This window comes from Solanum lycopersicum, chromosome 8 (genome assembly GCF_036512215.1).
Source record: "Solanum lycopersicum chromosome 8, SLM_r2.1".
In the NCBI taxonomy this organism is placed as follows: Eukaryota; Viridiplantae; Streptophyta; class Magnoliopsida; order Solanales; family Solanaceae; genus Solanum; species Solanum lycopersicum.
The window spans coordinates 5142025-5209871 of NC_090807.1; the positions used below are offsets into that span (position 1 = coordinate 5142025).

The 67847-nt window shown below is 32.5% G+C and overlaps 4 protein-coding genes across 7 annotated transcripts in view; 2 read left to right on the top strand and 2 right to left on the bottom strand.

Moving 5' to 3' along the window:
- The window catches only part of MPK2 (mitogen-activated protein kinase 2), a 22558-nt gene extending 1688 nt beyond the window's left edge, over positions 1-20870 (top strand). Inside the window, exons 3-6 of the mRNA NM_001247426.1 lie at positions 302-439; positions 6088-6420; positions 8947-9127; positions 20481-20870. Of these exons, the coding sequence (NP_001234355.1) occupies positions 302-439; positions 6088-6420; positions 8947-9127; positions 20481-20656 (828 nt within the window). The 3' untranslated portion in view covers positions 20657-20870. The remainder of the gene's footprint in view (positions 1-301; positions 440-6087; positions 6421-8946; positions 9128-20480) is intronic.
- A 4252-nt stretch (positions 20871-25122) lies between these two features.
- Positions 25123-29525, top strand: LOC101249109 (formin-like protein 2). Its single transcript, XM_004244775.5, has 4 exons — positions 25123-26442; positions 27117-27316; positions 28064-28308; positions 28670-29525. The coding sequence occupies exons 1-4, from the start codon at positions 25271-25273 to the stop codon at positions 29324-29326; spliced, it is 2274 nt and encodes a 757-aa protein (XP_004244823.2). The 5' UTR covers positions 25123-25270; the 3' UTR covers positions 29327-29525.
- Positions 29526-29741: 216 nt separating this feature from the next.
- On the bottom strand, positions 29742-35088 carry LOC101255717 (BTB/POZ and TAZ domain-containing protein 3). Of its 3 annotated transcripts, none has more exons than XM_010326412.4 (7): positions 34847-35088; positions 34603-34670; positions 32269-32607; positions 31902-32032; positions 31338-31644; positions 30875-31188; positions 29742-30134 (listed from the first exon to the last, which is right to left on the bottom strand). In XM_010326412.4, exons 3-7 carry the CDS (start codon positions 32599-32601, stop codon positions 30005-30007), a joined length of 1215 nt encoding a protein of 404 aa, XP_010324714.1. In that variant the 5' UTR covers positions 32602-32607; positions 34603-34670; positions 34847-35088; the 3' UTR covers positions 29742-30004. The 3 variants fall into 3 exon arrangements, with proteins under 3 accessions (XP_010324714.1, XP_004244768.1, XP_010324713.1); XM_004244720.5 differs by having other exon boundaries at positions 32269-32648; positions 34847-35011; XM_010326411.4 differs by having other exon boundaries at positions 32269-32604; positions 34847-35003.
- Positions 35089-52456: 17368 nt separating this feature from the next.
- On the bottom strand, positions 52457-59556 carry LOC101256020 (integrin-linked protein kinase 1-like protein). 2 transcript variants are annotated; one of them, NM_001356266.1, is made up of 12 exons: positions 58832-59556; positions 58115-58189; positions 57935-58039; positions 57439-57524; positions 55750-55870; positions 55397-55476; positions 55201-55263; positions 54973-55091; positions 54699-54784; positions 54233-54354; positions 53510-53641; positions 52457-52911 (listed from the first exon to the last, which is right to left on the bottom strand). In NM_001356266.1, exons 1-12 carry the CDS (start codon positions 59264-59266, stop codon positions 52905-52907), a joined length of 1431 nt encoding a protein of 476 aa, NP_001343195.1. In that variant the 5' UTR covers positions 59267-59556; the 3' UTR covers positions 52457-52904. The 2 variants fall into 2 exon arrangements, with proteins under 2 accessions (NP_001343195.1, NP_001343196.1); NM_001356267.1 differs by lacking the exon at positions 52457-52911 and having other exon boundaries at positions 53216-53641.
- Between the last annotated feature and the right edge of the window lie 8291 nt (positions 59557-67847).

Here is a 67847-nt window from a genome sequence, read left to right on the forward strand (position 1 = left end):
TGACTCTTTCTATTATTGGAAATTCCTTAATTCCAACTTTGCACATGACATGTTTAACACTACAAGATTAAAGGCCATTTTGGTACATAAGATTTAATTTCTTGGCTTTTTTCAACTCTGTGTCAAATCAAAACTAGGCAAACAAAATTGAAACAAAGAGAATATATATTTTCAAGTAATTGAAGGAGCTTCTCAGATTTTACAAAATGAGATGGATGCTTCACAAAAAGAAAGAAACTTTAGATCATGTGTGTGGTGTATAAGAGAAAATGTGAGGCTAATTCAGCATCTTGTCCTGCAGATTGTTGCGATTAGAGATATAATTCCACCACCTCAACGAGAAGCATTTAATGATGTCTATATTGCATATGAGCTTATGGACACTGATCTCCATCAAATTATTCGCTCTAATCAGGGATTATCAGAAGAACATTGCCAGGTTCTTATTAGGATAATTTTATTCTCTCTTCATTCCATTTAGAGCATTACTGATATGGGACTATCCAATTATTTAGAAGCTTGTAAAGTGGTTCTTGTTCTTGATTAAAATTTAATTGATTAATGTGACAAGTTCCTTTCAAATTTGTGTTGAAGTTGCTCAAATCATATACCAATTCTTATATTGTTGGGAGTAAGCACTATTCTGTCTGTATCATTTTAACAGCTTTCACCTGTAATATGTTATATTGATAAAGTTTCCTTTAAACCATGTAGTATATTTTTTTCCAAAGTCGTAATGATCCATACTCATTGTGCATGGTTACATTGTTTTAACATGAAACATCAGCAAATAACATTCTTTCATTCAGTGGAAATGATGTTCATCCTCTTTTTGAGTGCTGAAGTATATGAATGAAAACCCATGCCCTGTCCACTTCTTTATTTCTTTGTTATAGTCTCTAAGATGAACTTCATTAGATACACAATTCTACTGTATTTATTTATATCAAGTGGAAAGTGGTTGTAATGTTAAATAATAGACAATTTGCTTTGATCAATATGTTGTTCATAGATTTTTTTAATATGATTGGTAATATGCTTTTTCCCTTCTTATTTAGACAAGGACATAGATTGAATCGATCATCAGAGGAAGAATAGATTGTTGCATTATCATCTTTATTTTTGAGAATCAATACCATTTTAAAGCTAGGAAAATTTTGAAATGTTTAGGAGGTCTCTTTATTGTCATATTAGGGCGCACATTAGTGACTACAAATCTATGATGTCCACTAAGACTTATCAAATAAAAATTGGTAGCAATGGTCAACCACAAACAATCTAATTCCAGCAGTATGCTGTTTGTGTTTTTCTTTCTCCTCTTTACATGGGTAGTATGCTCATTTTTTTCCTTGCTTGGATAAGTACATTAGATCATATTATCATCTCCACGAAGAAGTATAGAGCACTTTAGTTGGTTGTTGACCAACAGAAAGCATAGGAGAAAAAAATTCTTAAGCTAATAAAAAAGTCTCTTTCTTTACTTTCCCCAACAAAATAGGAACTGATTGATGGGGCGTTTTGGGGGACTAGTTCGCTTCCCATTATCCGAGAGGGAAATCCCTCACACATAATTAACCATCGAAAGGTGACTAAAACACTAGAAATGGGGACTATATCGAGAGGTGAATGCTTCCCCGTAAGTCCCATTATTTGATTATAATGATATTGTGGATATGACAATCTTTTCAAGCCAATACTCTTCCAAAGATAGGAGATCTTCAATGTTTATGACTGCTCTTTGTTGTCATTTTTAGGGTGAACCTGTGATTGGAAATCTAGTGTATCCAGTTGGGACCGTCAAGTGAATGGTGGTAATGATTAATCATAGACAATTTGACATAAAATGTGTTGGTCTTAGTCATTTTCTATTATTTAATAAACATGGTGTCCAGGTTAGCTTGCACTCAACTAATTTCACTTGATATCTTTCGCCTCCCACCACCAATATCTATCAGGTAAATCTATCCATCAAGGCTAGAACAATTGGAAAGAAATCACCTAGTGTTTTGTCTCTGGTAGGTTCAACTTGAGACCTCAAGGTGCTCAATCCGCTTTATTGACCATTAGGTCACACCTTATGTGCTTTTCTATTTTTCTTTTTGCTTAGTATTATTTTGTTTTTCGTTTTTATTTGGATGGGGACATATCTTTTGTTTATGGATAAAGTCAGTAAAAATTTGTTTTTTTAGCATTCAGAGTATGCATCATGTAGGGATAAGGACTGAGATTATAAATTCATATTCATGAGTTTTTTTGTAAAATTGCTACCCTTTTAAAGCTAGAAAAAGTTTTAGTATTAAGAATGTTGAAATGAGATAAAACAGAGTGTAAGTAACTGGTAACATAGTGGAAGTGTATGTAAAAAGATAAGTTGAATGCTAGAGTGATGAGGTGAAGAAAAATGTTCAATTGATGTATAGTTGATTATTAGGTGAAGCTATTGGGTATAGCAGTGTTATCAAAGGTGAAAAACTTAAAAAGGCTCTTAAGGTCTGTTGGGGCTTTCAAGCGTGAAGCGCAAATAAAGCGCGGGCTTTAATGAAAAAAGTTGCAAAGGGAGGAAAAAATACAATTATTTATGTTATAGCCCAAGACTAATAATTATAAACATACCAAAGAAATTGAATTTTGTTTATGATAAAGTGAAATTTCAATTGAATAGTGATACTTCTTCAGAAGAGGCTCATTGGTAAGGAAAAGGTAGCCTTAGAGCCTTGAGGATGACATCGAAGTGCACATAGAGCGAGGTGAACCGCTCAACACGTTTTGAGCCTCGCTTCAGGGCTTAAGAGTGCCTTTGACTACACAGGGATATAGTGGACATAAGAAAATTTGCAAGTGCTGATCTTGGGATATTCTTTTTGTTTCCGTGACAAGTCCAATATCATTTCAGTAATTCACCGACGGGGAATCTTACTAGTCCAGTTGGTTGATTGACTACCTAGACGCTCATCTTGTTGGTGAGAGTTCGATTTCCACCTTGTAATCTCTTTCCTCATTCCTACTATCCCTGGATGCTTGAATCACTCCGTGGCTTTACACACCCCAAAAAAGAATGAATTGGCGCCCATATGAAAAAATTACGATATAAATGTATAATTAAAAATGAATTCAAAATTATTTTAATTTCACCACAAGGTGCATCTGAAAAATGTGTGAAATGAAAACATATACTAATCTGACTTCTTGGTTGGTCTACCCAAGACTTATAGAGGGATATGGGGGAAATATATACTTAAACTTTGTGATTTAGAGTGGATATATCCCTCGTTATAAGGTGGTGCACACGTGTATGTTATGCTAATAGTATTAATGTTTTAATATGATATACATAATATTGAAGTATGTATATGATGAAAACTGTAGGATGAAATACAAGTGCCGATTGATGAATGTTTAACCTATTGGACTGATATAGATCGTCATTGCAAAACACTAATGTCTAAAAATTGATTTCAAATTATATATGTAAGAATATCCTTTATGATCTGGAGGTTAAAATCTGAATTTGGGGAGAAAAATTGCTTTCAAATTATAAATCTTTTGCAAGTTCCTTTCCATATTGGACCATAGAGCACTAATGGTCTTTTCGACTCCAACCCCATAAGTATTAGTGCTCACATTGGTACACCATCGGCTGAATTCACCAAACTTGTGTCCAGTCACCTCCTTCTATAATGCATGTTTCTCCCTATTGTATCTCCAAAGCTATTTCATCAATAGATTATTGATAAGGATGACTCTCCCTCTCAGTGATATGTATTGTGCCTTCCACCTGGCCAATCTCTTTTCTATTTTCAATAAAATTCCATCCCAAATTTCCCTTGTTTTGGTGTTCACTGCCCAGAGGCATACGAAGGTATGTAGTAGGCATATTTTCAAATTTGAAATTGATTGCAAGATTTTGGATATGGCACATCCTTTATCGGGAAGAAACTGTTTTTTCCCCAGTTAACTTTCAAACCAAAAGAAGCTTAAAGAATAGTCAAAATCATTCTGATGTAACCTATTTGTTCAACCTTTGGCTCACACAAGATCACTGTATCATTTGCATTTTGTAGGTGACATACCTCCATTTTTTGCCCCTACTATCTCATATATCAAACCCTTTAATCCATCATTGTGTAATGCTATACTCATCATGCTATCAAATCTCTCCATTGCTACAATAAGCAGGAAAGGACGCAGAGGGTAACTTTGTCTCAGCCCCCTTTCAGCACCAAAAAATCCTGCAGGTTCACCATTCACTAGAACAGAAAACCTGGCAAGTTTAACGCAAAAATCAATCCATTTCTCACCAAAGCCCATTCGTTTGAGAATATTCAACATTAATCTCCAATCGACTTGATCTTCTATGTGTAGCTTACACATGACACCTCTTTCTACCCCTTAAGTCTTGAGTGAACATACTTACTAGAAATTAGGGTTGCATCCATGATCTGTCTTCCTTTTATAAATGTCATCTGATGCTTGTTAACTAAATTATTAATCACCTTCTTGAGTCTTTCAGCCTGTAGCTTTGCCACAATCTTTCACATTCCACCTATTAGACTTATATGTTTGAAACCTTTCAACTCTCCAACTTTCTTTCGCAAGGCTATGAATGTTGCATTTTTTATATATAAACTCTACAGGTAATTTTTTAAAAGTCATGTGGCATTTTTGAAATTTAAAGATCAGTTTTAAAATTTGTTTTATAATTCGGTGAATATGGGTCTGTTAACAAAAAGGGTTAATATGCACCATTTGTGAGACGACGGGGGTTTATATGCACCACTTTTCTAACGAGGGGTGTATCTGCTCTAAATCGCAAGTTAAGAGTACACTTGCCCCTTTTCTCATTTATAGTAGGTTTTCTTTCTTTACAAAACATACAAATCATACGAAGTGTTCTTAGATTAATTTGAAATTTTCTGTTTGTTTGTTCTCGTGAGCTAATTATACTACTTTTCTGTAAAGAAAACATCGACAACTAGTCTTTGAGGCTCTTATCAAACACCAGCAAGTTTTTGATGCTATGTACTTGTTATAATTGTATTTTTCTTGTATGATGTATAATGTATTCTTTGTATCGGTTTGCCTTGTAGGAATAAACTTATCGTATTATCTTGATAAAAAGTGTAATGTATTCTGGTGCATAAACAACATAAAAACATTATATTATTTCCAGATGTAAGATTAGATACTGCTGGAAGATACAAAGTTACCTGTTTCAGAATAAAATAAATTAAATTACTCAAAAAGAAAGAATATACTCTGAAAGACTGGAAGTAGAGCTGGAAGAGAAGAGGGGGCAGCCACTGTAAAGGAGTCATTGACAAATCCTTAAAGAGAGTGGGAGTTTAGAATAAGAGTGAGAGGCTAGAGAATGAGTTTAATAGGTCGTTTCATTTCTAAGCTCTGTTTTTCATAATAGAACACATGCGAAATTGCAATAAGACTCTTAAAACAATGTGCATGTTAAATGCTTGACTATGTGTAACTCTCTTTTGGTGTATGGCTTGTAATTAGTACAAGTTATATTTTTCAAGAAAATATTATGAGGTTGGTAATTTGAGAATTCTGTAATGGAGTTAGTTATGGAACTATGGACTAAGTTTATCGCTTATACTGGTTTTTGTGGAGTTTTTGATGAAAATACTATCCACGAATAGCATTTCATTGGTTATCTGGTCTAAGTGCTTTATCTTAAATTGGTTATTTTAATGTTTGGTGAAAACCTTGTCCAAGAACACACGCTTGCCTATATTAGCTGTTATGCTGAACAATACAGAAGGTTACTTTCTGTATTTGTAATGAAGAAATTTGTCAATTATCTTGTCTGTATTTCTTCTTTTATCTTCTTACAAAGATAAAAATATATTCATCAAAACAAATATTGTGCTGGAAGCCATATTTACTTGGTACCTAGTTACACTGGTCAAAATATTTTTCTTACACAGACTCTATAAACTACTTGTCTCTGTTTCTTATCACTATATCTCTATAATAGTCATTATTTCTTTATACGTAAATAAATATATGCTATGGTGCATTATTCTGCCATAATTCATCTGTACGCTAACGAGTTTTATGTTTTTGGTGCAGTATTTCTTGTATCAGATCCTCCGTGGATTGAAATACATACATTCTGCAAATGTGTTGCATAGGGACTTGAAGCCTAGCAATCTCCTCTTGAATGCCAATTGTGATTTAAAGATATGTGATTTTGGGCTAGCTCGTGTCACTTCTGAAACTGACTTTATGACCGAATATGTTGTGACAAGATGGTACCGACCTCCAGAGCTGTTGTTAAATTCTTCTGACTATACTGCAGCTATTGATGTTTGGTCAGTTGGTTGCATTTTCATGGAACTGATGGACAGAAAGCCTCTGTTTCCTGGTAGAGATCATGTACACCAGCTACGTCTGCTTATGGAGGTATCTTTTTTTGTCAAAATTTATCATCAAACTACGTTATCATTCTCGAAAAAAAAAGAAAAAAAAAAGTTATCATCAAACTATATCCAGTCTTCCCCTCAAAAGATTTACTTTTATATGTTTCTTATACCTCTTTGCCTTTTTCTGTGTCACCTTTTCAGTGTTTATGGGTTGTTGTTAGTTACGTGCAAATCAAGCTAGAAACAGAGAAATATCATGTTGTAGATCTAGGAAAGCAGGAGTAAACGAGCATTTATATTTTGAAAAGCCTGCTCATCTATAGCATTAAGAACAAGGAGCTATCAGATGTGTTAATTTGCTTTGAAGAGTGGATATGGATATTTTTCTTCAAAGAGTGGATATGGATACATTGAATGTTTTCTCCAAATGTGGACCACGATGCAATGAATTAAGCTACCTCTCTCCCCTCCATATATTTGACTGAATGATTTGTTTTTTTGGATTTATCATCATTTTTAATTTTTTTATTTATCCACCTGACTGCAATGTCCCAGAGCACTCTCTAATACTAGCTTCACATTTTTAATTATTTTTAAGTGGGAACTAGGAGTGGCAAACGAGCGAGTCAAGTCGAATATGAGTAGATCGAAAACGAGTAAAATAAAAATGGATAAAGTACTCGACTCGACTCACATTTTAAATGGGTAAAAACGAGTTATCCAATGGATAATATGGGTACCCATATTATAGTAGAGATCTTGTTTAAAGCTTTAAAAACAAAATCTTTTTGAAGTTTTTTTCATCTCTCCACCCCCTACCAGCCCGCCTCCCTGGCCCCTTCCCCAAAAAAATGTAGCAAAATTTATTTGTCACCCAACCCCCTACCAAGCCTTCCCCCAAACGCTCCCCCTCCCCCCCTCAAAAAAAAATTAACATTTTTTTAAACATTTTTTTTATATAAAAAAAATTTTTTAGCCACCCCGCCCCCTACCAATTCCCAACCGCAAGCCCTACCTGCCCCCCCCCCCAATCCCGAAAAAGTGTAAAAAGTATCTTTTTGACCACCCCACTCCTTACCAATTTTCTTTCTTCGGAAAAGGGCCTAAAATACCCTTGAAGTATTGAAAATGGTTCAAAATTACCCTCCATCCACCTATTGTCTCCAAAATGCCCTCCTCATCTACCTATTGACTCCAAAATACCCTTGTCATCTACCTTTGGGTTCAAAATTGACCTCTTATTTAATTGTTTTAAAATTAAACTCTTTAAATATTTTTTAAAATACTTGGCATTCAACTATTGATTATAATTTAATTTATTAATATAATTTATAAACCAATCCACTACCCAATCATTACTAACTAAACGCCACCCAATTAATAATCCAATTATAATACCAAAATCGCCATAAACACTACTAAACACGATGAAACTATAGTTTCTTGAAAATGACATCCAAAATTGTTTGAGTCCTAATCGAAACCCCAATTAAATTTAGGTTGAACCACTTATTTAGGAGGACACTTTCAATGGATTCTCTTTCAAGATTGAATTAGAAAGTTATGATTAAAGGTAAAGAAGTAATACATCCTGAATTAATTCATGCACCTTTGTTAAATATAATTTATAAATATTTCTGATTCGTTTTAAAACCTTTAATATATTATTTTGAAAAAAATTGACCTATGAAGTAACATCACATAATTGAGATGCAAGGATAATTAAGATGAACATAGTCAGACTTTTAAGTTTATCGGTAATTTTATTTAGAAACTTGAATGTATGATAATTACTTCTATAGATATTTTCACCTCAAATTTTTAAAAACACTCAATTGGTAGTAGCTTTTCTGTTGTTGCATTAATAATGTGACGGGTTTATTAATATGGAGGGGTTTAATTGGTAATGGGTGGGTAGTGGATTGATTTATAAATTATACTAGTAAGTTAAATTATAACAAATTGTTTAGTGCCACGTATTTAAAAAAATATTTAAATAGTTTGAATTTAAAACCATTAAATAAGTGGTCAGTTTTGAACCAAAAAGTGGATGACAAGGGTATTTTGGAGCCAATAGGTGGGTGGGAAGGGTATTTTGGAGCCAATTGGTAGATAGAGGGTAATTTTGTACCATTTCCAATACTTTAAGGGTATTTTAGGCCCTTTTCCGTTCTTTCTTTTATGAATGAACATCTTTTATCCATTTAACTACCCACTTTTAAATGAGTAATATGAGTATTATTCGTTTTTACCCATTTTTAAATGAGTTGTGTATTCAACCCATTTAAAATGGGTAAATATGAGTAGATACCCTTATAAATTACCCATTTTACCACCCCTAGTGGGAACTATTTGTAGTTAATTAGCTCCTTCTGAGGCCAAAATGGAGTTACTGAATGAGACCTCTCCAAATTGTTGGAAACATGATTCGACTCCTACATTAAGCATTCAATATTTATATTATTAATTTCATAACCTTGCTACAATGATCGAGAATCACTCTTATATTTAAGATCAGATGTGATTATTCATACTTAAGTTATTCTTATGAGGGAATTCCTTGCAGTTGATTGGCACCCCGTCTGAGGCTGAAATGGAGTTTTTGAATGAGAATGCAAAGCGGTATATCAGACAACTTCCTCTTTACCGTCGACAATCATTTGTCGAAAAATTTCCACATGTAAACCCTGCTGCTATTGATCTTGTTGAGAAAATGTTGACATTTGATCCCAGAAGGAGACTTACTGGTGAGTAACCCCTGAAATGCTTCTTTGCTAGCTGCGCTATTCATTTATATCTGTGTTAAATTTTTGCCTTATGCATAGAAGAATACTTGTCCGTACGTTTGCTAGTATGTATTTTTCATGAACTGGAACTGCTAGTATCTATATTTTATCTAGTTGTCAAACCAATGAAGTTTCTACAGATGATAATTGTGGGAGATCACACCCAGAAACGTATCATCTTTTCTGGATATAGTGGTGGCATTTTTACCTTCTCTTAAGTTTACTTGACGGATAACAATAATCCTCGTAACAATCTTGTGATCACATTGCATGCCGTTTATTATTGTAAATTGGGTTTATCTTGTTGTTGAAGCTAGGGGTCAAAACAACCTTCATTGTTTTTTAATTAAATATTTTACCTTGAGAAAAAGGAGAGAGTACAGATTTGCTCCATTCGAAGTTCTTATTTTCTGCCTTTTGACAAGGGGATTAATTAAGGTATCTATTTTTTCAAGTGCTCGGTTTAAATACCTATTGTAGCCCCTTGCTATGTATTGGTGAAAATTTACTTTTTGGAGGAAGTACATGAAGTTTATATGGCCCCATTGGAGGCCTATGAAATAATAGGCGTATTATAACTTATTATTCCTGTTGATGTTAATTAGATCGGAAAGCTGCTTAGTTAAGTGGATGGAACAAAAGAAAAAGAAAAAGTGAGGAGAGAGAAAATGCTCCCAGGCATGATTTACGAAGACAGCCTAGTCTGAACTAAAATCGATCTGGGGACTTATTCTCCGACATATATAGCGAGAATCACATCATCAGGGGTTAACAACATTTACTACATTGCGGGGTTTAAATCATACGAAATCACTAGATGTAAAGGTGGTGCAGACTCTTGGTATGAATGGACTGAGAGTAGCAAAAAGTTAGTGAGAAGAGTGAAGATTAGCATTAAAGTTTTGCGGTGGTTGGTATCAATATTTACTGAGGCGTCTAAGGTACAAGGGAAAGTTATTAGGAGATGGAAGTTCAAGGAACATTTTGCAGAGTTTTACTGCTCTCTTAAATACAAAAAGAATGGCAGATTTGTCAGTTTTATTGCTATCCAAGGTCAGAAGAAGTCTCTAATTATTACACCGGAAGCTTTATACATGGGGGGGGGGGGGGTGCAGTAATATCGTCCACAAAATAGCCAGATTCATCTATGAACCCAACTTGCAACCAAAACCCCAAGTTAACATGGGAAACATCTTATAGGGAGGCAGTCCAAAGCAGTAGGTGGATGACGGATTCCATGAAGAGAGCAAAGTTGCACGTGAAGGAGGCTCACATAGAAGTCACAAGCGGAGCACCGCTGGCAGAAACAGATATTCTTAATAGATGCATAGTTGGAAGATTCCAGGACACACTACAGGAGACCCCAGCTCTAAACAACGTTAGAAGATGGGCCTGCAACACTTGGAAGTCAGCCATAGGAGTCAACGTTTTTGCCATGAATGACGGCCAATTTATGTTTGAACTCCCATCAAGAGTAGCAGCAGAACATGTCATGTCGGGGGTATGGGTGTGGAAGAAGATAAACCTAAGCTTGTACTGGTGGAAGCCAAACACTGGATGCTGGCTAGTTGAAGTAAGAAGAGATTGGGTCTGGATAAGAGCCATGGGATTATCTTTGAGTTATGGTCATCGTGTATCTTCAAACAAATCGGCGAACAATGCGGCGGATTTATCGAAACAGAGGAAGAAACAAAGCTCAAAAATCACCTTCCTGGGCTCGTATAAAAGTGAAGGGTGACGGGGAAAAGTTTCCAAGGGAGGTGAAGATTTCCAGTGACAGCTATGTCTATAGAGTTCCGATCTGGTGCGAGACACCGGTGACCAGCAGAAGAGTGGATACGAGGAGAGAGAATGAAGATAGAGAACCACTGGTTAAAGAAGTTTCAATACCTAGTACGATGGAGAAACCAACAGTTTATACACCACAGCATGTGGTCACATCAACAGCTGGAGAACTTTTGAATTGGGATTCACGTGATCGCAGCTGGAAAGGGAAAGGGCAACTTTACGGAGTAGCAGGCCAAATAAGTGAGAGAAACCAGGGCCCAAAAATAGCTTTAGGCCCAACAAGGTTTAAACAAAAAGAAAGCAGCCAAGAAGCCCAAAGACTAGACTTAGTAAGAGTTGAAATAATGGCAAATCTTTCTCACACGAAGACGCAAGATAGATTAAAAAATCTGGACAACCTGGAGGTGGAGGAGAGAAATTTTATGCCTCGTGAACAAGAAGAGACAATTCAGGAGGAGGAGGAAAATGCAGTCACCGTAGCAAAAGCTACAAACATGGGAAACCAAATAATGGTTGAATCACAACTGAATGGACAGAATGATAGCAACACAGAGATCACAGATGATGCTCTACCGCTAATGATTCAACTGCATTTAGAAGACAATTTTAATGAAAAAAATCCTACACTCTGGATTAAACAACACATACTCAAATTGAGCACTGAATTTGGGGTAGATTTTAGAGGATGTGAGGAGAAAGCAGAGGAGCTCTTGACAATAATAAGCAAGGGAACTAGGGGGGCAAGGGAGAAGTCACAACAAACAAAAAGAAAGGAGCAAACGAATTGAAAAGCCTGGAACTGGATACAATGTTCATGAGCTTTGGCACTAGAAGTAGAGGGGCATACCTGGCAATAGAACAATAATGAAGCTAAACATAGTGTCATGGAATATAAGGGGGATGAACTGTGCTAGAAAGAGGGAAGTGATAAAAAATATCATGAAGAACTGGAAGGCAGATGTAGTCTATTTCCAAGAAACCAAGGTGGAAGGGGAAATTGAAAATATTGGGGAATAAATGAGTGAATTATGCACAGCTAGAAGGAGCGGAACCAGGGGAGGCATCGTTATTATGTGGGACAAAAGGGAGTTGGAAGGAGAAATTAGCAATGTAGGGATGCACTCTGTCACCTGTAGCTTCACAGTGATATGTCAAGATTTCAGCTGGCAACTCACAAGTGTCTATGCTCCAAATGATAGAATAGAAAGGGAAGAGACTTGGTAGGGAATTGATGCTGCCAGGGGGTTGATTGAAGGACCTTGGGTCCTATGCGGGGATTTCAACATTGTGAGGTACCCATTGGAGAAGAAAAATTGCAACAAAATCAACAAAGGAATGACAGATTTCACAGAAGACATGGAGTTAGTTGATCCTGAATTATCTGGGGGGAAATACACCTGGAAGAAAGGAGACAGGCATATAACAGCAGCCAGAGTTAACAGAATTTTGTTCTCGGAAGAGTGGGAAGCAAAATTTAGAAATATAAGGCAACACACACTTCACAGAGTGACATCAGATCACTCTCCCATAACACAAAGTCATACGTCAAGTTTGAGAACTGGTGGTTGGACATAGAGGGTTTCAATGACAAAATCAAAGGATGGTGGAACTCTTTCAATTTCATTGGGAAACCTGACTATGTCTTGGTTGCAAAGCTCAAAGCACTTAAAGAAAAACTGAAAGAATGGAGCAGAACTGCAAAAGGAAACTTGGGAACACAAAAATAAAATGTCTTGGAACAGCTAGCTGAGTTAGAGATGATACAGGAGAATAGATCCATGAGGCCAGAAGAGATAATCTCTAGAACAACATTAATCAGTGAGTTTGAAGACATAGCTAAAAGGGAGGAAATAGCATGGAGGCAAAGATCTAGGGCAGTGTGGCTAGAGCAGGGGATAGAAACACAAATTTCTTCCACAGAACAACAAATGCGCACAGGAGAATGAATACAATCTCAAAGCTGAAAGTGAGAGGAGAAAATTTGATTGAACCCAAGGAGATACAGAAGGAGATAGTAACTTATTATGAGAAACTATACTCTGAGCCAGAAGAATGGAGACCATACCTGGAGATGAGAAACTGTCCTATGATTCATGAAGAAGAAAAGAAATTACTCTTGGCACCTTTTGAGGTGCAGGAAATTCTAGAGAGCATAAAAGCATGTGCAGGGGACAAAGCACCAGGGCCAGATGGTTATTCCATGGCCTTTTTCAACCAATGCTTGGACATCATTAAACCTAATCTGGTGGCTACAATGCAGCAGTTCCATAAGGCAGAGAGGTTTGAGAAGAGTATTAATGCCACCTTTGTGGCTTTGACTCCTAAGAAAGTGGGAGCTGAGGAACTGACAGATTTTAGACCTATATGTCTAATAGGTGGAGTTTACAAGATCATTGCCAAACTGCTGGCCGGAAAGGTTAAAGAAGGTGCTACACAGGCTTGTAGACAACCAACAAATGGCATTCATAAAAGGTAGACAAATAATGGATGCAGTGTTGATAGCAAATGAATGTGTTGAGTCTAGACAGAGAAGCAAGTGCCCTGGAATTCTATGCAAACTTGATATACAAAAGGCCTATGATGATCATTTAAATTGGAATTTCTTACTACTTATGATGCAAAGGACGGGTTCTGGAGCCAAATGGATTAGATGGGTGAAATTCTGCATAAGCACAATTAAGCTTTCTATTTTAGTTAATAGAACTCCTAGCGGTTTCTTTCCATCCCAAAGGGGGCTGAGACAAGGTGACCCCATGTCACCCTTTTTATTCATCTTAGCCATGGAAGGTTTGAGTAACCTAATTTACACAGCAAAGATGAACCGTTGGATAAGGGGCTTTAGGGTTGAAAACAGTGCCCAAAATGGCTTGGAGATTACCCATCTGCAATATGCAGATGATACTCTCAATCTCTCATTTTTTGTGAAGCAATGATGGGGCAAATGTTGATCCTAAGAGTAATCATCATCTTTGAAGCAGTCTCTGGTTTACATATCAATTGGGGGAAGAGTTCCATTTATCCCATAAATGAAGTGGCTGAGGTGGAGAGTCTGGCAGGGGTTTTGGGTGGTAGGGTAAGGGAACTACCAAGAATATACCTAGGTATGCCATTGGGGCGAAAGAGCAAATCAATAGGGATCTGAAATGGAGTGATAGACAAATGCAAAAAGAAGCTAACCAACTGGAAGAGCCAATATCTGTCTAGGGGAGGTAGATTAACCATGGTTAATAGTGTGCTAGATGCAATACCTGCTTATGATGTCTGTGTTCCCAGCACCAGATAAGGTCATACAGAGGATAGATGCTTTGAGAAGAAATTTCTTTTGGCGGGTAAATGAAGACAAAAAGAAGTTTCATCTAGTCAAGTGGGAAGAGGTCATAAAAAACAAGAAGAGGGGGACTGGGGATTAGGAACATGAAGAAAAAAAACAAAAGCCTAATGCTGAAATGGCTTTGGAAGTTTATGACAGGAGAGAATATGCTTTGGAGAGAGGTGATTAGGGCAAAATATGAAATGGAGAATAGGTGGATGACAAAGATGGTGACTACACCATATGGATGTGGTATTTGGAGATCAGTAAGAAATCTTTGGCCTCTGTTTCGTTCTAGAATCAGATTCCAGGTGGGTAATGGAATGAAGGTGTCATTTTGGGAGGACAAATGGATAGCCCAAAGAACCCTGAAACAATTATTCCTAGACTTATATACACTGAGCTATCAACAAAATGCAACTGTGGCTGATATGTGGACAGTACAGGGGTGGAACTTACATCTTAGGAGGAATCTAAATGATTGGGAGATGGGGAACATAGTGGCCTTCCATGATACCAATGGCACAATTTTAGTAATCTGACTAGGGAATAAGACAAGGTTGTGTGGAAGATTGGCAGCAAAGGGGTTTTCAGTGTCAAGTCAGCTTACAAAGATCTCAATCATTCAAATTCAAATGACAGGAAGGAGCTCTGGCCATGGCAGATGATATGGAAAGCTAAAATCCCATACAAGGTAAACTGTTTCACATGGTTACTAGCAAAGAAATTGGTGATTCCTATGGAGGATGGATTGAGACAAAGAAAGAAACCACACTTAGAAATCATTTACACTGGACCGTATCAAAGTAAAGGGAGATGGATCAGAAATCCCAAAAGACATGGAGGTCGAGTAATGGCTTCATCTATAATATTCCAATATGGTACCAAATTCCGGCTACTATGAGGGCCAAAGTTCCGATTGGAGAAGAAGCTATGACAGTACCGATGAGTAATAGGGCTATCATGCCCTATAAAGAAGAGAGCGATGTGACTGTTTTAGTATTGCAGGTCTTGGAATGTGTGGGATCATCGAAGGTAGGGGGAATTTATAATTTGGGGCATGTGAGACTGTAGAAACACTTGAGAGTAGAGTTTTTAAAAAGCAGAGGCTGGGTTTTATCAAGCCCAAGAACTGATCCCAATATTTAACAGAGGACCCTTTTGATGTCGAAACACAAGCAATAATTTCTTAGGAAAATATGCTATCTTCCTAAACACCAACAGGCTAATACCATCGATGCTACTGATATACAGAAGCAGATTATTGAGAGGTAACAATCATGGGAGCCAAGAGTTCTGCAAGAAAAAGAACAATTCATGAAGGTCGAAGAGGAGGATGAAGTCTGTCAATTCCGAAGGGTTCAATCAGTAATAGACATGCAATTAATTGAAATAGCTGGGGTGAACCTTGTGTGGTGGAAGATGCAGAACTTATTGAAGTCCGTTCCCCCAGTGTCGAAGAGGACGCAACTCTCTGGTGCGCAGGAACAACATAAAATTGAGCAATCTGTTTGGTGTAGATTTTCAAAGATGCGAAAAGGAGGTCTTAGCTCTTTTCATGACATGAAAATAGCTAGCAGAAGAAAGAAGAACAAGCCAGAACCAATCCCGGAGATTTGTAGGACACCAAAATTAAAAGGCTTAAATGAACTTGAAGGTCTGATCTTTGATATAAAACTCAAAAGTCAATCGGAACAGAACTAGGAGGATTTGGATGTCAGAGGATGAACCATGAAGATAAATATTAGGCAGAATACATAAACAGGCCCCTGAACTTGTTGAGTTTTTCCTTTCAGGCACCTCAACTACATCATTTTCCCATCGAACCCCTGAACCATCAATTTATAACTTTCAGATCATAGTACAATTTCTCTGAAATTTGAAACTGGAACTTCCAAATTCATTCTTCAAATTTGAAGACAACCTTAGGGCAGAGTGTTTTAAGGCACGTAACTCTGATATACACACCTTGAGCCAACAAGAGAAGGCTACTATTGAAGTATGGACTGCACAAGGTTGGAGTCTGTTCCAATAGACTTTTGAATGATTGAGAGATTGCACGTTTTTCTGAATTCCAGAACACAATCCAGCAGCTCACAGGGATAAACCAGGATCAAGATAGGCTGTGGTGGTTAGTCCACGTCACTGGAAATTTTTCTGTTAAATCATCCTTTCAAATGCTGAACCACATTGGCAACAAAAATGAGTTGTGGCCTTGAAAAGATTTATGGAAAACTAATATTCCATCATAGTATTATGTTTTCTGTTTGGTTATGAAGGAGACTTTTTTGACCCAGGAAATCTGAGAGGAGGGATGTACAACTCTGGTCTATTTGTCATTTATGTGGGCAACATGTAGAATCAAACACAATCTACCTGTTCACAGAGTTTACCCCAGGATCAAGATAGCCTATGGTGGTTAGGGCACAACTGTGGCAACTTTTCTTTCAATTCTTCCTATCAGGTGCTGAACCACATTGACAACCAAATTGAGGTGTGGCCATCCGCCTTTGAAACATATAATAGAAGGTCAAGGCCCATACAAAGTATCATGTTTTGTGTGGTTGGCTATCGAAGACGCTTGCTTGACCCAGGAAAACTTGTTGAGGAGGGTTAGTTACCTTAAACCTTAAAAAAAGTTGTAGAGGACGGTTATACAACTCTGTTCTATGCGTGAAAAATGTAAAGTCAAATGGTCTTTTCCTACACTGCAAAGTGACAACACAATTATGGAACATCTTTTTGGCTATGTCAGACTATGTTGCTCGGACTCTTCAAAAATGTCATCGGGTGCGTGTTGAATCCTTCAAAAAGTAGTGCTTTTTTGGAGGATCCAACATGGGTGCGACGACATTTTTGGAGAGTCCGAGCAACTCATGTCAGATATGAGTTGAGTAATGCCAAGAAATGCCTTGGACCTGTTGTCAAGCTGGAACTAAAGGGCAGGATCACCTGATCAGTAAAGAACATGGAGCATAGTCCCAGGCTGCGCTTGGTGGACTATATGGAGTGAGGAAGTTGAACTGCACTACATAACTCATGCCTCACACAGGATAATATTTCCAAAAGGAAATTCCGGCTTGCTAACTGATTCTATTCCACAAGCACACAGAAAGTGTCAACCACTTGCTAATGCACTGCCCAGCTGCCTCAGACCTGTGCAATATGTTTTGTTGTTTTTTTGGGCTTTCCTGGGCCATGCCTTTTTCTGTTAGGGATGCTATTGAAAGTTGGAGTTCACTGGATGTTGACAAAGCCATCAAGAGTATGTCGATGATGACCCCTGGTGCTATCTTTTGGTGTTTATGGACAGAGAGGAACAAAAGATGTTTTTATGGAATTTCAACTTCTAAAGATCTTTTGCGAGGCAGATGTCTAGTTAGGCTTTTTAACTGGTCCAAGCTGACCCCTGTAAATAATTTAGAACTCTTCTTGGATTTTGTCAGCTCTATAGCTTAGAAAGAGGCTACAAATCCTTTTGTTGTGAGCTTAATTGATCTATCCTCGTAAAGCTTGCATCTTCTTGATGCCTTGAAATGAATCTACTTACTTTATCAAAAAAAAAAAATCTTTATAAACGATATTGTAATTGTTACCATCTCAAAAGAAATTAGCATGATCAGTACAAAGATGTGTGGAGATGAAGTATAAGTTGATGGAACAAATTTTTTATGTTATAACTGAGATGAGGTAAGTTTTTGACGTCTTGTAACCATAATATATGTAATTTTTCTAGTTTATAATATCATTTGTACGATACAACCACTGCTCATTATGGAACATCTTTTTGCATTTCTGCACAAAGTATCTAGGTGTGAGAAATTGCAACTGCTATTTTGTTCAGGATAATAGCTCAAATATGCCATGGAATTATCAAAAAAGACCTTTCCATGACACTCGTTAATAGTTGGGCACAAAACTCCCCTGTTGTGACACATTTGGCATGTTCATGGCACTCACCACTGACAACCCTCACATTTGGTTTTATCAACCAAATTCTTCATTTTAAAAATCATATTTTCCATCCGTTATCCAATTAAACCACCCGATTCACCTAACCCATTCCATCTATTTTAACCTATTCCCTTAATATTTAACCTGCCCCGCGTTATAACCCAACCCAAATTTCTTTTTACCCAAACTCCTAATCTGTTCTCCTCATTCAAACTGACCGAAATCCCTTGTCTTTAAAATCCCAAGAAGCTCAAGATCAAGTTGTTCAATAAAAAATTTCCATCTTCAAATATTATCTCATTCGAATGCGAGGTCTTTGGTTTTTTCCCATTTCCATTTGTAAAAGAAATGAAACTTGAAGGATGCCAACCTGGTGAAATTGGTTGTTTCATCTTCTTATAATATAGATCTTCAAAACCCTGCCCTATTTTTTTAATTTGATAGTCGTCAAGCAAAAACAATTCAATGCATCCATGTTTTTCCCTTCTCCCTGCTTCTGGTTAACTGATTTAGTCTTCGGAGATTTAGCTGAGTTAAAACACTCAGCTTCGAAAGAAGATGAAAATGCACCATAACTTGAATCTGAACAACTGAAAACAAAGGATCATTATCCATTTTTGGAAGTGATGAAATTGGCTGTTTCATCTTCTTCAAATGGGCATGACTTGTTCAAATAAGGGAATTGGGGAGAAGGGAATGGGTTACAATTAATGGAATGAGTTAGGTGATGTGGGTGATAATGTAGATGTGGGGCGGGTTAAAAAATAAAAGGAAATGGGTTAAAAGATGCAACGATTTAGGTGATGTGGATGGTTTAAGTGGAGGACGGGGAAAATTAAGTATTTTAAAATCAAGAATTTGGCTGATAAGACCAGATGTGAAGGTCATTTGTGGCATGGACATGCCAAATATTTCACAGGGGGGGCACTTTTATGCCCAACTATTAACGAGCGGCATGCCATTTCTTATAGTTTTATGGCATATTTGAGCTTTTTGTTAATCATATGATTAGATCCTTAGAGGTAGGAACGAAAAGAAAAACTGATCTATACCCAAAAAATGAATTTTCTCTAAAATTGGAAACTAGCTAGTATGGCTGATAATTGTCATTTGATATGTGGCGTTCATTGATAACATGTTTGTTTTGTGAATAAATGTTTAGCCTACCTAGTGTATTGAAAAATATGTTGTTCACTAGGACCTGGGCTTTTTCTGTTTGTTGTGTGTACCTTTATCTTGTCTCAATTCATTACGCCCCACCTCTTTATTTTTTTGTAACTCTATGGCCACATCTTCATTACCAGTAACTCAGTTTTATACTCTTTCGACCGTGAGTTATTGAAACTGAATGGTTGCTGATTGATGGGTTAGACAAAAATCAGCCAAGGGAAAGCCAGCGCACCAACTAGGGTTTTAACGAATCACCCAGGTATGGAATAAAGGCTGTATTGGGTCAAAGTGGGGTTGAAACGTGCTTTAATGTAGCATCAACTTACTCTATGGCTAAAAAAAGGGCAAAAAACAAATAAATGAAGGACGGACAGTATTGGGTGGCATCGCCATTGGATGGCTAACAGTTATGCTATTGTATTATACTAATAAAGAACTATTAAAGCTTGTATGTTTTGTTGGTGGATGGATCTTATCACTTAACCTTGCTTACAAATTACAACAATACAATAACTCAAAAGATAAAGCATGAAACCCATATTTCAGTCCTGGCCACCAATACTCTAGCTTAGTATGATTAAGATCTTAAGGCGCCTTCTGTATTGAAGGCTTTGATACACCTCATCCTAGATAGGCCTTAATATTGGCTGCGACTTCATAGAGTTTCCACTTAATAAAAGAAGAGTAATTTCTGTAGAGTTTCAGTAAGATTTCCAGCATGAACTAAGAAAGGAGAATAGTTAAACCTAGAATTGTGCCGCCTTCTTTTGTGGACTAAAGATGGGGCAAATGCAAGAGCTAGCTTGGGAGAAGTGCTACTATTTGTTCTGTGGGTATTGCGTGGTTTCCTTGGTCCAAAGTTTTGAGCTAGGATTCACATTTCACTGGTACAACTTCAAGTGATTTGCAGGATGATTGGATAGGCGTTATGGATAACCTCCATTGTTTGGTCTTCACACTTTTGTTGTATATATTTTATCCTCGACACTTTTCAAAAGACGTGGAAATCTTATCTCCATATTTACATCCTTTAACATCCTACATCTTGCTATATACTGATTCCTTGTTAATACATTTTGTTTCTTGTTTCAGTTGAAGACGCGCTTGCTCATCCTTACCTAACATCGCTTCATGATATTAGTGACGAGCCCGTTTGCATGACTCCTTTTAGCTTCGATTTTGAACAGCATGCCCTTACCGAGGAACAAATGAAAGAGCTGATTTACAGGGAGGGTCTTGCATTTAATCCCGAATACCAGCACATGTGAGTACTCGCTCGTTTGCTGTTGGATTGTCTGTGTGGCTTTCATTTTTTAATGCAACCAGGTCATTACATCTCCATGTATATATATGTCTTTTCCTCCCGATTTATCGGATCATAGGATGTGTTTCTTTTTGAACGTATTATATGTGTATGACCATTGTTTTCCTGTACTCCAAGAAAGTGGTTCACTTGTATCTGTATTTTTAGTTCCAGAAATGAATTTTTTTCTGCTATTGGATTTCTATCCCTTCGTCACTTCTATGCTTTGATACTATTGAATTTTAATTCTGAGTTTATTCATTCTTGTACATCTGAGACTCGTTAATTCTAATATCTTACTGGCAACCCTGTGAACATGCAAAATACAGTTGGCATCTGAAATCTTCAGGTCATATGTATACTTTTTAACTTTTTTTTAAAAAAAAAAAATTCAGGGTAAAAACATACCTAAACTATCTCAATTTTTTGAGTTTCATACGTAAACTATCGAGAGTGAATTTCTTACTTGAATATCACTCTCCATGGTTCATGAAACACAGTCTAATTTCTGATGGTGTGTACATACGCTTTTTTGTCCTTTGTTCAAAGTTGTCGTGTGAAATAACAATTTCACCATGGAAAAAGTTAAATAAATCAATCTTAGGTTAAAAGTTAAGATGAAAAGTTAAGAATTATCACCATAGAGTTTAAATTATTCTCCACTACGACATCCAACATCTTCTTTCTCTTTCCCTGGACTGGTTGTGACTTTTTCGATGAGTTGTGGTTTTTTAGAAAGATTAGTGATTTTTTTATGAGTTGTCACTTTTACAAAGAATTGCTTTACTGATGGTTTGTGACTTTTTCAAAGAATTATAATTTTTTCGATTAGTTGTGACTTCTGTAAATGATGGTAATTTTTTCGATGGGTCTGCACAATAAGCACACATGTTCATATTACCCTTTGTTTGCTATAATTTGAGGGATTTCTTCTCATTTATCAATCATAAAATTTTTCTGATTTTCTACTCTTCTTACTTTAAAATTTTCGTGTGATAAATTGTCGTTGAGTGAGTATGAATGTCAGTAGAATTTGAGGTGCCACTATTCGGATGAAGTAAACCTCGAGTACATGAGGAAAATAATTTTTGATGATATAATTCTTTTTTTGCTTGATATATATAATAACATGTAATGTTTCAATAAACGAAGCTAATGTGAAGTAGTCTAAATTTATTTTTTAAAAAAAAAAATAATTTCTCGATGCAAATCTATACTTTTGAAAAAAAAATTCAAAAAATTATTGAACTTCTCATAGGTCAGAGAATTGTCACAAGTGGTTTCGCTGATGCTCAAGACATGAGAGGACTTTGTTTACTATGTTATTTATGTGATTGAAATAGTCAGAAAGTTTGCTTCAAAATAATTACTACTATATAAATATTTTTTTTTGTTTTACCGATTTTTTTTTAAAAAATATTTATGTATTTTAGTCGAAGGAAAATTCATATGATTTATAATTTCCTCAACTTGAATGGTGTATTAGTTAATTTTTTAAATTTAATTGCTAATTTTTATAAGATAAATATATTTATTTTATGTAAATCTTCATATATAGATATATATTTGTATAGGTAGATCTTCTAACTTCAAGATATATTATTTTTAAATGTTCTGATTTCTTCTTCTTTTATTATTTTTAAAAATACTCATATCAAATAAGAAAATATGTGAATCATTTAAAATTTATTATTTGTAAAATAAATTTTTGTATTAGGTAATATGGAATAAACTTGCTATGCACAAGAAATTAAAAATCTAATTAACTAAATTAAAAAATAAAGGATTATCATTTTCTCTACAATAAATTAAAAGGAAAAATTAATCCCCACATATATTTAAGATACTATATTACATCCTATAAACTTATTATTTAATAATTAGAATTATAACATAATTATTACAACTAATAATAAGATCTAAATAATATTAAATAAGTTTAAAAATAAATATTAATTATTTTTCTAATAAAAAAAAAGAGAAATTATCAGATAAAGCGTTCCTAATCCTAGGGACTTGATTTATTATCTAGAAAAATATGAAAATATCAATTAAAGGTTGCATTTCAATAGGATTTTGCCTAATCCTAGAGAATTGATATTAATTTTCAAGAAAAATCCATGAACAACCATTCATTGTCTATATTTATGAATAATAATGATGAAATTATTCAATTTGCTTATCTCAAGAGGAAGTTATGGAAAACAACATTAATCCCATCGAAATACAGGAACCATTCTTATATACACAAATAGTTAAATCATTCTTCCAACCCTATAAAAACAAAATTGTATAAGAACAAAGCCTTAAACCCATCCCACCTCGCCCCGCCTCATTGTCATCCCTAGGTACATGTTCTAATGTTATTCATGTGAAAGGACTAGGTATATTTTTATCACGCGTCTATGTTCCTAGTGAGTCGTGTTTTGGTACTTCTAAATGCACGCATGGTAATAGAATGTGACAACCTCCTATATTTTGATTTTTTTTCATCGGTGTCTGAACTCATATCGAAACTCTATTAATTTAGATTCAATAAGTACTTAAACATATCCGTAACAACTCTTTAATACATCTATTTTGTTTTTATTTCTACTACGTAACACTTGTGTTTTTTGGTACTTATTTCATCACGTTTCATGTTAAATTTGAAGTAATTTTTCACGTACTCACAACTAGCTTTTATTATATATTGCAATAAATGTTTTGGGCCATTGTAGATAGCAATATATAACTACCTACCAAAATGGTCCATTATCATCCATTCATTTGTGAGGAATCTACCAAAGTAGTAACTTTATAATACATACCCAAATATCCTAGGTTAAAGTCAATTATTATGTAGTGCCACTATGGAATGATAAAGTTGCTTGATCAATAGCACAATTGTTGTCAAATCATTCAAGTCATCACCAAACAACTTTATGTAGCCTTGTGTATCAGTGTTTGGTTTGATTTAAAATTTGGAAAAGGATCTGATATACCTTTCAGTTTTGTCATTTTGAGCTGATATATTCCTCGTAATGAAAGTGGTTTATATATGCCCTTACCGTTATACAAACGGCTCATATATACCCCTGCCGTTACAAAATGAGCTCACATACACCAATCATTTAACGAAAGTTAAAAAAATATTTCTAATTTATATTTTTTTACTTTTAATTTTGTAATAAAATTATTTAAGGGTATATATGATTCTTCTATCAAAGTTCAAGGTATATTTAAATTTTTTTCATATATAAATTATTTTTTGACTTCTTTTGTTATAATTATTTGAGTTTCTTATTTTTATTTTATTTTTTTCTTTCATTCCTTAGTTTAAAAAAAAATAAACAACTTTTTTTGTCTGCATTGTAATTTAATTTTTGTATTCGAAGAAAAAAATTGTCATCTACAATAAGTTTTACAAGAATATATTAGTGAAACATAAATAAGACAAAAAAAAGTCAAAAAAATATGTTTGATGAGGATTAAATTTACTCATATGGAATTATACTTTTTAGATAAATAATAAAAAAATTAGATTAAAATTATTTTTTTCATTTCCGTTTAAGGAAAAGGGTATATGTGAGTCATTTGTTTATAAGTAGGGATATATATGAGTCACTTTCATAACAAGGGATATATCAGCTCCAAATGACAAAGTTGAGGGGTATATCATACCCTTTTTCCTTTAAAATTAAATGATTAGGCTTATTGGTTATTCCGTTTCAATTATAGGCAATAATTTTTCAGAATTGTTAGGGTTATTGAATTTTATTTTTGTAAAAAAAAAAAGCTTTAACTTTCTGTCATTGAAATGTAGTACAAAAGAATTTTATATACCATCAAAAAGTGTATACGTAAACTATATCCCTGTATCAACAATCAATAGTGATGCATTCAATAAAATACAGTTCAAACAAAAGAATGTATACATTCAATAGCATACGTAAATGGTACATACATGTATAATAGTTAATGGGAAAAGAAATAAATATACCCTCAAACTATCGTAAATAATGGTATGCAGATACGTTTCGTCATATTTTTTGGACATTGATATCCTTACTGTCTAAAAACTAGAGCATATATACCCCTTATATTAAATTAATTCTTTTTTTCGAAATTTTGCCACAACTCATTCGACTTAGAGTTCAAAATCTATGTTTGTACTTGTTTAGCTAATATTTAATATACATATTCACAGTCTGAGTCAAAGTTATTGGATTTGAAATCGCACCATGTAGAATATACTAGTTTCTCCATATCCAAAACTCGAACCTAAAACCTATGAGCCCTAGTACTTTTTAACTCTTCTAAAAATTGAGCTTCCCTACAAGAAGCACCACCAGAATCAAGGCTCTCCCCCCAATAGCACACCCCAGCTACCTTACTTACTTCAATGGCTACTCATCATTCATCAAATATCATGGCATTTAAACCTCTCAATCTCATACAACTCTTTATATTAACATTCCTTTGTGTCTATAATATGTAATAAATAGTGAGTCCCACTTTCATCAAGAGTTGTTCCAATCTTCATATTGTTTAAGTGAAATTCCAATGAGAATTTTCTATTCACAACTCACTATTGATAATGTACTCTCCATTGTTTAGTCTTTGTCTAATCTTTACCTTCTTCCTTCTCTCCTCTGCTACTCATCGTCGCCTGCTCCATCAACCGCTTCCTCCAACTTCAACTCCGTCCATTAATAAAGCTAAACCTCTATTTCCTTCTCCTCATTTTCATCCATTTTTCGTATTTCTTCTTCCTCCTCCGCCACCTTCGAATGATTTTGCCACTTTCCCTGCTAACATTTCCTCCCTCATTCTTCCACATTCCTTGCATTCCTCTAATAAATCCATCACCAACAAATTCATCGCCATTCTTGTATCAACATCCATCCTCTCTGCTACATTCGTCACTGTCCTTGTTCTTTTCTTCTTCTTTTACCATCGCTATCCCCACCGTGAAGATGAACACTATGATGATGATGATCACGAGACAGATGATACTCTCCGACTTGTCTCATCTAGTACAACCCCTTCACACATTGAAATTGAAAAGGATACGTCGTCAACATTTCTGAGATGTAGGGAAGAAATTTCTCAAACTTCTGCTACCTCAAATGACTATGTCATGCTAAACTACCAAAGAATTGGATCACCAGAACTCCGTCCTCTCCCTCCATTGCCACGACATCAATATTTCAAGCAACATCTTTATATTGAATCATTTGAAGATGAATACGACGGATTCTTCTCCCCTAGAGGATCCTCTGGGGGTAGAGGAAGTCCCGATTTCATACAAAGAAGTTTCCGGTATCAATATCTGAATTACAATTCATCAAATGATTCATTATCCAATAGCCCTTCTGGAGAAGTGAGTTTGGTTAAATTTCCAGCACGACCGAGGTTTATTCTTCAGCAAGTGGAAGATAGGCCAATGTCATCGTCTTCAATATCTTCCGGTAGTACTCATAATTCCCCTGCTTCTCAAATTTCAAGTTCCTCACTACAGAATCCCGTGTCTACTATGAGTAAATTCGGATATCCTGAGAGGTATGTATCGAGGGGACTTCCACCTCCACCACCACTGCCACCACCTCGAGTAGTAATCGAAAATGATGGGCCATCGATGCCCGTTTCATTCCATAGTGCTGATGGAGAAAGTATAAAGCCAAAGCTAAAGCCTCTGCATTGGGATAAAGTCAGAGCCAACTCAGATAGAGCAATGGTTTGGGATCAACTGAAGTCTAACTCTTTTCAGTAAGATTTATGTTATCACTCCAAGTCTTTAAACCAATGTTGCTCAGACTCTTCAAAATGTTGCGGTACATGTCAGATTCTCCTAAAACACACTACTTTAGGAGAATTCGACGTGCATCTATCAACATTTTTTAAGAGACTGAGCAAATATAGAATTAAATTAATGCATATCTTTTTATTTAGAGATATTATTTAGTAGTATGAACTTGTTTGATCTTCTAACTTCTTTTTTAAAAAAAACTTATTTGATCTTCTAACTTCTTTTTTTAAAAAAAACTTATTTGATCTTCTAAAGTTTTAACAGCTTGATAATTCAGTATTTTCCTTGTTGTGAATGGATTTTAGTTCATTTCATTGGTACGCCCATCCCAATGGCATCATTCGAATTTTGAGAGTCAAACATTTTAATCTTGATTGAATTCAAACATGGAATCCTTATTTTTTTTAAGAAGAAAAAGTTTAAGTCACAAAAATTGAAAATTCAAAATTCTTAAATCACAGTCAGAAAAACTTGTTTGACTCTTGAAACTCGAACAGCGTCATGTAAATTGGGACAGAGGAAATATATATTTCCTAATCAAGATAAACAAAAATGTTTCCTAATCTTGAAGAATGGTTTTATTGGTAAATTTTTTATATTTTCCCACTTCTTTTTTTTGTTGTTGCTATTTTAGGTTAAATGAGGAGATGATTGAAACATTATTCACTATAAATTCTTCAAATTTAAATTCAAAAGAAGGTGTAAGACTCCCAATTATTCCTGTGATGAATCAAGAGAAGCAGTTGCTTGACCTAAAGAAGTCTCAGAACATTGCAATTTGGTTGAGAGCACTTCAAATTACTAGTGATGAAGTTTGTGAAGCACTTTTAGAAGGTTAGAAACTATTTTATTTTGTCATATTTAATTGATATCTAAATTTTTTGCACTTAAATACCATGTTTTTATACATGAGATGCGATGCACTTAATCCACACGTCACGTGTTGCATTCTGACCAATAGATCAAAGTCATGCTGGTTTCTTTTATGTCTAATTATTGTATGAGTTTTATGAAGAAGTTTAAAGGCCTTTTATGTATTTTTACTGTGGTGATTTCACATTCTAGTTTTAAATGATGAACTGCAAATTGGCACATACTATAATATGGTGACATTAAATTCTGGTCCTACCAAGTGATGTGTCCATTATTAACACCTTAAGCCATAGCTAGTACTCCTCTGTACCAATTTATGTGGTACATTATTGTTTTTTTGAGCGAAAACAGTTTAAGTTTGACCTGGAATTTACCCATGAAATCTTATATATTTCTAAACTACGTAAAAGGTACTATAAATCACAATAATTGATGAGTCAAATTGTTTAAAAGATCTAGGAAAGAAAAATAAACTTGTTTGATGTTGCTCTGATGCTCATCATATTTTGTTGGGATGTCATATTCATATTTATGAATGAGCTCTGATGCTCATCAAGCCTTTTGTTTTACATATTTACTCATTTAACATATTCTCTTTGCCCCTTAACCACCTCCCAGTCTAGGACAAAAAGTGAAAATTAAGATGCTTTTGCATAAGGAACTACTTATGTATCTTCTTTATCCTAAAAAAACAAACAAACCAACCAGGTAGTGCAGACACACTCAGAATGGAGCTACTGGAGAGTCTGATGAAGATGGCTCCCACGAAAGAAGAAGAATGGAAGCTGAAGAACATCAAAGATGAATCGCCATTCAAACTAGGCCCTGCTGAGAAATTTCTCAAGGCAGTGGTTGATATACCTTTTGCATTTAAGAGAGTGGATGCAATGCTTTACATAGCTTGTTTTGATTCTGAGGTCGAATACCTAACCAAGTCATTTCAGACATTCGAGGTAAATTATGATTTCCATCCATGAACTCGCGAACCTAGTCCTAGTCTGCATTGATGGAACGACACTACATACACTGCAGTTGTATGATGATAAAAATCTTCTTGTCTGAAATTTACTCTACTTAAGTTCCTAGCTAGGTTGATTTTGATCCCTTTTCTGAGTCTTATACTCCGACTCCCCAACTCAAAACTGGCTGGAAATGCCCGTTTTGAGCTTCCTCAGGGCGGATGTTCTCGCTGATCTTGACTTTACAAATAGTCAGCTTCTGTTTTTCCATATGGATTCTCTTAGAATTAGGGACCTTTAGTTATATAAAATTTCACTTCTCTCACTTTCTTTTTTTGTTATTTCATTATTGCAGATTGCATGTGAAGAGTTAAGGAATAGCAGAACATTTTTAAGGCTTTTGGAAGCTGTACTCAGAACTGGAAACCGTATGAATATGGGAACAGACAGAGGAGATGCACGTGCCTTCAAGCTCGACGCACTTCTTAAGCTTGTCGATATTAAAGGTGCTGATGGAAAAACCACCCTCCTGCATTTTGTTCTTCATGAAACTATTAGAGCAGAAGGTTCTCACCTTTCTGATGCAGAGTTATCGTCTCACAATGAGTTTGAGTTTAGAAATGGTGTTCACGTTATCTCTGCCTTGAGCCACGAGCTTGCTAACGTGAAGAAAGCAGCTGTGATGGACTCGGATATTCTTAGCAATGAAGTTGCAAAACTAGCAGCAGGAGTTGCTAAGGTTACTGAGGTTCTAAAACTGAATCAAGAGTTTGTTTTGGATGAGAGTAGCAGAAAGTTTTGCGAGTCGATGAATGGATTCTTGAAGAAAGCAGAGGGAGAGATTATGAATATACAAGCTCAAGAGGAATTTTCTCTATCCATGGTAAAGGAGCTAACAGAATATTTCTATGGAGACTTGGCTAAAGAAGAAGCTCGACGGATCAGGATATTTATGGTAGTTAAGGAATTCCTCTCTATCATTGATCAAGTGTGCACAGATTTGGAAAAATAAAAGAGCAAACATTGTATATTTCACAAGTTTTTCGTGTTGACAGTGAAGGCAACAAGGTAACTCTTCTGAAGATGAAATATCCTGGAGTTCTTCATCCCTATATGTATTTTTTATGTATTATACAGAGATCTTACCATTTCAGAAAAAATTATATATATTATATTGAAGAAGTGAATAATATCGTGATTTTATCGTTTATGGGATGGTTGGAGTTAACAAGGGAGGGTAGATTGTACGCAAACCTTACACCTACATTGAGAAGATAGAGAAATTGTTCTCGATAAACCGATGATATACCTGAACAATGGATAATAATCTAACCTATAATCTTATACACTTATTGTCACATATAAATGGTATAGGGAAAAAATATTAAGCAAAAATAAACACTCAAATGTGCAGTTGTATCATACTCTTATAAGAAATAGTAATACTCTTCTTGTTTCATTCAAAATATGATAACATTCAACTCTAGAAAATACATAGAGTTGCTATATTTTTGAACTTTTTGTATCAATTGTCTATGGAAAGAGAACTGACCATAAATTTAGGCCATAAATTAATCAGAAATAGAAATGGTTACATTATTCTATATGTGAATAGCTGTAATTAACACAGCTTCTATGACCAGCTAAAATATTGGCCATATGCGCATCATGTAACACTATTCTATGGTCATTAAAAAGATAACCGTCGTCGAGATGAGAATAAACTCACAGCATTCTTTGCTGCTCTCACTTTGCTTACTAACACCTTCCACTTCACCTCGTCCCTCTTGGTCTGTTGCAGCATTTTCACCTTGAAATGACTAAAGCAATAAAAAAATAGGCATTTGTTAATGGAGGATAATTGAAGTGAGCTATACAAACAGAAGGAAAGTAGTTGACCAACATTTAAAGGATTTTGGTTTTCAAACTGAGAATCACTACTATTCCAAGCAACACGCAGCCTTTGTAATTTTGTGCTGATTTTTAAGGGTTCAACGAGTTTTAGAGAAATGGTCAACGGCTAAATATATGCGTACGATGCATCTTGTAACACTCACTTGTCCATCTTAAACTAGATATGGTACTGTGAAAAGTAGCTTGGTATTTTTTGGATATACTGCCAATACGAGTTGGGCTACAATACACCTTCTCTTTTGGATAAAAATGAGTAGGGCTACATGTTTAGGTATTGAAACTTTTTGACTTTTCAACTTTCACGACCCGACTTCATCTATATGCTTCAATGGTAAGAGTGTTAGTTCTTCAACAAAGATGCTTCAAAAATATAAAATTAGTCATCCTTAATGCAAAGAAACTTTGCTTGCCCTGCAATAGTTTGAAATATGCAAGGTACAGAACTAAAGTCGATAGCCGTGAAAGCACAGTGCTAGCAGGTGATGTCAATAATTGACATGTAATCTACTGTGGATAAGCATAGTGCTAGCAGATGAAGTAAACAAAACGCGAGTCATATACTGTATGACAAAACTTTAAATATATATCCGCTTCACGAACTGTGATTCTATCTAGTAAAATGTTAGCAGAAAGTTTATTCACTTACCTACAAAGAGGAACTTTGCAAGAGTCGGGTTCTTCACAAATGCGTGAATGTAGCTCAAAAATCTGCCACATTCGCTTACATTGTATACATCCACCAGGAACTTTAATTTTGCAATTAGAGAAATGACGGACCAGAGACTCCAGCCCCTTGCATGCAGGAAAACTACAGGCCTCTTGGCTTGCTTTAAGCACCTTGTCACGAGGTCCAATAGTTCGACACCCATCCCTGCAAATGTGAACCAGAGCTTCCATAGCTTCATGCAGTTGTAAATACACCTTTTTCTCTTCAATTTTCTTCAGCCTATCTTGTTTTCTCTGAAAAACAAACAATAATAAGACTATCTATGCCAATCAATCTACTCCAAATGACATGGCATCACAGTAGATCTGGGACAAATCACTGGGTGTTCTAATTATATAGGAGAACGTGATATTCTCTAGACAAATTGCAGTAACCATCTTACCGTATCAGCTTCAACAACAAATTCTAAAAGTTCCTGTTCAAGTGTGGGATTAGCACGTCTCATTACTTTCCAACCCTCAGTAGATGATATGCTCTTGAAGTTTCCCACGACCATACGAATGCAAAAGAGAGTAAGCCGTGATGCATCACAGTCCCTCGCCAACTGAAGCACATCTATTACGTTATTTGAGTTCAACCAACCCTGCTCCAAATAGTTTATGCACACTCTTTTAAGTGATGGTACTGAGTAGAAATGTGATAAGACCAACAGATGCAGAACAAGCTTCTTTACATCTACTTCGTCGTAACTGCATTAGGTTAAAAAGGTCACATAAATGACTATGTGTAAATAAAAGTACCATGTAAATAGCTTCGATTTCGTAGATCTTCATAAATTTATGATGCTATGCAAACATTGCCCTTTGACTCAATCATATGTTTAAGAAATTTAAGATCATTCATACCATTCTTATCCTGAATAGCTAATGTTGGATAAGCATTTTTATCATCAATAATAAACTTACTAAAGATTCAATAATTCTAGAAGGTGAAACTTTCTGCATACCAGGCTGAGTAGAGGAAACGGATGAATACATAGACCGCGTCATGAGGTACCCCAGCGATTTTTATGCATCTAATACCATTCCTTACTTTGGATTGCTGCAGAAGATTTCCCAGAACTGGAGATGCAACAGTCTATGGAAATGATAAGGGAGAAAGCACAATAAATAATGGGCATTGTTAATAAACAAAACCTGACAGACAAAACAAGAAGTTAAAACGTTCGGATTTCTAACCCTATAAAATCCCAATTCAGTGCAAAACAGTATCCAGTCAAAATGAAGATAACAAAACAGTGATCTAGTGAATGCCTCAACGAAAAAGATGTGTGCGGTTTGGAAATGGCAGGATATTATTAAGGGAGTACTAACCAGAAGGGCATGATGAGCTGGAATAACTGATCCATTTTCTGTAATTACATGTACATCTGCACCAAATCCTTCTTTGAAGAGCCTGTCCCATGTATCTTTTGGGACACAATCAGAATTAGCAAGTAGCCGAGGAATAGTGGCTCTTGACGGAATTTTACCAGGAACTGGAGGAGGTTTCGGAATATTTGTAGGTAGATTACAAACAGGAGATGTTGGATCTTCAAAAAATTCGACACTGTCAGCTGCGCCTTCTTCTATGCGTATGTTGAAGGATCCACCAAAAGATTCAACAGCTGCTGATAGCCAAGAGGTATGCAAGTCTGGTGATGCCATCAACTACTAAACCAAATATTTATCCAACAAAGAAATATCACGACCACCTATTGAATGAAATAAAAGTAAAAAAAAAAAAAAAAGTTTACTTTCAAGCTTCACTCAGGAATATCTAAAAAACCAGACATCCATTATAATATTGTGAAGATATGACACCTAACTCAACCCCAAATGCTAGCTCATGGTGGAGGAATGCCCAACTCCGTATAAGAAAACCACCAATCCATTCTCCAAACAATGTGGGACTCTAACACCCTCTTCACACTCAGGCACAACTAGAAAATGGACTAGAAGTACAAGCGGAGATGGACCTGACTTTGATACCATATTAATATATGGCACTTGGTCTAACTCAACCCCAAAAGCTAGCTCATGATTGGAGAATTTTCCAAGTCAATATAAGCAAACCACTGACCCATTCTCCAACTAATGTGGGACTCTAACCCACTCTAACATATAATATAGCAAATCAAGTTCAAACAATCCAACCCAATTCAATGGTTCTATGCTGAACGGGGTAGCTAGCGCACTAAGCCTGCGCTATAAGCAGGGTCCAGGGAAGGGCCATACCACAAGGTTCTATTGTACGCAGTCTTTCTCTACAATTCTGCAAGAGGTTGTTTCCACCTCTCGAATTCGTAACCTCCCGATCACATGGTTGCAACTTTACTAGCTACGTCAAAGCTCCTTTCTCAACAATTCTATGTTGTTGATTAGTATTTGTCATGCCAAAGTAATTTCTTCAAAAAAGAAAGAATTTGGCATCCTTTTAAATTGTGGTTTAAGCAAATAAAGGGGAGCAAAAAGAAATAATGGAATAAAAGCTCAAAAAGAACCAACAGTAAAAGCCTCCAAATATCTTAAGCACTAATAACTTTATACTAAATTCTCTATTTGCTTTAACCAACTTTTCTTCTCTTCAAAGTTAGAAGCCTATTCCATGCTTTTTTTCAAAACCCAAAATTGGGTAACATTCACAAGTACCATTAGACAAAGAAGCAAAACATAAGAAATAAATTACCAGACAAGTCCTAGAAACTTCTTATTATCCAAATAAATAAAATACACAAAACTGATAAAATGATATACAAACATTTATTTATTAAAGATCAAATTTATGCTCTCCTTGACTTATTTCCTTTCTATAATCAACAATGTGGCAGGCTTTATCTTTAAATTATTGCAAAAATCAAGCAACACTAGCAAGTGGTTAATAGATTAAGTTGAAAACTACAAGGTCTCAGGTTTAAATCTCATCAGAGATTTTGAAAAAAAATATAATACTAAGAGTGTGTTTGGTGTGGAGGAATATCGTTCTCAAACAATATTTTTCAATTTTTCAGTGTTTGGTTAGTCTCTGGAAAATATTTTCTCCAGCAAAACGAACCCCGGTCCCTCACTCCCCCATCCCATTCCGCCGCCATAATGTTTTGATAGATACCACATAAATACACTTGGAATATTATTTTTTTACCGAACACTAGAAATAAATAAGAAATCAACTTATTTTTCTTCACGCCAAACACATCGATAATTTTTTCTCATGTCTCCTTCTTGATGGACAGAGTTATCTAATATATACTAGTTGTGAAAAATAACAAATATCCATAAAACAAATCAAAGGTAAGCACAAGCTAGCCCGAATATAATGGCTATTGTAATAATAAAAATCAAGCAAGATAAACAATCCATATAAATCAGAGTTAAAAAAACAGTTAAATTAGAAATTTCTGAAAATTAAAAATTACGAGAAACTCTAGATTCTAGAATTCCAATTCCATCACTTGATAAAAAAAAAAATCTTCTTCTTATTCAAAATAAATGGGCTAAATTATATGCTACATAGTACCAAATAATTTATTTCTTATCAATTTATAATATAGTAAAATTAAACAAAGAAAATCTCTATCAGAAAAAAATAATTCAAAACTTGATAATCCTTTTAACTTAATAATAATAATAATAATAATAATTAAAAGTTACAGTTTAACAGCAACATACCTTATAAAATCTTCAAATCTCTTCAAAAAAAAACCTCTACAATTGTTCAAACTTTCAGCTCAAAAAACCTGTAGAGTTAAAAAAAATAAAAATTCCATGAATTTAGTCTATCCAGAAAAATCTGATCTCAAATAATTATCACATTAGCTAAAATAAAGGGTGCCAAAAATAATTTTGATTTTCAAGAAAAAGAAAATAAAAAATTTATGTTCCATTGATAGATGATCTAAAAAAAAAAACTTACATGAATGGACAAACTGGAATTTGGGTATGATAAAAACAACACCTTTTTTTCTAAAAAACAATTTGGAGAAGAGAGAGTTGTGGGGTTGAAGAAGAAGAGAGGGAAGAAGTACTTATTTGAGGTGTAGCCAAGTAGGATAAAAAAGGAAAGGGGGTTTTAATAAATACAGAATCTTATACTTTAGGAGTATAAATATAAAAAATGATAGATGACTATACATATAATTAATTGGTCAAACTTTTACTAGTTGAGTCTAGATTTAAGTAATATGTATTTATAATAATCAAGTTTGACTTATTATTATGGCATGTTTTAGTAAAAGAAAAAAAAGGCTTAACTCATGTGCAATCACTTAAAGTTGTTCGCAAAATTCACTTAGACACTTTAACTTATTTATATATCGCTTGAACATCTTATTTGTTCAAAAATTATTTCCATTAAACACAAAATGCTGACATGGCAAAAAAATGTGTAGTTCACTTTCTTTGAGCGCGTTAAGTTATGAAAAATAATATATTTTCTTTTTTTTCATTAACTTTTACACCTAATTTAATTTTTAAAAAAAATTAATAAAAAAAAAAAAGAAACATACATCTTCTTCCCCAATATTGCTGCAACTATTATTTCACCATTTTTCATAATCTTTTTACATACGCACACTACACTAGACACCATCACCTCCACCTCTCTCTTTCTCTCACCCTCTATCGTTCTTCTTCTGCTTTTCCTTTTTCTTTTATATTGATTTAAGTTTCAAATATCTTGACGAAGTTCTATTAATTATGATGAAAAAAGATATGAATAGATTTTTTTTTTGGACAAAAACTTGTTATTATTATTTTTCAATTTTAACAAATCTTAATTAATGATTAAGAAAAAGTGTGATTGGAAGAAATATCATTTCCAAAATTGAATTAGATTCAAGGAGAGAGGTAGGTGGGTTGATCGAAAAAAAATATATAATTTCAAATTAAAAGGAAAAACGTCAAAGTGAAAATGGTTATTCGAAACATGATTCGATTTTGTGTCTTTTGGTAAAAAAATGTGGAATTTAAAGTTGGGGTTGGGTGAGAGTGGTTCCGGGAAGAAGAAGAAAAGGGAAGGTTGCTCTTTTTTTATTTTTTTTTCTCAAAAAATAGTTTTTATTTATTTAATTGTGTTTTTCTGGGCCCAATGCCAGATGTATCTTTTTTATTAGCTACCATGCCATGTCAACCACGAGTGTATGACACACCATCTTTATTTTTAATTGATTGTCAAAATATGTTCGATAGGTATTTTTTTTAACTAAAAAGGTGTTCAATTGAAACAAATCTAAGATAATGTGCCTAAATGAAATATGTAGACAACTTTAAGTGGTTGTAGATGACTTAAGCCAAAAAAAAAGTATAGGCTTGTGATTATGTAATATGAAATTATGAGATAAAGTTTAGATTTGTTTAGGTATATAATTTAATTTTTTATGTTAGTATATTTCGCATAAATATAATTTTTTTTATGAGTTGTAAAACTATTAAAATTGTCTCAATTCCTTTATATAAACTTTTTAAATTAGCAAAAGTTTATAAAAAGTAAAACACTATCAAAAAGTTATTCTTAAAAAATATAATATTTATTGATCCGAACTTATTTTAATTTTTAAAAAAAATCAATAATGGACATTGTTTGGTAAATAAATTTATCAAAAATAATGAACTTGGTGAATATAAATAGTAAAGTAGGAATTGATTTGAAGGGATACCAATCTTTATGTTGGTGAGAATAATTGTTACATGAGATGATTTATTTAAAAGTAGTATGAATTAAAAAAAAAGTTGTTTACGAATGAAATAAATGGTTGGTAGATGTAAAAGTGGAGTTTTAACAAAATATAAATCTGTGAGTCAATTTTTATATTCGAAAATTTTCAAGTCATCATTTGAAATTCCAACATGCTTTTTGGAGAGTTTGGAATTTCATCTAATGACATAAAATCATGAGATGAAATCAGCTTGAAATCGCATATCTAAACATTGATTCGTTGTATAATTTATAAGATTAGCTTTTATTTCTTGTTTGGTTTGTCATATACAAACTTATATTCGTCGCATAATTTCTAAGAATATGTTGTTTGTTTACAATAATATCTTCCACCTTATTTAGTTTGTTTTTCTTACATTTTCTTGGCAAGCTTTAAATAGTTATTCATTCTTAAAAATAAAATTTCATCTTATCAAGCTTAAATATATTGTGTATTCATTTCCATGATTGTGCCGTGTGTTTTTTAAAATTAGGCATAATACATATAGTAGACCCTAAATTTGACATCAAATTTTGACTTTGACTTTCAACTTACATAATGCACAAACATACACTTTAACTATCCAACTTTTAAATAAATAAACACATGAGTCCTACGTGGCACAATACACGTAGGACACCATGTAGGACAAAAAATGACATGTAAGACATGTGTGTTTATTTGTTCAACTTTATACAAGTTTAAGTGTCTACTTGTGCACACCCAAAGTTGAAGAGCGTAATGTGATTTGAAGCCAAGTTAAAGGGCACAATTATATATTTAAAAAATAGAACTTTCATCTTGTTTAGCTTTAAAATGAAATTTTCATCTCATTTAGCTTATTATTCAGTTTTAAAATAAAATATTATCTTATTTAGCTTAACAATAAAACTTCCAATTTAAGTTTATTAAAGTAAAAGAAATTTTATCCTTAAAATTATCTACATTTTAATATATAAAAATACCATTTATGCATTGGAGCATAAATGATTTTCGCAAAAAAATCTGACATTATTAAATGGAGATTTATTCTCTTTTGCTGGCTGCAATGAAATTTGTTTCAAGTCTAGCAACAAATGAAATACTTGAATATGTGTAATGAATGATTGTCATGCCTAGCTAGACGATAAAAGTTATATGAAAATCCTTAAAGAATTTAAAAGTTCTCAAAACACTTTCATTGAGTACTCCAATGTTTGTGAAATTGCTTAACATAAAGAAAAATAAATATATTTCAATCATATGAAAATGATTAAAAATATCATGTATTAATACAATTGGTGCACATACAAATTATTGATTGTTCACATGCCGAAACTGTGTGATTTTTCTTTGAAAAGAGATATTCCAGCCATCATATATAAAGATAATGATGCATGTATAACTCTATTCAAGGAACATCATATCAAAAGAGACTGGACAAAGTACATTTCGACGATGTTCTTCTCGCACATGATTTTCAACAAAATGGTGAGATGTGAGTTTAAACTATTTGGTCAAGCGATAATCTAACAAATTTATTCTTAAGGCATTTTCAACCTCGATAGTAGAAAAGTTGAGATATAAGATTGGAATGACCATTTTCCAAGATATCAAGTTAAGTTTTCATCAGGAGGAGTGAAATGCTCATTGTACTCTTTTCATTAACCATGAGATTGTTCCAATTGAATTTTTCTGGTAATATTTTTAATCAGGCAGCACTCAAAGTATATTATGATATGTATGTACTCTTTTTCTTTCACTAGACTTTTTATCACCGAATTTTTCCTAGTAAAATGTTAACGAGACACATTATATATGGACATCCAAGAAGAGGGTTATAACTGAATTGTCATTGAGTTTATCCATAAACTTACACTTATCATCATCTATGTGTATATATGCCCTAGATTCTATGAATCTTTTTGGATAATATATATGTATCTATTTATTATGACACTTAATATGGTGACTTTTGGACTGATTCTTCAACCTATAAATAGGGTTGTTCATTCACCATTGTAAGATGCACATAACTTGAAAACAATTGAACAAGTTGATCCCTATATTTTACTCCTCATACATCTTGTCTATATTTCTTTTAGTATACCATTCATATTTTACAACAATTTGGGCCATTTTGTGTCTATCACATAGCCACTCAAAAATAGTCTAATTACTTTACATAACTATATTTAATAATTATAACTCGTAGCTACATGTTATAAGGAGGAGAGAGGCGAGCGAGATTGGGAGAAGAGGAGAGAGGCGAACGAGATAGGACAAAGAGTGTGAGAGAGGTGAATTATATATGTATATCGGTTAGATAATTGTATATTATACATATGCATTTGTATATATGACAAGCGACATTGAGAGGGAGGAGAGAGGTGACGGAGACTGAGAGAGGGAGGAGGGAGGCGAGCGAGAGAGGTGAATTGTGTATGTATATAGGCTAGATAATTGTATATTACGTATATGTATTTGTATATTCTGGCAAATCATACATATACAAACGTGACTAATTATCAAAGTCACCCCACGTAATTAATGTAGTATAACGTTAGTCGTGAGTGATAATTATAGCAAACTATAACTATGATGAGTAATTAAGTAGTATAAGTTTGTTTAACCGCATAATTTTTTTTTATTTGTGTATCAAAAGCTAATTAATGTTAGACTATTCATTGCTAATTATAACTACCCTTTGTATATATTTTGTATAAGAATTATACGTATCAACATGAACAAATAAAAGTTAAAAAAAAAATTATCAATTAAACATAAAAAAAATTATTCTCCAAAATTCATTTCCTCAGATCCAACTGAAACACACTCTTTAAAATATATGTGAATCAATAGAACAAATTTATAAATTAACTAAAGTGAAATAAATTAGATCGGAGCATAGAACTTAAGAATGCAAGAAATAACTTACAAAAAGGTTATTGTATTGCTTCTAATTAATCACAATTTCATGGACTAATAAGTGATGAATAAATAAAATTTAAAAAAGATATAATGTGTTAGTCATGTATTTGAAATTATCTTCCAAATAAAATAAACGACTCGTTGGAAAGACAAAAATAATTGTCATATATATATATATATACACAGTGGCGGATTCAGAATTCAAAGATTGTGCGTGCTCACTTCCTTTAACATAACGCGCCTCTTATTACAAAGATTTAAATCAGTCCCACCCACAGCTGTTTTTATTCTATGGGTGCTCATTTAAATTATAATAATATATGTATCATATTTTCTATATATATACAAAAAAATTTGAAAATCAATCGGTGCTCGAACATCCACGTCTGAGTTACTGGGTCCGCCCCTATATATATATATATATCTATATATATAAAGAGTTAGGGAGACAGGCATGATGCTACTAATATTGTGATGTTAGTTTTTTTTTCCTTTAAAGGAATAATAATATTATTAGACCACACATTTTCTTTTGACATATTCAGATAACAAACAAAAACATAAATTGAAATATTGTGATTTTTTTCATCCAGAAAAATTAAAGTTACGTTTCTATTTTTAATCATTAAGTTTTTTTTTTTTTTGGAAACTAGATTGTTTAAATTTTTCATTCGCCCCTTTATAATAAATAATATTGATGAATTTTAGTGGTCGATAAGCTTTTAGTCACTTTCAAATATTTCCGTCCAAAACATTTTTTTCTTTTTTAAAAAAAGACAAACACTAAAGGAGAAGTTATTGGCGAAATCAAATTCAATCCATCTACCTCGTTTAATTTTGGATTGATTATTATCCTGTTTATTTATAAACTCAATCAATTACATCTTATTCAAATTGATTTTTCAGAAATCTTACTAAAATATTTTTAATTTTTTTTATTTGATATGTTTTATAATAAAGAAAAAATTAACCTTTTTAGGTATCAGAAATTTATAAAAGAGAAATTAAAACAATTATGACTTAGTTAAAATTGAACATATAATTCATTACCTGACTCATTTTACATTAAATCAGCTTAACTTAAGCAAATTAAAATTCATAAATTAAATTTTAACTCATTTTAATCGCTCCAATTTATTTCGATTCACCAAATTGTTATCCCTCTATGAGAAGGAGCTATGAATCACAAAAGAATCCACTTGCCAATAAATGACTCTTCCACTTGTCTTTAATTCTATTTTCACGTGATATTTTACAATTATGGAGTGAGAACAAGATAGGCTTAATTTAACTTAATTCTTTACTAACTTTTTTTATATTAAATTAAAAAAGTTAAACGTAAGTTCAATAATTGATAATATTGTATCACCGGGGACAGAGCAACCTTGTATGAAACAAAAAATTATATTATTTATATATAATTAAAATAATTTATATGTATATGTAGCAGATGATAAAACTCTCTTCGGATACTTTATATGTTTATTTCTATAAATTTTGAACTCCTTTATTAAAAATTATAATTCCGCCTCTAATTATCACTATTTAATTTCTCAACACTACAACAACTAAAAAAATTAATAACCAATTATAAATGTTATATTTTATTTAGTGAGTTTAGATATAATGACTTTATTTCGATCAATATAAATATTATTACGATAATATTACAAATTCATTGCACTAATTAAGTGGATTGTCCATTGGATATTCATGAATTACTTGTATTCATGTATGTATATTTCCAAGGTGATATGATTCATTATGGATAAACATGTATCTATTAGTTTGGTGACCTCTGAGAGTGATATCTCAACACCACAAATAGAGACATCACTCACCGTTTGAAACACACTTGAATAAAAAGAAAATATTCTTTTATATCTACTTCTCTTATCATCTTTCTTTATACTTATATTATTCTGAGCTTAGATTTTATAACAGATAATAAATATTACCCAAAAAAATAATTTATTATCACGTATTTTTTGTCGTAGCTAAAACGTCAAAGCTTGTTCGTTATCCTCCAAAGGACGTGAGTCATGAGACATAATGGATTAGATGCATCTATTTTAAATCAAAATTTTAAATGCAGGAAACGAAAATATTCCTAACAAAGACATTTCAATCCTCCTTAAATATTAAGGTTTATATGACGTGAATCTGAATTAAATTATATTCAAAAAAATTGAGATTTCAAATAATATAAATAGACATTAATAGAATATTAGGTAATCCTTTTTTTTTTAGAAAAATAATCTGCTATATCCTTCAATTTAGTTATTTAGAGTTAATATAGTCATCGTTATGAAAATGACTCATATATATATTTTTATCGTTATATAAATGGGTCACACAAACCTCTACCGTTACAAAAAAAAAGCTCACATATATCTTTCATCTAATATAAGTGAAAAAATTAGTTTTAAATGTATTATATTTTTTACTTTTAGTTTTAGAAAAAAAAAATCATACAGGAATATATATATGATCTTTTTAGCAAAGTTTAAGATATATTTTTGATAGAATCGATAATTCATGTTTTGATGATAGACAAGAAGCACAAATAATCAATAGTAAATGTACGCAGCAAAAGAAGCCAAGATCGAGTCCAAGATCGAGTAAAATGGGTCAGCCAAGTAATCAGGAAAATAGAGTTATTTGTCAAAGCCAAAAATAATATATTAAAGGTATAAGTTGATACAAATAAGGAAAACCTTAAATATATTATTAAGGAAGGAAGTTGTATATAATAAGGATTGTACTTTAAAAGGGAATCCTTGTTTAATAATAACTTCCTTACCTTATCTGATAAGGACTGAAGGCAAAAGGAACTCTATAAGAAGAAGAAGACGTTGATGAAGAATACGACGACTTCACGCAGAGAACAAGGAAGAATTATTCATGAAATTGAAGTCTTCAAGGTTGATAGGATTACTACGTTTAAAATATTCTTGAGTAAGAAGGTTTTATCGTGTAGAACTATTTGTCTTGTTTTTGTTCTTAATTGTAGTTTACAGTTTATTGTACAAAGGGTGGGTTTGGCTCTTTGTAGGGTTGAGTGTTAGTAAGAGTTGTAACAAAAGGTGGGTTTGACCTTTTGGAGAGATCGATTGGAGGCAATCGAGGGAGTAGTAGAGATAAGACTTTTGATTATTGAGTTGTAATCACAAAATCTTATAGTTGAATTAATAAAACGAGGTTTTTCCTTCCTTGAGTGAGGAAGGTTTTTAATTCAATAAGTGTTTGTGTCTTTACTCTGTCTTTACTTAAAAGCAACTTACACGAACCTGGTTCGTGTTCTGGGGTAAGGTTTCTTCAATTGGTATCAGAGCAGGTCTTTTCGTTAAAAGATTCACACCTTGAAAAGACTCAATGGCAGCACCACCTACCCCACAAGAGGGAGCTTCACAAACACGACCACCACTGTTCAATGACAAATATTATGGATGGTGGAAAAATCGTATGATGGACCATCTTATTGGCGAAAACACTGATCTATGAGGAGTAATTCTAGATGGCCCAACCATACCTATGAAAACCGCAACTGATGGAATCACCAAAATCCCAAAGGAAAGAAAAGAATGGAATGTTGAAGACAAGCTTGCAATTCAAAACAATGTCAAAGCCAAGAAAATTCTGATATGTGGCATAGGACCAGACGAATACAATCGAATCTCGTCATGTCAAGATGCCAAAGCCATATGGGAAACACTGCAAACAGCTCATGAGGGAACAACACAAGTCAAGAAGTCTAAAATTGATAACTTGAACAGGCAATATGAGCTGTTCAAGATGGCAGAAGGGGAGACTATTCAAGACAAGCACACCAAGTTCACCTCCATCATTAATGAGATGTACTCTTTAGGAGAGATAGTGCCTAATGGAAAGGCAGTAAGGAAACTCTTGAGTGTCCTTCCTGAAACTTGGGAAAGCAAAGTCGAGGCTATCACTGAAGCCCGCGACCTAGACTCACTGGCCATGGATGAGTTAATTGGTAATCTCATCACATACGAACTCAAGAAAAACCAAGAAAAGGAAATTGGAGGAAAAAGAAAGGAAAGGAACCTGGTTCTAAAAGCTACTACATCAGATGATTTTGAAGAGGAAAATATTGCCCTCATAACCAAAAGGTTCACCAGAATGCTAAAGAGAGGGCAGACCTTTCAAAAGACAGCTTCTCAAAAACCATCTGAAAACACTAAAGACCAGGTTTGTCATAAGTGTGGGAGCCAGATCACTTCATCAAATTCTATCCACTTTGGGCCTTAGAGTAGAAAAAGGCAAACTCTGAGAAGGGCAAAGACATAAAAAAGGATAAGTTTGTCCACTCAAACAGAAGAATGACAACTCAAGAGACAGATATGTCAATGAAGAGGTCCTTTGCAGCAATGGGGAATTCATCTGATGAAGATTCTGAGGGTGATGAGACAGAAAACCAGTCTCTTCTTGCACTAGAACAAGAAGATGACTGTGACTTTCTTGCCCTTGTAGCAGTGGAAACCAAGGAAGAAAAGGAAACCTACAGATCACAAGAAACCATACTAGCACTCATGGATGGATCAGATTCTGAAGATGATGAAGAAGATGACAATCAAAGCAAGGTAAGTTTTCATCACATCAAAATAAATATTGAATCATATTCTAAAAAGGAACTAGAGTCCTTATTGAGTACTCTTATAGATGCATATCAGTCTGTCAATTCTGAAAGAGAACAAGTGATGGAAAACTATGCATCTTTAAGAGAAGTCAATGACAATCTTAAGAAACACAATCACTTTTTTCAAAATAAATTAAAAGAACAAATTAAAATTTCAGAGTTAAGTCACAAGGGCAAAAACTCTGCTAGTGAACTTCAATCAGCTCTAGAAGAAAAACTGAAATTGTTAACCATAAAATATCAAGCTTTAACAGAAAGGAATAGGTTGCTACAAGAAAATTTTGATCATACCAAACTGGATCTGGAAAGAAATCTTAGATGGACCAGGTCCTCTGAAATTTTAACCCAGATTCAAGAAAAGCAAACCACTAGTCGAAGTGGGATAGGTTTTAAAAAACAGAATAATCTTGTGTCACATATTATTCACATGTCTAAAAGTTTATGCACTCATTGTGGAAACTCAGGTCATTTAAAGAATCAATGTAAAGCTTTATTTGAGGCTTTTCAGAAAAATGTTAAGTTCACCAAAAAGGAAAAGACTGATACGGCTAAGAACCTGGTTCGAAATAAAAATGCTCCAAATAAAAGGTTTTCTTATTTGCCTTTATGGGCTAGAAGAAATCTTATTCATCCTTTTACTCACATAAAGGGGCCCAAGCTAATCTGGGTTCCCAAGACTAATCTTTGACTAGTGTTTCAGGTGAAGGTGAGAGGGAAAAGACCAACTTGGTACATGAATAGTGCATGCTCCAAAATGGTGCTAAAAATGGTAGAAAATTTCCTCTCGCTCTTCGATTTTCAAGGAGGCAGTTTATTCCTTGAAAAGGATGAGAAAAATGAAAAAAAAAGGTTGAAGAAAGTGACATGATATCAAACATCTTTGATGATGCAAATTTAGGGAACACTGCATATGAACCTGGTTCACAGCTAACAATCATTGATGCACCTGTAATATGAATTACTACTTATCTATGGTTCTGGAAATTGGGGGAATATTAGAGCAATCAAGACAGTAAGAGTATGACACACCTTTGGGGGAACTTTGTTGTGTGAACATGGTCCTTGTTGTTCATTGGAAGGTATTAAAAATTGACAAGGTTGGTTCTTTGTGAATCAACTTGAGATTCATTTGATCTGGGAGAATATGATGATACGACATTCTTGTGAAGGCCTTGAATATGAAGAACTTGAGAAAAATCAGTCAAAGCATGGTGTTATTGAAACAAGTTGATGCATTATCATGATTTCCTTTAATAATTGGCTAGTAAAAGAATAATCTTACGCTTGAGTAATTATACAATGAATATCTGCTAACTCAACCTCGTACTGTAACAGGTACACACTCAAGTCACATCTCAAACAATGCTTAGAAAGTTTGCGGATGTTATCTCTACTCTTTGCTAACACCATTAAGTAAATCATGAAAAAACACAAAAAAAAGGGAACCTGGTTTCTCTGTAATACTCAGGTATGTACCATCCTTTTTCAATGCATTAATTTCTTGAGTTTGGGTCAAACATAAGCACTAATGAACCTGGTCAATCATCAAAAATTCAACTTTCTTAAAGATCACCAAGAACCCTCTTTGACAATAAGCATAGTTCAATCCCAAACTGCTCTAATGACTAAAATCTCAGTATTGAAGTCACTCATGCTTTAATTTAGGGGGAACCTTGCTTTACCATCCACATCTGAACCAGGTTCACAAACTCCAAATTGATATTTCATCCATTCCAAGTGTATAACTTGTCTATCTCTCAGGGGGAACAATTCTCACAGAAATAAATTGTTGCTTGCTTTCATTATTGATAAACACATCTCTTTGTGCACCAAAATGTGATGAATCTCTTACTGGTAGTTGGTACTCCTTCAAAGTTGTCATCAAGAAAAAGGCTATCAAAAAAAAGGAAGAAAATCATGGAAGAATGAAAATGTTACAGAGTAGAGTTAAAAAAAAGGGTGATGATGTATCTCATGCTTCTCTTGATGAAATTTCACATTCTAGGAAAACTGATCAGAATAAAGAAGCTGGTGCACAATGGGCATACTGAAAAAAAATTTATCAATGGCAGTAAACATCCCTTTCTTCCTCACATTAGTAATCTTTGTTCCAATCCTTATCCTCAAATTTAATACTCTTTTGACTCTTTGATGTGCTTATGTCTGTCTCATACTCATGATATTATATGTTTTTGATTAAGGGCATAAATTGGTACATATTTGTTTATTTCGTTTCTCATTGAAGATCTTAATTGTGTATGAGTGTAAGATGACTAATATCCTCAGATTAACTAACCATTTTGTTATCAGAAGTGTACTTGAAAGTGTTGCCCAAGTGGCTATGAGTTAAAAATGATATTGCACTCGTTGAATGTTATTCGAGTTCTTTGGTTATTGATTTTCAATGATGCCAAAAGGGGGAAATTATATAATGTGGATAGACATATGCATATGCATATGCATAGTTTGTCATCATCAAAAAGGGGGAAATTCTAGGGGAATGATAAAACATGAAGTTTATAGTTTTGATGGATGACAAAGAATTGAAGTTTTTGGAAGTGTTTGATGCATTTGAAGTACCATTGGGAGAAGACAGGATTTTAACTCATGCAGATATGTTCAGTCAAACCGTTCTTGCTGAGTGTGGAATTCCCATGGAGTCGGAGCATGTTGCAAATGCTTCTCCACGTACATCTGGTCCTGTTGCTCAGTTACTCAGGGAACTCAAAGTAGCTGAAGAAAAATATGCAACTCTTGAGTCAGAAAACCAGAAGTTACGTGCTGAACTCCACACTTCAAACGCTGAAATTTACAGGTTGAAGGATCAGTTAGTGCAGCAGCAACTTGCTAACAATGCAAGAGTTGACAGAGTTCTGGATATGCTGGCTTCTGTTCAACTAAGCCTGGTCAACCTTCACACTGAAAAAGCATCTTGTTTGAACTTGGTTCTCTTAGTTGTTTAAGCTTAGTATGCTCAACTGGCTGGGCTTATATTGTTGCTATGGATGTTGATTGGGTTTGTTTAGCCGTTGTTGGATTCTTTTTGATTTGTCAAAAGGGGAAGAGTATTTGCGCATGCATCACACAGAAAGATTTGTTTGTCTTCATCAAAAAGGGGGAATATGATAAAATATGATAGAATCGATAATTCATGTTTTGATGATAGACAAGAAGCACAAATAATCAATAGTAAATGTACGCAGCAAAAGAAGCCAAGATCGAGTCCAAGATCGAGTAAAATGGGTCAGCCAAGTAATCAGGAAAATAGAGTTATTTGTCAAAGCCAAAAATAATATATTAAAGGTATAAGTTGATACAAATAAGGAAAACCTTAAATATATTATTAAGGAAGGAAGTTATATATAATAAGGATTGTACTTTAAAAGGGAATCCTTGTTTAATAATAACTTCCTTACCTTATCTGATAAGGACTGAAGGCAAAAGGAACTCTATAAGAAGAAGAAGACGCTGATGAAGAATACGACGACTTCACACAGAGAACAAGGGAGAATTATTCATGAAATTGAAGTCTTCAAGGTTGATAGGATTACTACGTTTAAAACATTCTTGAGTAAGAAGGTTTTATCGTGTAGAACTATTTGTCTTGTTTTTGTTCTTAATTGTAGTTTACAGTTTATTGTACAAAGGGTGGGTTTGGCTCTTTGTAGGGTTGAGTGTTAGTAAGAGTTGTAACAAAAGGTGGATTTGACCTTTTGGAGAGATCGATTGGAGGCAATCGAGGGAGTAGTAGAGATAAGACTTTTGATTATTGAGTTGTAATCACAAAATCTTATAGTTGAATTAATAAAACGAGGTTTTTCCTTCCTTGAGTGAGGAAGATTTTTAATTCAATAAGTGTTTGTGTCTTTACTCTGTCTTTACTTAAAAGCAACTTACACGACCTGGTTCGTGTTCTGGGGTAAGGTTTCTTCAATTTTAATTTTTTCACACATAAATTATCTTTTGGCTCGTCTAATTATCATTATTTGAGTTTTTTTTTCTTTCATTCTTAAGTATAAAGAAAAAAAACTGAACACACTTTTTATGGCTATATTATAACTTAAAATAATTTTTTTGGCAATATTATAATTAGTTTTGTATTTATTAAAAAAATTGGGATATCTGTGATAAATTTTACAAGGAAACTAGTGAAATATAAATAAATCTGACTATCAAAATAAAAATTTAAATTAGTCGCTGAAAAAAATTCAAAAAAAAACATGTGATGAAGATCAAATTAAATATATCCCATATGAATTAACTTGTTATAAAAAAAATAATCAATAAATGAAATCAAAAAATATTTTTTTCTCTTCCGCGGAAAAAAAGTAATTCATTTATATATCAATAGAAATATATATGAATTATTTTCATAACAATGAGCATATCAATTTTAAATAAAAACATAGATAGATATATATCCATTTTTTTTAATTTTAAGTTTTGCATGTTTTGAAGCCTTTGAATATATATATATATATATGCCCATAATACAATTTGAGGATGAACATACAATATTTAAAGTTTATTTATTTGTCGATTACCATACTCACAGTTATCTTATCGTGTGAGATGATGTCAGTTTCAACTTTTTGCTGTTATTATATATATATATATATATATGTCAACATAATTTGTGGAGGAGAAAATAATGGACAAGAAAAATAATATATGATTTTGAAGGATGAATGGGATATGATCAAAATTATAATTAATAATAAATTTTGTTCTCCAATAAATATATCCATTTTTGTCCTCGAGAAAATGAGGAGTGATCTCTATAATAACTGGATATTCTTTTTATATGATTATATTTTATTTTATATATATAAAAGTGGAGTCAGTAGCCTACGTGTGGTTTCTGTTAAATAATATACTAGTAGATTGCGTTTAAGCATAATAAATAAATAGTATAGTTATTAATTTGGTCTCAATATTTTCTTTAATTAGAAGACACTTTGCGTAAAATTAAACGAATAAATGGTGCAGCTACACTTATGTCAAAGTATCTAATTTGAATGTCATTGGTTGAAAAATTATATCGTATATACAAATAATAAATAAAGTGATTAAATGAATATATATTCAGAATATCCTTGACACAACACTATGATGCAATCTAGTGGTTTAAATGTCTTGAAAGAAGAGCAGACTCACTTTAGCATATGGACACCATATTTTTCGCTAGGGCTCATGATTATGGTTAAACCACCAAATCGAATCGTAATTCGAATCAAATCGATTAAAAAAATGATATTTGATTTGATTTGATTAGGTTTGGTTTTTAAATTTTTATTACCGAAACTATTTGGTTAGATTTTGATTTTACTGAAAAATAACTGCAAAACAACCAAGCAAACTGATAAATTAGAAATATAAATTTTTATAATTATTTATATATTATTTATAAATAAATATAAATATTTTGTTAAATTTTAAGTAACTTAAGTCTTTAACTTTACAACTTTCTCAAGCGTAACACTTAAATTTTAGCTCAAATACAATCCTAATTCCAATTTCCATCAAATTTATTACCTACCATACCTTTCATAAGATAGTCACACACTTAATAACTTTGTTCGTGTAATGATAGTTCTAGTATTGCTTAATTACTTAATTGAACCAACAATAGCTCTTCTGTCCATTGTTCATGTGCTAGATGTTTTTTTTATCAAGATACGTATATCCTAAAAAAATATTACTTTCAAATCGAAAAAACCAGAAATACTGAACCAAAATCGACAATAACCAAATCGATGTTTATTTTTTTCATTTGGTTTGGTTTTGTTTTAGAAATTTAAAAAATCGACTAGATTGGCTTGGTTTTGATTTTAATCAATAACAGATCCAAACCAAATCACGAACACCCCTACTTTTCGTGAAATTTCTAGCGGATTTTTTGTTTTCACTTTTTTTTAAAAGAACACATTCACTTTAGCACCTAGACATCCTTCGTTAAATTTCTAACTCCGCTTTTGAACAAATTCATGTGTCTTATATGATGTCCGACATTACTATTTTGTATCTTAATAACGTTCTACATGTATGTTATCACGTAAAATACACACTTTACATGTTTAATTTTATATAAATTTAAATGTTCACTCAAAAATTGAAAGGTAATTTTGTTAAATATATAAAAAATTTAAATTTAGAAATTGGCCAGGTCATCATGGGCAATAGAAATTTGACACGTGGAATTGGATTTGTTTGCAGATATGGGTGCGGCGCTAAAAAGACAGTCACTTTAGAGGTCGGTGACCGAAAGTCGTAGAATTAATGCTGTCCATAAATTATATTTGCAAAATATTTTAATGTTCATATGCATAATTGATGCCTATATTATATTTATTATATATAATTGCTCGATAATTGATATCGTTATAAAGTTATTTTGCGATTATAATTTTAGGATAAAATTTATTTTAATTATGATAGATAAGATTAAGATAAATTTTTTGAAAAATGTCTCCTAATTTGAGTATGATTAGAAATTTATAATGATAGTTTGCTTATTATTATTATAGCAAGAGGCAAAAGAAAAAAATGTGATATATATGAATTTATTATATATTTTTTGATGAATTAGATATATATATATGTACATATTTCTTGAATTATTTTAATTAGGAAAAAGGACAAGTAGCCCACTTAACTATACACATAATTTTGACGACACATTTTGATTATATACAAGGCTTATTATTCTTTTACATTATTTTAAGGTGTAATATATAAATACAGCCTTTTAAAAGCATGTGAGAATAATTAATATGTAAAAATAGTTAATTAACTTTGAAACTTAAATTGATACTTTTTTAAAATTGTTTTTATGAAATAGAGTCATATTTTATCATTTTCACAACATATTTAAATTGTCCGAGAATTTTTGCTTCTCTTTCTTTGTCACTTCAATCAACCTCATCTTAACCCAAATTCAATTAGAAAAAAAATACCACAATTTGAGTTCTTCTCGAATCAGAGTTCAAAATTTAGGTGTTTTCTTAATGTAGATTTTGGATCATAATTTATGAAATTGAAAAAATATACAAGTATACCCTCAACCTATGTCTGAAATTTCAGAGATACACTTATATTATCATAAGGTTCTATTACACACGAACTTATTTTATAAGTAATTTTTTACTCCTTTTTTGCCTACGTGGCACTAGCTTGAAAAAAAAGTCAATCAGCGTTGGGCCCACAAGATAGTGTCACGTATGCCGAAAAGGGAGAGAAAATTATTAATAAAATAAGTTCAGAAGTAATAGGACATTAGTATAGTATAAGTGTATTTCTGAGATTTTAGTCATACATTGAGTGGGTACTTGTGCATTATTTCAATTTATTTGATTTATTTGGATGGAAAGAAAAATAAAATTGATAGTAGATATTGAATTCAACGATAGTGGAAGGATAAATTTGGTGGTGGGTTATAATTTTCATGTGATTGTTATGAGTTTTAATGGTTAAAGTAAGTAGATCTAGTGGTTATGGAATGACAATTGATAATGAAGAAGGAGGAATCAATGACATGAAATTTTACTGGTCATGGAGAGACGAGTGTAAAATACCTCTTTATCATGTGAGCGACAATATAGACTTTAGTCTATGTTAAGTGTGTGTTTATTACACTTAAAAATAATTCAGAGGATAATAGGACTCATGTATAATTAAAGTATGTCGCTGAAATTTCGTATATAATTATTGACTAAATATTCATGCTACAAAAAAAACTAGACGATGCACTTAATTAAATGCTAAGTCATTATTTTACCTAAAAGAATAATTATAATTTCTCACTTAATATATTCTTTTTTCTCCTTTTATTAGTAATGTACCCGTATTTTAAAAATCTTAAATCCCAATCTAATTAATTAATAACTTGCGTAAGCTAAGAAAAAGGTCAAATCTGACAAGTTCATAATATCAACTTTTAACTTCGACTACACATTAGACATGTTGACAATTAAATATTTTAACTCGTCTCCACATAATATATAAATTTTGAAGGAGTAAAAATATTTATTTTGTAAGTTAAAATGTTTAATTGACACCTTTAACAAGTTAAGAATGTCTAGATATGCGTTATAACCGTAAAGTGTCAAATGAGAAAGATACTTTTATAGACTCCTCAATGAAGAAGGGGATAATTCACGATACCTTTAATTGATTATGATGTATGTATATCTGGTGAATACATTTCTACCACTAGATTATTGTTGCTCGTTGATTTAAGACAATATAAACATTTTACTCCTTAATTAAATTTATATTTTTGTGCAAGAACCACACTTCCAGAATAGTTACAGAATGAATTCTCGATAGTTTGATTAACATATCAAACAAGAAAAATAAAAAAAAATAAGGTATATTATTCTTCCTCTTTTCTCTATACAGCAAGATACAAGTTGTTTCTAGTGAAAGCTTATAAATAGACAGTAAGAAGGGAACTTCTCTAAGTTGTAGCTTTACTCAAAACAAGAGAAGCACTGTGCATGAAGTTTCAATTCTTATACCAATCACTCACACCCTTTCTTCCATTATTTGGTCCAAACAACACGATGGACAACGATTCTTGCAAAGACAGCATAAGGTTTAGTATGATATCATCCACATAATTATATCGAATAGTCACAAGAATCTTGTCTCAATATTTCTTCTCCACATCTTAAGCTTTGTCCATGGTCAATGTAGTTTGTTTCAGTCTATAACCTGCATCAAGAAATTCATCTAAGGAATGGTCCCTATGATGGAAAATTAACAAATTTTGTGATCTACTTTATCGTCTCGTGGCGTAGCCACATACTGTCAAGGGTGTCCAATAGCATATATACAAGTACAATGATATACGAAATGATTAAATAACCTATTTTGGACACCCTTAACATAACAAGTTGCTATTTTTGGACACCCTTTAAGAAATTTCTGGCTCCGCCATTATCGTCACAAGGTAATGCACTAGGTAAAAAATGGAAAAAAGAAATATATATCACACACACACACACACATATATATATATATATAAACAAAGTGGTATATCTACTCTCTCGAGTACAGTTATCGCCATTAAAGTCAGTTATGCTTTCTTTGCACATGGATGTGTGTTGTTACAATCAAATGAGATTAAAAAAGAGTGCATGATAATGTAAAAATTCTAGTGCTTGAAACGTTGTGTCGAAGCTATTTTAGTTTTTGTAGAAGTTATCTACTGTGCTGAATCTTTTCTTCTTGGTCCAAGGACCTTTGAATATTGTAAACAACTGAAAAGGATCTAACATATGCAAAAGATGCAGTGCAGTAGAAGCATTACCAGGGAAGCTTTAGAGTATCTTTCAACCATCCGTGTTTTGAACAGTTTGCAACAATTTTATTCATGCGCACAATGATCTCCGAAAATGTTGGCCGTATAAAAGAATCTGGATTCCAACATTCTTCAATCAACCTAGACATTCAGCAAATTTTGTCAATGGAACATGAAAATTGCCACAGAAATTATCCTTAAGCAATAAGATCAACAAAAGAATATTAGACAGACAGAGCCTTATGATGGTGGGGGGAGGTGGCCTGACTGTGCAAAATCGGTTTGTTATATTCTTTAAGATCAGTAAAATGCAAGGAGATCTAAAATAAGGTAATGCACAGTGTACAATTAAATATTTTATCATCAGATAGATGGACACAGGAGAATATATCATTGTCCACTTAGAAATGCCTAAAATCTCTGGAAGTAAAAGAACATCGAATTGAAGAATGCAAGTTTAAAGTAAAACGACAGCACAATGCTGGACTAAGCAGCCAGATAACAGAAGCCAAAGAAATCACATATTACTTCTGTAAAGCAAAACAGCAAAAACAACAATCCTTTTTTTGCAATCCTTTCACAAAAAATGTCATATCTATTAGAATGATTAGGAGTATGACACGGAACATCTGCTATATTTAGTAGCATGTTTCTACTCTATAACTGCATACGAACGGCAAAAGACTAGATTGCATCCAAGTATTGAAAATAAAAATGAATAGCAGGGCTTACTCTCTAAGGTCCGGCGGGTACTTAGATTTTGACTTGAACGGTGGTCTTTTACCCTCTTTGCACATCAATCTAGCAGCCTCTTCAGGTGACTTGGGATGAAATGGTGGTGATCCCTCCATCATCTAAACCCAACAAAGTTAGCCAAAATTCAACAAGATAAGAGCTCTAGAACATTTGAGTAAGACTGATTTAAGAAAATGCCCCAAAAGAAAACAAAGAGTTAGCATATGAAACACAGCAAGATCATTCATATCATGAAATGTTCCAGCAAAGTGAAGAAAAAAAAGGAATCTACAATACTTTGTATTTGACAGTGTAAATTGACTAGATCTTTTTTTACAAAAATATACAAAAACACATAAGATAAGAAGAATGTTAAAATTCTACTTCATAACGCGGATGTTCTAGTTAGCTAAAAGAATTATGTAGTAAAACAAAAGGCAGCCATAAGAAACTGAATCTGTACCTCATAAAGTAACACTCCAAAAGCATATACATCCACGCTTCTATCGAATATTTCATCTTTATAAATCTCAGGAGCTATATAGGTACCTACAAGTAACAAGAAAGAGAGTGCAGTTATTGTAGTTACAATTCCTCCAGTCATGAAATTAGAATATATTTAAGTCCATCCCCTGAAGTTTTTTAAGTGGACACTAGTATCAAACTAGAAGGCTTTTTTTCTGCCTTTATAAGGAGTATTGTAATTAAGCTATATGTGCTCAAATTAAAGTATTTACTTGCACGGTCAATAGCTTGAGGTTGCAGCGACTTTGCTTTGTCAGGTGAAATGTTTGACAATCTAATCAAACCAAATCCCGCAACTTTCAATAGACCACCATTGTCCTGCAAAATATTTCTGGCACCTTACAAAAATTACAAACATTAAAAGAAGTAGATACGTGACACGAGTACATTGAAAAGTGTCATTTAATATATGAAAATCACAAAACATTTGATTTTCTTACTTTGGCATTAAAAGACAATGGATGATTGGGTCCGGTTTGCATTCATGAAGATAATTCATGCCCCTGAAAATAAGATCATATGATGAAAACAGGATGCAACCAAATAAATTAGAACATCTTATCAGCATAAAATAAAATATCTCAGATGTACTAATAGAATTATTTTTTCAGTTCGTAGGAAAGAGACCAGACTTGCCTGGCAATATCCAGAGCAAATCTTAGAACCTTAGAAGGAGATAGACGTCCCTTCTTCTGAAGATAGCTGCCAAGGTCACCCTGAAAATCAATAATACATGAATGAAATACCCATTGAAAAGCTAAGCCAAGAAACAAGAAGTAGAGTGCATAAAATCGATAAGAATGAAAATACATCAGGAGAGAAATCACAGCACAAAATTGAATGCACTTTTGATGTACGAGCTGATCGAATGTTTCTCAATATTAATGTATTCATAATAACATACAATATTGACAATATAGTGTTAGGTGGATAGAGAAGAAGGAATTTTGTGGAGAGCAGTGTGTGATAGAGAAATAAAGAGAACTTACCCTCGGATGATACTCTATTACTATCATCATTGGTATATTTTGTGTAACAGCTCCGACAAATTGAACCACATTAGGATGCCGTACTCTTTCCAACAAAGTTAATTCATGCTTAAAAGCATTTCTGCATGTGAAGGAAATGGGATTAAGGCGACCTTAACATCAAGAATAAAACAGTTAACTGAACAATAAGATTTTGACAATCCTAAATAACAACTTGAAAATGATTTGTTCAAATGAGAAACTAAAAGAACATAACAACAAAAACTGGATCTATCATTTTGACCAATACACATACAGAAGATAATTTAAAAGATCTTATGATGTTGAAAGTAAAACTAAAGTTCAGTCCTGTCATGAATCAAGACATTTGGAAATAAGCATCTCCCTGGAATCACTTCAATGTCTGAACGAGAATTTGTGGCGATCACACGAGATTGCAGATTAAAAGTTTTCTTGATTCTGAAAGCCAGCAGAAAAAGGATAGAGCTACCAGTTTTTCTTACAATGAACCCTGAAAAGAAGCTGGGTTTTATGCATCCTAAGGTGGCTATCACAAACAACAGATGAGAGTATCAACTTATTATGTATTATGCTACAAACCGAGGTAGAGGAATCCCAGTCTCCTTAACTAGGGATTAGAAAATTAGAAAGAAGCTTGTACAATTGTTTAAAAAAATTTGGTTTTAGAGAAATGTTAGTATGAAACTTGAAAATTGCCTAACAAAAAAAACTCCGGAATGACGAAGTGTGATCCTCAACTGATTCCATGTTACTGCAAATCAAAGATCCAGCCACATTGTCAACTCAATCTGACAGCATCTTGGAAACATGTGAATATAAAGAGTATTTTACCTACAAGACTGAATTTCCTTTTGAGATGCATAATTTCATCTTTCTATCCTATTTTAAATGCTCAAAGGATCAGATTCATGTATAAAGACTGTTCAGTTTATGCTATTCACTTGAAGCAGTGTGACCTGATGATCAGAAGGATATACTCTTCAATATTTTTGACAAATGTATTTCCAGCTGCTTCAGGGATTTGGTTTTCTAATGAGAACTTGATTAAGGCACCTATTAGAGCCATCTCAATACCATGTTCACAATCTACCTTGCGTAAAAAAAACGCAAGAACTATCTATCAATCTTTAAACAACGGTTAGCGGTGTATGTAAGCACACATAATGATGTGATCAAGCTGCTCACACGACTGTAATATAACAGAACACAACTTAGTGAAACATCCTGCTCAATCAAACATGAAAGCACTTCAATATGTCCTGATTTCTGTTGTTGGAAATTACTTGTTGACTACAACTAGAAAAATTTTCCGAGTTTCCAAATGACGAGCCTCAAAATTAGTATAAACAGCCTGGCTTCACGTACATAACAAGTCCACAAGGGATACATGAAATGTCCCCAAGTAAAAGTGAAGAAAATAATGATTTCAACATATGACAAGCCAACCTAAGTTGCATAAATCATACGCCAAAGCTGCACAACTAATTTCATATACAAATTAATGTATAATGCCAAAGCTTTGCCAGTCACAGAGAATCAAACAACATGGTTACTAACTGAAGTCCAAAATACTATGTCCCTTTGGTAAGCTTATTTCCAAATCAATAACAGAAATGTGCCTTATGGTAGTGAATCAGGAGAGTAACAGAAAATAAGTTGACCACATACATAATTTCAGGGTCTGCATAACTATCCTTGTCAAGTATCTTGACAGAAACTTTTGTCCCATTCCATTTAGCAACTTGATACGAACCCTGTTGAAAGGAAAAGAAGTTTCAGCAAAGTTGTTAAGAGACGATTGAAAAATTAACAATGCAAAATCAAGCACAAATTGCATGAGGAGAGGCAAGTCAGTGCACATGTCTCATGGATTTCTTCAGGAAGAAAAGAAGGGAATAAAACGTTCAAAAGTTTGCAGAAGTTAGAAATTTGAGGTTAGGCCTCCTATGAGGTAATGATGATTTTCTTTGATCTTAACTTTTTTCCAAGTGAACTAAAGTTGATGACATTTGAATATAGGTTCCTCAAAGTGTATAGTTCTCCTAGATAAAATCAAAGAGATAATCATTATAACTTTTGAATTTTGCTTATGCTGGTGTCATTTTAATGCTTTCATCATTTCTCAAAATTGAAACATCCAAATGCTTATTATGAAAGACCTTACCTTAGAAATTCCATCCCTTTTTCGGATTTGAAGCTCCAGTGGATTTAATTCATATTCTGGAACTTCTCGAGGATTTGCTACAGTCATTGGTGTGTTTCTGAGTTTCTAACAACGAGACAAATACTCAGCCCCATAATATCATAAAGATCACCTTAATTAGAAAATTATCTTCCCACTTACCGGGACTTTGGCTCCCCGGGCCTTTAAGATATTATAAACTTCATTATTTCCATAGTATTTCGCGTCAGCTGCTGCCTGCCATAATAATAAGGAAGTTCAAGGATGCACTTGGGCCCTCATATATACTATTGTCCAAATGCAAAAGGATGAATAAAATTAAGCAGACACATAGTCTGTAAATGTCAAAGGTCTGCATTTTTCGACCTCAAGTTAGACTTGCCGAAGCCATTTGAACCATTTTTTATTCTATGAGATCTACCTACATTAGCTCTTTCTCATCTTCTGTCACTACTATTTTCTTCTTTCTTTAGTCCTTTGCATGATTTTTCACAAATTACAGAAGAAATTAGTAGCAGACTCACAATATCTTCATAGTTAATCCAAAAACTAGCTAAAGTTTCTTCAGAATTGAAACTTTAGTTCCAGCTCCCACCTGGCATATTTTCCCTCGGTGAATTAGAATTACAATTTCACCACATTTACTTGATTTCATTTATTCACATATCAAAGAGAATAATAGCAAACAAACAATAAGAAAATATTCTCATAATAAGATATCTCAAGGATTTCCCCTACATTTCTACGATAGACTATTTTGACAGGTCGAACCATGAAATCAACTTTACCAGTTACGTCAAGGCTCTATTTTTTCACAGAACAATTTACATAATTCAAGGGCTTTTCATCATCAAAATATCTGAAAGTTAAAAAATTTACCGTGCTTCCCCATCGATCACGAGCATCAATATTAGCCTTCCTACTCAACAACAGCTTAGCAACCTCTACATGTCCTTCACAAGCAGCAATATGCAAAGCAGTTCTTCCATCTAAATCAATACTATTAACATCAACATCTTCATCCAACAAATCCTTCACTCCATTCACATCACCTTTACATGCCATAAACAACAATTGCATCGTCGAATCCAAATTATCCGGTACAGCAATCGTCTCGTTTTCAAAAGACGGACACCTCCGTATCGGATCGAGAGACGATTGCCTACCAAAACTAAAACGCATATTGTTATTCCTTGGATCCATTGAATTTTGCCTTTTGAAACTGAATTTCCCACTCATTCTCAATGAACCTGTTGAAAATTGCCTAGATATTCCTCGTGTTAATCGCTTTTTCACATCCATTTTATCGTTCATCTGAAAATCAAACTTTGTTTTTTTTCTTTCACAGATAACAAAACTTCATCGAAGAAAAATGGCTCAGAGATTTTGTTGCTAAAAAATTGAAATGGAATTTGTGATTCTGATAATTGAGAATGAAATTCTCAGAGAGAAGTGCATCGTTCCAATGGAGGAAAAAGGAATGGGTGGGTTTCAACTGAATTCTTTTTTTCAGGTACAAACATCCACACACTTTTTCCGAAAAATATGTTATACTGCTGCTCATGTGTTTGGCGTCAATACTCCACTTGTTTTCTCATCCTCTTTATTTTTGTTTTCTTTCGTGAGGGTCAAAATATTATTCGTTATAGTTTGAGATAAAAAAATATTTCTACTGTTATATACAGTTAAAAGTTTAAATCTCACATTTTTATTGGCTTGGCTAGTCAGATGGGACTAATTTTTCTACCTAAGCATTGTTAACTAGGATTCACTATAAAAGAATAAGAGCTTTTGCAGCGAAAACCCAAAAAATCGTCATTAAAAGTTTTTAACATTAAATTCTAATTTTATGTTTTTTTTCTTCATTTTTTTTTAAAACAACAAAAAAATGATATCAATTAAGTAGGAGATTGAAGACAATGTATGTTTTATTATTATGTCATATGTAAAGTAAATGATGCATTATATAATAGGAGATGTGAATCAAGAAGTAATTTTCATGATTTTTCGTAATAATATTGGACATTTTTTAATATTGATATTGCAAGTTATTTATTTTAGAAAATTAGGTTATAATCGAAAATTAATTGACATGTTTTTTTTGTTGAAAAAATAGATTTTACTAGGGAATGATTGTTGGAGTCTTAGTTGCCACTAAAAATCACTCAAAATCTTTTAGTGGCAATATTTTAGAATTTTGTGGCAACTTTGTCGCCACTAAAGATCAAGTTTTTGTAGTAAATCTTAGTTGACAACACTTAAGTGGAGGGATTAGTCCCATGTGGCTTGCTACGTCACTAAAAAATTGGGGTGTTAACTCTTAAGTGTATTTGTGGTTTTCTAGGATAACGGCAGGGTATTTTTGATCCCAAAATATAATGGAGGATATAAGTGGTCTATTTCGCATAATTCATAGGCAATTTTGACCCTTTTCCATACAAACAATGAAAATTAAGGATTTTTTTTTATTTAGTATCAATTTTGTGTTACGTAATACACATTTCATGTAAAATTACATAACATAAGTACATAAATGTGTTGTTTAACTTTACCTCAATTGACATTTATGCCAACATAAAATGCTACAAACTTAAGTATTTTACATGTCCAAAGTTGGAAAAGATAGATGTCAAAAAGTCTACTACAAATATATATGTAGTGAGATGCAAGAAAATTCATTATTTTTTGTGTGAAACGTATTTGATACTAGTATTGAAGCCTAACTCATTCGAATTAGCATTGGTAGGGCCCTATTCGGATAAAATGTTCAATACCAAATATTTTTTTCATATTTAAAACTTAAATTTGACACCTCTAATTATGATAAGAGCAACTTCATCGGCTCTATCCGTTGATATTGGGTTTCACCATGATATTCACTAAACAGAATAAAAAAAACCCTGATACCTCCGCATACAAAATAAAACTAAAAAAAATCTCTTTTTAATTTTTACTTTCACAATTTATCACAAGGTACAATTTCAAACATATTCCAACTTTCAAAATCATTTGTAGAAGATTGATCTATGTTTTTACAATCTCCTAGAAATGGAGATATTAAAATTCTATTATATTATTAGAAAAAAATTGGTTAGATTTATTATTGTTATATTAGAAATTGAGTAATTTTATTATCATTACTTTGGTGATTGGTAAAGTTTTTTTATTCACATTTATAAATATTTTAAAACCCGATAGTAATTTAATCCCAATTTAATCATACTCAAGAGTTTGAAGGATAAATATAAACCTTTTCTTTCAAAAAACTTAGATAATGAAATTTACCGTATAATAAAAAAGCTCAATTAGTCGTAATAGAAAAAGAATTATCTATCAGGATTCAGAATATGACTCGATAGAAAATATTAAAAATAACAAAATTTAAATTAATTTAAAATAATACAAAACAATTTTTTTTTAAAAAAATAATTATTATTATTATGGTCGTTGTCATGGATCACATTGAAATGGTCAACATTTGAATGTAGATCACAAAAGCTGCCTTAAAGATGGGGAGATGTATTCCCCACAGCTAAGATAGTTGCTGCAGTCAACTTGTAAGTTGAAATTATATTAGATGTTGACTTAAATAATTTAAAATTTATCTTTTAAAACAAAACCAATTATATCATGGTTATCTAATCTTTATTATTTACAATAACATATTTGTAATACACAAATAAAGTGCGGAGAATTATTATCTAATTTGTATTATCAAAATACTTAAGAATAATATTTTGCAGATATTGATAATAAATAACAAAGTTTAGAATATATTTTTTAAAATCAGCAAAGTTAAAAGTTAGTATGGATAATAGAATTTGTAACAAAAACAAATCGTAATAATGTTGAAAATAAGAAAATTGAGTACATTAAATGTAAGGACATTATTTTTCTTAATTAAGTATTTGAGGTGAATGTATAGTGTATAGTGTATACTTGGAAATTTTTTCCTTTAAGTATCCGATGTTAATGAAATATATTCGTTGGGAATAGAATAATTTTACTCAGTGCATCGATACAAAAAAGAATAGTGTCGGTGAATCAGTCAACAGGAGCAAAGTACACTAGATTTATTTGTATAAAAGAAGTTTAGAAAAATGGAATATATGCTGTCAGGATAGAATGATTTTACACGTGACAGTATGAATATCAAAACCAATGGTATTGACGAATCACTAAACAAGAGCAAATTACTGTAGATTTATTTGAGCATAAGAAGAAGAAGTTTAGCAAATAATAAATTTAGGAAAGAAACTAACAACCAAACTCTCGTGAGATCATTTTTTGTAGCCGAGCAACGACGACAGCGTAAAAGATCCTTATTTTCAATCATTCTAACAAAAGCAGAAGTGTTTCTTTATTTAAACACTTGAACTTTTCTTTCAATCACCGATCAGAGAGAAATAATTTACGCTAAAACATATAGAAATGCTCCATATTTTTTCCATCTTTCATTTATTCCTTCTATACCCAATAAAAATGTACAAAATCACAAATTTTACTTTTATATTTATCTCATTCTTTATTATCTAGTTACATTTTAATGGATAAAAACACATTTTTGCAGAAAGAGTTTGTGTTTGTTTGCTTGGTCTAAATTTTTAAAATATTTTTTTTGGATAATATACAAGTACCCCCCTCAACATATGCTCGAAATCTCAGATAGATACTTATATTATAGTAAGCTTCTATTACTCTTGAACTTATTTTATAAATAATTTTCTATCCCTTTTCGGCCAACGTAACACCATCTTGTGGGTCCAATATGTGTCAATATTTTTTTTCAAAATAGTGTCATGTAGGCCAAAAAGGATAGAAATTATTTATAAAATAAGTTCAGTAAAGTAATAGGACCTTAGTATAGTATAAGTGTGTTTCTGAGATTCCAGATTGAAGGGTACTTATCCATTTCCCCTAATTTTTTTCTAAAAAGAAAAAATGACTTTTCAATAGGGAATAACAAGTTTGATAGTGACATACCGTATAAATTAGCTATTCAATAAGTATTTTCTTTTACCTAATAAATTATACATAAATATTTTAAAATATTTTTTTTCCATCTTACCAAATTTTAAAAAAACAAGTGTGAAATCCACTTACTTTTTCATTATTATGTTCTGATGATTATGATATAAACTTAATAAATTCATATAGTCAATCTCATTTTGTTCTACGATAAAACATAATAATAATAATAATTATTGTTAATAAGTCCAAACTTGATTAGATGTTGATCTTTCATCATTAGGGTAAAAGACAAAATAAAAGACTAATTAAACGTGGAATCAAATGAAAGGGAGACAAACAAAAAGGTGATAAAGACATATTGTTGCTCAATTTGTAAGAGAGATATGATAGGGCCTAACTTACATTGCAATAATTCACTTATAATTAATAGAATCCATTAAAATACCTAGAACTACTCATTATTAATTGACTCCATTAAAATACCTAGAACTACTTCCTCTCTCTCTTCAATTGAGTGATAGAAAGTGACTAGTCAATTGTAACTTTTGCTTCAACCCTCCTTAGTAATTTATTGAACTTATATGATAAAAAAATAAATATTTGTTATTTTTTATAGCTCGATAAATAATAGATTACTTATATATTAATTTTAAAAGAAAATTGATATGAGTTTTTATAAATAGATAAAAAATAAGTTATTCTTAAATATAATTAGTATGAAGTTTGATTATAAGTTATGAAAAAGAAAAGACTTTAGCATATAATTCTCTCTTTATCTTCGAGCCTTTGTTTCTTCTTAAAGTTTTTCTGTCTATTTACTCCAACAATTGCATACATACTTAAAATAATATATTTCATGTGTATGAATTTACATCGAATCAAATTATGTCATATAAATAGTTGGGTGAACGTTGACGTATGTGCCCATCCTTGATTACGTTATTTGTGTTTTTGAATATTTGTATGATTTAGGTACAATGTTTTGGACAGTTCAGGTTGTTCCTCCCTTGAATGTGGATGTGCATGTTTGAAATCTCCTCATATTTCTATCCCTCCATAAGCAGTATACTATCATTGCAAAAGAATAACTGAAACTAGTGACACATTATACGAACTTATAAGGAAATCAAAGATGGACTAGCACAACTTTAACAAAAGGTCAGTCCAGAGTATCATAAGCTTTGAGAAATTTTTCAAAATATCATTATTTTAACATTTAACAAGATTCATTGTCAACACTTTCAATATTTATTAATAATGTCAAAATTTTAGTTTATTATGTATCTTATTTATGTTTTTATTATTTTCTTTTATTGAAAGAATACAATTGTTAAATACATAAAGGAGAGAGAATAATTTAAAAAAGGAACAATCACTAAAAGTTCTCATTAGTTACAAAATAAAAGATAAATGACTGAGGCATCCACATAATTGATTTAATTTCTCATTATGGATTTTCAATTAATAATACTCGATTTCAGATCTATTTATTTGGATTAAAATCAATTTTTTACTTTTTGGTTAGAAAATTTGAAACGAAGTAGGTCAAAAATCGTTGACCAGCAGCTTTTGAGAATTATTTTTTTACTGAGAGTTTGATAAAATTGATGAAGTATGATTTGGATCGGTTATTAGTTAATTGCTTCATTCTTATTGTGTTTCTAATTGATTATAAATTTGATATGAAATTTTTTATGTAATTGTACAACATATCTATTTACATACAAAATGTACTGTATGCATTATGAACAAGTTAGTAATAATAAGTTTTGACGGATTCGTTAATTTTTTTTATTGGTTGAATACGAAGATAATAATGAATTGTTTGAGGACTAAATTTTTTCATCGGCTAATTCTTTTTAGTTTTTTGAACAAAATGGTATCCCAAACATAAAAATTATGACAATTGTACTGTATTTTCATTTTTTTCTTTAGTTATTTATTTTCTATTTTTTGAGCTATTTTGTATCCCTTATCGAAAAGGATATCATAAATGTAATCTATTTCGTAAGAGTTATGACCTGAATACAATTTGTATGTTACTTTAATATACATATATGTTGGCTGACATATTATAAAATTGTGATGCATGAAATATAATTTTGTTCAACACAAGATATGAGCCCCATTGTAAATAAATATTATTTTAACTTAGATACAAAAGGACATTTTTTTGTTATGTTAGGATTTTGTTGGCAATCGTAGCTTACAATTGAAATAGGAAAAATACAGTTTTGTTCAAAACATGATATAAAAATACAGTTTTGTAAATACAATTTTGTTCATTTTAATTTGAATAGTAAAGTGAGCACATAATATAGAAAAATTGTTGGTATATAATTATGATGAAAAACATAATAATAAAAAAATACAGACTTGTTGGCCTTGAAAATAGAGTTTGAAAATTGAAACAAAATGGGCACAATAATACTCACTTCAATTGGAATACAAATTTGACTTATTTGATATATCGTTACTATAAATACAAAATAAAAGAAAATACAAACTTGTTTGTTTATAATGTGACACTGAAATATAAAATTTGTTGTCATTTAATTTGTGTTCTGAGTGATCGATGATTGTGACCATTCTGTCAACACTGGTTAATAGCAATGGTCAGCCATGTATATGCTTGGATTTAAAAAATTGATGATTAATTGGGATACCACTTGTAATCCTTTTAAAGGGATATTAGAGAGGATCCTTGAGGTTTTCATTATCCAAAACACTAAATAAATTAATTTTTTGAAAGATTTAAACAAAAACAAAATTGGTTAACAAACCTAAAAATCGAATAAGATGCATACTTTGATCAATGAGATTCTTGTGAATATCTTAGATTTCACCATTGGAGAATGATTTTGAGTTTATTAAATTTTGAACGTGATTTCAACTACAACCAACAATTTTGAACGATTTAAACAAAAATAAAATCATGAAACAAACCTTAAAAACGAATAAAGATGTATACCTTAATCAAATGGATTGTGTGAATTTTATAAAATATATTATTCAATTTCTAAAATCAAAAAGAAAAAAAAAGGAAGAGTGAGGCTTGTTTGAAATGAAGAACATGAGAAGAATTGGAAGATGAAAATATGAGAGAGAGAAAACATCTTATTTTTTAAGAACATATGAGAGAGAATTATTTGAAAAATGTGTAATTAAGGTGAAATAAAATAAAAAGTAAATTATGATACACAATCTTTCTTAAAATAATGATAATTTTGACATTTTTACTAATTATTTTAAAATATAGAGATTTTTACTTAATATGTTTGATTTTTTGACTAGTTTGCTAATTTTTCCATCTCTTTAGTAGCTTGAATTATCTGTTCCTTACTAACCTCAGTAATCAAAGCAAGTTTTTGATCTCTGTTAAGGCATGGGCCATCCTAAATAATTTGTGTATTTGGACAAGACAACTCCTCATGACATTCAACCATCAGGTTGTTGAAGACAGAAACAAATTTTTGTTCAATAGCTAAAGGATCAGTAAATTTTGTACCTCCTCTAGTGTAGACCGAAGAAATAATGTTTTGCTTGGCCCTTATCTTGAGTTGTGCATGAAGCTACTTGGAGTTAGCATCTCCGCTATCAATCCAACAAGCTCTAGATTTTTACCTCAACATATATCTTAATAGATAAGGCACTATCACTCTTATAACATATAAAAAGTTAAAAAGAAAAGAGATAAAGTGAGAGTTGAAGTTGTCCTTAATTTTAAAAAATACACCTTAACTATGCGAACGTCAAATTACCCCCCTAAACAATTCCAAACATATATTATTACATCAATTTTTGATCAATTTCAAATTTTAAATGACAAGTGTTATCACATATCAATTATGACACGTGTTAATATAATTTGAATATATAATTTGTTTTTTCCATTTTAAGTTTTTCTTTATTTCTCTTCCTTACATTTTGACTTGTTTAAATTTTATCACTTTAATTTTAATTTCATTTTAAATTCTACTTCATCTTCCACCCTTACTTTCAAGCTATATATCCCTCTATTTTCTTTCTTTCTTTCTTCTTCACCTCCCATCCTCACCTTACCCCACCCCCATGACAAGTTGAGTACCCTCCATTTTCGATTTTTTTCCTTCTTCGATGAAATATCTTTTTTTTTTCAAAATTATACTATTTTCTGAGGAATCGACCAAAATAAGTCATTCTATAAATCAATTCACCAAAATAGTATGTTTTTAATTTTGTTTACAAAACTAGTATAAACGTGGTTCACAGTAACGTTTTATGCTTTATTTTATTTTAAAAATTTAATGAAAAAAAAGAAGCAAAAGTTCACGGAGCAAACAGAAATAAAACGTTATTGACAATAACGTTTTATACTTCGTTATCTAGAATTATATTTTAGAGCTAAAACGTTACTAAAAGTAACGTTTTTATATTTTAGTACGTTTTATCCAGTCACGGGCTCTGCAATTAAAGAATCGAATCCTGTATTTTACAGATTATAAAACGTAACTGACAATCACGTTTATTATATAAAACGTAACTGTCAATCACGTTTTATGTTTATTTAATCACGGGGCACCTGATTAAGAATAAAATCCTGCTACATTGGAATCTTACAGATCATAAAACGTTATCGCTGATCACATTTCTGCATTAAATCGTGACTATCAATTACGACACTATCTTAAAGTTAATCTTCTCTTTTTTTTACTGACGACAAATGGTTATAAAATGAACCTTGTTGAAACAAATGTTCTAAACACTCCAACAATATTCATTCAAAATTTTGTTTGTGTAGCCCAATTTTGAAACAATATTTACAAAGGTATGAATTAAATAAGTCAAGTCAATGTATCATATTGTGTTATTATTTTTACCATAGCTTTCAAAATTTTTTCTAATTTATTACTTAGAAAGATGACTTATTTTTATGTGTAGGAAT

Bases quoted from the DNA above. Each gene is read 5' to 3' on its own strand.
- LOC101249109 (XM_004244775.5), top strand. From the start codon at position 25,271: ATGTACTCTCCATTGTTTAGTCTTTGTCTAATCTTTACCTTCTTCCTT. The intron at 27,317-28,063 runs GTTAGAAACTAT...CAAACCAACCAG, and splicing joins TTGTGAAGCACTTTTAGAAG to GTAGTGCAGACACACTCAGA. The intron at 28,309-28,669 runs GTAAATTATGAT...TCATTATTGCAG, and splicing joins AGTCATTTCAGACATTCGAG to ATTGCATGTGAAGAGTTAAG.
- LOC101255717 (XM_010326412.4), bottom strand. From the start codon at position 32,601: ATGGCATCACCAGACTTGCATACCTCTTGGCTATCAGCAGCTGTTGAA. The intron at 31,645-31,901 runs GTATGCAGAAAG...AACCTAATGCAG, and splicing joins CGTTTCCTCTACTCAGCCTG to TTACGACGAAGTAGATGTAA. The intron at 31,189-31,337 runs GTAAGATGGTTA...TTTGTTTTTCAG, and splicing joins TTGTTGTTGAAGCTGATACG to AGAAAACAAGATAGGCTGAA.
- LOC101256020 (NM_001356266.1), bottom strand. From the start codon at position 59,266: ATGAACGATAAAATGGATGTGAAAAAGCGATTAACACGAGGAATATCT. The intron at 55,871-57,438 runs GTATGTGGTCAA...CTTCACATGCAG, and splicing joins TATGCAGACCCTGAAATTAT to AAATGCTTTTAAGCATGAAT. The intron at 53,642-54,232 runs GTAAGCCCTGCT...CTGAATGTCTAG, and splicing joins TACCCGCCGGACCTTAGAGA to GTTGATTGAAGAATGTTGGA.